The sequence below is a fragment of the Panicum virgatum genome, chromosome 3N (genome assembly GCF_016808335.1).
Source record: "Panicum virgatum strain AP13 chromosome 3N, P.virgatum_v5, whole genome shotgun sequence".
Lineage (NCBI taxonomy): Eukaryota > Viridiplantae > Streptophyta > Magnoliopsida > Poales > Poaceae > Panicum > Panicum virgatum.
Window position 1 is genome coordinate 61,426,750 of NC_053147.1, and position 72,089 is coordinate 61,498,838.

General features: G+C 44.1%; 3 protein-coding genes across 3 annotated transcripts; 1 reads left to right on the plus strand and 2 right to left on the minus strand.

Annotated features, from left to right (window-relative positions):
• Positions 1-1,944: 1,944 nt before the first annotated feature.
• On the plus strand, positions 1,945-8,952 carry LOC120666499 (psbP domain-containing protein 1, chloroplastic-like). The gene is made up of 4 exons (XM_039946353.1): positions 1,945-2,168; positions 7,201-7,622; positions 7,738-8,034; positions 8,836-8,952. Exons 1-3 carry the CDS (start codon positions 2,027-2,029, stop codon positions 7,954-7,956), a joined length of 783 nt encoding a protein of 260 aa, XP_039802287.1. The 5' UTR covers positions 1,945-2,026; the 3' UTR covers positions 7,957-8,034; positions 8,836-8,952.
• Positions 8,953-25,505: 16,553 nt separating this feature from the next.
• LOC120666500 (nuclear export mediator factor NEMF-like) lies at positions 25,506-33,431 on the minus strand. Its single transcript, XM_039946354.1, has 14 exons — positions 33,212-33,431; positions 32,479-32,591; positions 32,288-32,384; positions 32,063-32,187; positions 30,424-31,027; positions 30,049-30,234; positions 29,607-29,900; positions 29,065-29,217; positions 28,387-28,541; positions 28,085-28,190; positions 26,952-28,001; positions 26,785-26,863; positions 26,129-26,485; positions 25,506-26,031 (listed from the first exon to the last, which is right to left on the minus strand). Exons 1-14 carry the CDS (start codon positions 33,314-33,316, stop codon positions 25,838-25,840), a joined length of 3,618 nt encoding a protein of 1,205 aa, XP_039802288.1. The 5' UTR covers positions 33,317-33,431; the 3' UTR covers positions 25,506-25,837.
• Positions 33,432-35,830: 2,399 nt separating this feature from the next.
• On the minus strand, positions 35,831-54,965 carry LOC120667976 (disease resistance protein RGA5-like). Its single transcript, XM_039947944.1, has 8 exons — positions 54,816-54,965; positions 49,963-50,431; positions 49,224-49,851; positions 37,855-38,156; positions 37,745-37,749; positions 37,562-37,632; positions 35,972-36,103; positions 35,831-35,864 (listed from the first exon to the last, which is right to left on the minus strand). Exons 1-8 carry the CDS (start codon positions 54,963-54,965, stop codon positions 35,831-35,833), a joined length of 1,791 nt encoding a protein of 596 aa, XP_039803878.1.
• Between the last annotated feature and the right edge of the window lie 17,124 nt (positions 54,966-72,089).

A 72,089-nucleotide genomic window follows, 5' to 3' on the forward strand; every position in this document is an offset into this window, starting at 1 on the left:
ATTCGGCCACCTATCACGGCCGACATTTCCATCACCAACGCATATTTCACACACGTTGACATGGAAAGGTCAGCTGCTGCCATGTTTTGTCTTGAGGTGATCTCTCTCTCATCAGTACGTCAGGCTTGAACTTTGTTGGGTTTTTTTTTTTTGACTCCGGTCTTGTTTAGATTCATAAAGTCAAAATATAAATTTTTTGTAAATCGCTTGCATGATGTACTAAATATAGTCGAAAAATAAATCGCATTACACAAATTGACTGTAAATCGCGAGACGAATCTAATGAGCATAATCAGGATGTGACTAGACACTAAATTGCTACAGTGATGCTACAGTAACATGCTCTAATGATATACTCATTAGGCTCGTTAGATTCGTCTCGTAGTTTAGGGACGAGATCTGTAATTAGTTTTGTAATTATTCTATATTTAATATTTCAAATGTTGAAAATTTCCTTCTAAAAATCTAAAAACCCAAAATATAAGGTGAACTAAACAAGGCCTCCGCTACTAGCATGTGGAAACACACACAAAAGCTCAAAAAAAAAAGTGGAAACACACACAAAAGTAAGGAAGAGCGGCTGGGAAGAAAGGAGACATGCTTCCAATCGACTTGTACTAACCCTACCTAGGACTTAGATGAACTCTTGAGAAAAACATTTTTTTTCTAAACCTTTCTCTTTCCTTGCTGACAATTAGTGTTTCTTCAACGTTACTAACGTTGTCAGAAACAGAAATAGAACATGTCTTGTGCTTGGATTAATTCATTTTCTTTTTTGAGCGAGGATCAATGAGTGTCCTCCCTCTGTCCTAAAATAAATACACTCCTAGAGTTTAGGTGCGGCAATACTAATGAGAAATTATCAGCCCGCAAGAGGTTTGGGTCGACCCTCTTACAAAATTGCTTCGCTCCTTGAATCAATATGTGGATCGAAGCGGGTCGATCCCAAAACAGAGAGGAGCAGCAGAATCGTGATCCTATTGACCCCTGGAGACCCTAGGGTCGATCCTTCTCGCATCGCCGCTCTTGGTCGCTGCCTCGTCTCGAGGGCAATTCCTGCTCCTCGCAACCTATCGTCACTCTGTCGCAAGATTGAGCACGTGGCCCTCCAGAGATCCTTCCGGCGAGCACGGTTCGACACTCACGGCGTCACTAATTTTCCCCTTCGGACTAACCAGATCGCGCTCACCGTCGTCAAGAGCTGCCTCCCGGGTTCCGTCCCGGCCAGGACTCCCGCATTTGCGCCGGCAGGAGTGCTCTTGCTTGCCGACGTGCGAGTTTGCGACCTCCACAATTTAGCAGAGTACCACATCGTGCCGCGCACTGGCTAGGTTCGATCCGGAGAGCTCCGTGGATCATTTGGATAGACAAAAACAAAGAAGCGGATCGATCCTTCATCATGCTTTTGTTCAAACGGGGCAGCGGGGCGTGTGCAGAGCAGGGTTAACCATTTCGTTTTCGTTGCAAATCCCGGTGATTAGCGGAAACGAAATTTCGGTAAATTTCGGCGAATTTCGGTGACTTTTGGCCGAAATTTTTTGAATTTTGAATTTTCAAACAAAATTTTCCGAAAAATACCGAAATTTTTTTTCCCGGTAAGTAGCGAAAACGAAATTTTTCGCCGAATTTCGGCGAAATTTCGCCGAAATTTCAAACCCTGGTGCAGAGGCACTCCGAACCGCTCCCTTTGCAGGTTGAACAAATTGCATATATACCCTAGTAAAGATATAATCATTGCACTTATAGATATGGATTCATTTTAGAATAAATTTTAAATTTTAGAAATGTATTTATTTTAAGACGGAGCGGGCCCGTATCTTTCGGGCTCGCACGGGCCTCTCGTCCACTCTGTTTCGTGGACCGGACAAAGATCGGGCCGTGACGTGGGCCTCGACTCGGACGTGGACAGCTCTCCCGTGGCCTTCGTGGCATCCCCTTCGTCCACGTCAGCAACAAGGCTATCTCTATCCGCTTGAGCAGAGCGGAGCGGAGCCGAGCCGAGCTCACAGCTCCCTGCTCACCTCCCATGGCCGCCGCCGCCGCTGCCGCCGGAGCAGCCGCGACTGCCTTCTCCAGCGGGCGGAGGATCCCGCCCGGCACGCGTGCCGCCGCGGTTTCCCCACGCGCCGAGGCCCCCGGCAAGTACCGCGGCCGCGTCGTCCCTGCTAGTACGCGCTCTTCCTTCTAGCCTCGATTTGTTTGTGCTGGTCTGCGTCAGTGTTTCGTCTCTGCTGGGATGGATCAATGGCGATAGTGAGCGTTGGGGAGATCTGTTCTTCTAGGTAGACGATAGGGAGCACTTGGTCCAGTTAGGATTTGAGCGTGCTTTACCGATTCTCCAATTGGGGACTTGTTCGATTCGTTCTGTTTTTGCTCTTGCATTTCCTGTCGCCTGTCGGTTGCAAGTTTCTGTCATTGACTGTAACTACGCCGTAATTCTAGCTCTTCTTATACCGCTGAGGTCGGCAAGTCTAGCTCAGCTCAGTTCCTTAGCTGTGTCTGCGCGTGCGCGTGCGCGAGCGGAAGATTAACAGAAAAATAGGAGGCGCTCCCAAATTCCAAACAGCAACCTCTCACTTGACTGGCTCGGACTTATGCTTGTAGTCTGGATGGTCTTCTTCAACCGTGCGATCTACGTCAGATTTCCACAAATATTTATTGATGGAACGTTTCTTCGTTTTGTTTGCACATTTCAAGGCACGCGGGTTTGATCGGGTCCGTGCTTCCAAGTCACTCCCTTGTCCTCCTCTTGTTACTTCCAGAATTCAAGTGCTCTGCATGTGCCCCAGTAACTGGAGGTCACGGCTAAGAACATTCTATCACGTCGCTGCTTCCTGTGGTGCAATTGACAGTGTAGCTAGCTACCTCCAGTCTTGCTTGCTGATAGTGATTCCATCTGACCTGACTCCTTGTCACCTGCATTTGGTCATTCAGCGCACACGCATGCACCTTGCTGTCAGTTCGTTGCTTCGATTCCAATTTGTTGGCCACTTTTTCCTAACGTAATTTCCACATGGATGTGCTTCAGTTGGGAATGACCCTAAGGACTCGCCCTTCTTTTGATTGGAAATTACTGCACTTGACAATAACTGACAGGCTGTTTGTTGTGGATTGATAAGGATAGTTTTAGATGTTTTGTTACTTACGGGTCATGCAATTAGTCAAAATGGAGTCTATCATCATGACATTTTTGTGTTTGTCAAGGAGCCTACAAGTTTGACGTACACAGCACGACAGCTAGGCTCCAAGAGTTGCTAGTTGTGCTGTCACAATTTAGGTGTTGTCCTATTTATCCTAGTGTTGAATATTCTGTATAATCCTGTTGACATATTCAAACAGTTCAATGTAGTTAGCTAACGGTGTTAGTTAGGTTAGATCTGTTTGGAACTTGTTTTGAATTGTTGCATGCTAAGACTCAGATTACACTCTACAGTCCAGACAAGATAACTGATAAGGATTGATGGGAAAGCTATAACATTGGTAACTTTGAAAGCAGTCATGATGTAAAAGGTTATGAATTAGAAAACGTGGTGATTCGCTCAGCTTCCACCCGAGTACTGCTCAATGGACAACCGGGGCAGTGGATCGCTCATCGGCGGGGACTTCGCCAGGGGGACCCGTTGTCGCCCATGCTCTTCATCCTCATCATGGATGTGCTGAACGCCCTGATTGGGAAGGCTGATGAGGAGGCGCTTCTCCAGCCTTTAGCTACCGATCGAGTGAAGCACCGCGTCTCGCTGTACGCGGATGATGTGGCTCTCTTCATCCGCCCCTCTCCCGAAGATCTGTCCACCACCAAGGAGATCATGCAACTCTCCGGGGAGGCGAGCGGGCTTCGCACAAACATGCAGAAGAGCTCCATTGTACCAATCCGCTGCGACACCGAGCAGCTCGAGGTCATCTCGAGCGCCATGCCCTGCGAGGTGATAGACTTCCCTTGCAAGTACCTGGGCCTGCCACTCTCTATTCGGAAGCTTACCAAGGCGGATCTCCAGCCCATGGTGGATAAGGTCGCCGACATGCTCCCGGGCTGGAAGGCGGCGCTGATGTCCACGGCAGGGCGTGCGATCCTGGTGAAGGCCGTGCTGACAGCAGTCCCGGTCTATCTGCGGATTGATCTAGATGCGCCTAAGTGGCTTCTCTGCGCCATTGATAAGCTACGTCGAGCCTTCCTATGGAAGGGACGTCGACAGGTGAATGGCGGACACTGTCCTGTGGTGTGGGAGCGGGCGTGCCGCCCGGAGGAGCTTGGAGGGCTAGGTATCCATAACCTGGAGACCCTAGGGTGGGCACTCCGAATGCGTTGGCTATGGCTTAGTAAGACGGACCCTAGGCGACCTTGGGTGGCATTCAACATCAAGGTGCACCCCAACGTCACAGCCATGTTCGCCATTTCGGTTTCCTTCTTGGTGGGAGATGGAAGAATGACCCTCTTCTAGAAGGATCGTTGGCTGCACGACAAGTCCATCGAAGAGCTTGCTCCGGCTCTGGTTCCTTTTGTGAACAAGCGAGCGCGATCTCGGAGGACTGTTAATGAGGCCATGCAGGATTTGCGATGGGTGGGCGACATTGCAGGTGGGTTGTCGGTGCCGGCAATCTTGGACTACCTGGAGCTTTGGGATACCTTGGAGAATGTTCAGTTGCTTGAGAACCAGCCGGACCAACATCTTTGGACACTGGAGAGCTCGGGTACTTACTCCGCTCGATCAACTTATGCTAGGTTCTTTGTGGGCTCTTCTGGTTTCGAGCCGTACAAGCGCCTATGGAAGTCTTGGGTGCCCTTTCAGTGCAAGATATTTCTCTGGTTGGCCATGCTCAATAGGTGTTGGACAGCGGATCGGCTAGCCGGTCGGGGTCTCCAACACCCAGACAAGTGCCTCCTTTGCGATCAAGAGGAGGAGACAGTCCAACACATTCTCACATCTTGCGTTTTCGCAAGACAAGTTTGGACGACCGTCCTTGGGAGGGTAGGCCTACAGCACCTGGCCCCCACTTTGGAGTTCGACACCTTCAAAGATTGGTGGAGATAGGCAGCACGAAGGGCGCCGAAGGCTGCTAGGAAAGGCATGAACTCTCTGTTAATCCTCACAGCTTGGTCCATCTGGAAGATGCGCAACCGGTGCATGTTTGATGGCTGCCAGCCGGCCGCCCGTCCCGTGCTGCAGGAGATACATGAGCAGGCAAACTTGTGGAAGCTGGCGGGGGCAAAAGCGTTGGGGGAGCTGCTGCCATAGTTGGAATGCTGCAGTGTTTTGGATGTGGTTGTTTAGCTCTTATTAGGCGCGCATGTAACAAAAAACTAACCTAGGCCGTGGTTTCGGCATTGTAATTTGGACCGCCTTTTCTATCTATTAATAGAACGACGTGCAGTTCTCCTGCGCGTTCGAGAAAAAAAAACGTGGTGATTGCAACAGACTGGTAGTTCACAATTTGTCATTTTGTCAAAGCTTGTCAAAGAAAAAAAAATGCAGTTATGTAATATCGTAGTTCCTGATTCATGCTACATGAAAATGCTCCAGTGGGTGACTAGCTGTAGCATAATATTTAACTTCTTGATTACTACATACTAAATTTTCCAAGTAAATAATTTTATCTAGGGACTAGGACTGCTAGTGTGAAAGAGGACCTCTTTTTCCCTACTAAGGTAGTTGCGGTCTGGAGCTCTTCTTTTCCTAGTTTGCATCTGCACTATTACACAAAATTAAAGAGTTAACAAACTGAATGGAAGAAACTCATATTGACAAATCTTATCCTTGGTTGATTATTACTTATTTACAAATTATTACATCTTCACAAACTGCAAGCAGCTACGATTTCTGCAGTTCCCAGTAGGAATGTGCCTAGACCGAGTTCCGTAAGTGTAGCCTAAAGCTTAGCTCAATGAGTTAAGGTGCTCTCAAATTCCAAATTGTGGATTTCTAGTCAGGAATAATTCTTCCTAAAGCATGGGATTCCCATTGCATTTCCACATGCATCGATCAAGTGATGGAACATTTCCGAGTTGTGATATTTTACATCATGCGCATTTCAAGACAGGTTTGCTTGAGTTCTTACCTGTTAGTCACTTTTTTGGCCTTCTCTTGTTATTTCCAGTGCCCTGTCGTTCTCGATAACTAGGTGTTAGTCTATAAACTTCTACCATGTTACTACCTCGTATGGTGCAACGGTTCTGTGCTGTGCCTTATTTTCCAGCAACCTTGGAGTGCTGCACTTGTTGGTGGATTGTAGAGTTGTAGACACTGTTGTCGGTTTGTTGCATACCAATTTGTTGGCCATTTTTCCTAACGAAATCTCCACATGGGTCTGTTCCAGTCGGGAATTCCCATAATTCACAAAATTTCCACATGGATGTGTTCCAGTTGGCAATGACCATAACTCACCCTTCATCTGATTGGAAATTACTGCAATGGATGGCATGGTGTTTCCTGTGGATTGATAATGATAGTTTTAGCATCTTGTGCTATTTACAATCCATGTTATTAGTGAAAATGAGATATTAAATTAAGTTGATGGTAATTCCTCCAACCATCGCTACATTGTTGCGTTTGTCAAAGGATGAGCTAGCCTACAAGTTTGAAGTACACTGCACATGAGCGCAAGGCTCCAAAATTACTGGCTGTGCTCACAATTTCTATTTGGTCCTGTATAAACTGGTGTTGAATATTCTGTATAGAGATATTGAAATATTCACACAATAGAATTTATTATATACTAATTTCTTTTGGGTTAGGTATGTTTGGAACTTGTTGTGAATTGTTGCATACTGAGCTTCATACTGCACTCCTATTCCAAGTAAAGATTTATCTGTTTTAACACTGGTCACTTTGAAAGGAGTCATGATGTAAAAATCACGCAATTAGAAAACATGGAGAGTTGGTGACTGAAAACTGATAGTATCACTATTCCAAATAAAATTTTGCAGTCATGCAGCAGTTTTAACATGGTTACCTATTCCAAGTAAACATTTTATCTAAGACTGCTAGTGGGAAAAAGAACCTTAATTACTACCAAGACTACAATCTGAAGCTCTTCGTGCCCTAGTTTTTATTTGCACTATGTTATGAAAGGGAAGAGGTAACAAACAGAATGATGGCAGACGCACAAATTATCTATGAAACTTATTGTTGCTTGATTATTACTTATCTACAAGACTGCAAACATTACATCTTTGTAAACCGCAAGCAACTAAGATTTCTGCAGTTCCCAGGAGGAATGTGCTGTCGACAATGTTATCCACCTCAACAGTCCTACTTTTAGGACCCAAGCAGATCACCCTAGCTGAGACTACCGGCGGCGCATTCAGGGAGTACATCGACACATTTGATGGGTACACCTTCCTGTACCCCAAAAGCTGGATCCAGGTGCGAGGTGCTGGCGCAGACATATTCTTCAGGGACCCCTTCGTCCTGGACGAGAACATGTCTGTTGAGATATCATCCCCTTCGTCATCAAAATACACCAGTGTCAAGGATCTCGGCCCTCCGGAGAAGGCTGCGGAGAAGGTTCTGAAGCAGTACCTGACGGAGTTCATGTCGACCAGGCTAGGCGTTCGGCGCGAATCGAACATCCTGTCGGCGTCATCCAAGGTTGCCGACGATGGCAGGCTGTACTACGAAGTTGAGGTGAACGAGACAGAAAATGCTGCAATTTTTTTATATATAATTCAGATGAGTGGTTGAGCTCAGCATAATTCAGAATGAGAACTCAGTTGTGTTTGCTTGTGGTTTTTTCATGTAGGTGAACATAAAATCCTATGCGAGCAACAACGAGCTGGCAGTGATGCCGCAGGACAGGGTGCAGAGCTTGGAGTGGGACCGGCGATACCTGTCGGTCCTCGGTGTCGAGAACAAGCGGCTCTACGAGCTCCGGTTGCAGACGCCAGAGCAGGTTTTCATGCAGGAAGAGGAGGACCTTAGAAGAGTCATGGACTCCTTCAGGGTCATCGAGACGGCGTAGTACGGTGCAGACAGAACCAAGCGCTTGCAGAACATTGCAATGCTTTGCCTGAGGGTAGAGCACGGAATTTTTGTACAGGCCCGGCCCTGAGGGGGGTCGAGCAGTGCACCCGCCCCGGGCCTCGGAATCCAAGGGGCCCCTCCCCATGTACATGTATACTATGTAGAGTACATATCATGAGCAATACATGGCCATGTTACCCAACGCATGCAAGCATGTTCACGTGTCTAATCCGCAGTTACCAAGATCAAGCCATCGACGATCAGGTACGACCGAATAGGTAGCTAGCTAGGTATATCCTAGCTGCACATAACAATTATCATGATCTATGATATCATTTTTTTAGAACAATGCACGCATACTCACACCCCTATGAATACACACGCAAACTCTACCCCTATGAGCATCTTTAAAGACTGAGACGTCGCCTACCACTGAATATTCGCTCTCATTGGGAGTTGAACCCAGAACTTCAAGTACTACTGAGTCTCTTGCAATTATTAGGCTACAGGCCCTTTCGCTATGATATCATTGATGACCACATATCATTATATATATTACATGTTCGTTGCAGCTGGCCATTGATAATCTCAATTCATTATACATTGGTCAGGAATAGAATCTATACATTGAGGTGCGAGTTTTTAAAGACAGTCAGCAAAAATTTCTTCTTGCGTTCATCTAGTACCCTTCGATTTTGTGCTAGTTTCTGATTACTAATTTCTTTTACAGATTTAGCACCATTATGTTGTCTAAAAAATATGCATCTAATACTTAGTATTAAAAAGTGTTTGACATGAATATATTTGTATTAAGGGCCTCAAATTGAGTTTCGCCCTGGGCCACTAAAATCTCAGGACCGGGCCTGTTTTTGTATAGCTGGTCTCATATTTGTTGATAAACTTGTCTTGGATAAGATATTAAGGTTATATGTAATGTCATGATGCTGTAAATCAGTTTCAAGTGAAAATGGAAAACAACAAATTGAACTAGAGAGTTCGTGTAAAGTAAAGGTACCGCAACAAAACAACAGGTGACTTTGAAATGAAACATGGCGCTTCTTTTAAGATATACGTCAGAACAGAACTTCTCAGAGAGAAAAAGGCAATACGGCACCTAAATTGCTGTCATAAACGTTCAATTCGGTCATATAAGACAATTCTGGTTCGCTGTCTTAGTGCCACTGAATCTGGTCGCTTTGGTCCCCAACCGAAGGACGGTCTCTTTGGCGGACTGGTGGTTGATGTTACCTTTTGGGGAGAATGCCGAATGTGGTTGATGTTACCTTTTGGGGAGAATGCCGAATGTGGAACAGAGGAAGCGTATATATCCAGCAGTGGCCATATGTACATGGGCCTTAACACTATATGGGCCTTAACACCCCCCTTCAAACTCAAGGTGGAAGTGGAGGATCTAAAGCATTGAGTTTGAGCAAGTGAAGCCGGCGTTGCTCTTGAGTTTGTGCTTTAGTAAAGAAATATGCCACTTGCAATTCTGAAGGCACGTACTGAAGAGCAATTGTATTTTGCTGACAATGTGACCGAGTAAAGAAGGCATCAACACCAATATGTTTTGTAAGTTCATGCTTCACAGGATCATTGGCAATCCGTATAGCTCCAGTATTATCACATAAAAGAGGTGTAGGAGCATCACAAGAGATACCAAAATCAGCCAACAACCACCGAAGCCACACAATCTCTGAAGTGGTGGTGGCAAGTGCTCGATGCTCCGCCTCGGTACTAGAACGAGATACAGCTGCCTGCTTCTTGGATTTCCATGCAAGTGGGGAAGAGCCAAGAAGAATACAGTAACCAGTGACCGATCGACGATCAGCTGGATTACTTGCCCAAGTGGCGTCCGAGTAAGCATGGAGCTGGAGCGGACTATCAGATGCATAGAATAAGCAGCGGGATGATGTCCCCCTTAAGTATCGCAGCACACGTAACAAATGGCCATAATGGACTGAAGTAGGAGCGCTCACAAATTGACTCAGGATGTGGACTGCATGAGCAACGTCGGGCCTGGTAACAGTGAGGTAAACAAGGCTGCCCACAATGTGTCGATAGCGAGAGGGATCCTCAAGAGGGGAGCCATCAGTTGGTAGAAGTTGGAGATGAAGTTCCATGGGTGTTGTAGCCGTTCGATTATCACTAATGCCAGAACGAGCAATAAGGTCTTGGATATATTTACACTGAGAAAGATAGTATCCCTTTGCAGTACGCAGCACCTCAATACCCAGAAAATAGCTAAGAGGGCCCAAATCAGACATCTGAAATTGCTTGCTAAGATGTTTCTTCACATGGGAAATGTGTTCAACATCATCACCTGTGATTAACATATCATCCACATAGAGAAGAAGCAAAGTACGGCCACGTGGTGAGAGATGAATAAATAAAGCAGGGTCATGATCACTTGGTGAAAAACCAGCAGCTTTGATCACAGAGACAAAGCGCTCAAACCAAGCACGAGGAGCCTGCTTGAGACCATAGAGAGCACGACGAAGACGACAGACATATCCTGGAGGAGCATCAACTCCAGGAGGTGGATGCATATAAACTTCTTCACGCAAGTCACCATGAAGAAAAGCATTTTTTACATCTATTTGAGAGATAGTCCATGAGGAAGAGGCAGCTACTGCAACCAAAGTGCGAACTGTGGTCATGTGAGCAACAGGAGCAAATGTCTCATCATAATATCGTCCTTGAGTCTGCTGAAATCCTCGAGCCACAAGACGAGCTTTATATCTTTCAATAGACCCATCAGACTTGGTCTTAATTTTGAACACCCACTTGGATGTAATGGGTACAACATGTGATGGTAGTGGAACAAGATCCCAAGTGCCTGTGTGATCAAGAGCAGCCAGTTCCTCAGACATAGCAAACTGTCATTCAGGAATACAAGAAGCTTCTTTATAACTTGTTGGCTCATCAATAACAGCATTCAAACGCGAAAACCCATATTTATCAGGAGGCTTGATAGTAGCACGATCTCGTAGATTATATCGCAGGCCAACCTGTGACTCATCAATGTTAGTGAAAACATCAACAGCGGGCGCATCAGGACTGGCCAAGGTAGGAGAGCTGGATGGAGACTCTGTGGAGGTAGTGGTATGGCGACGAACATAAACTTGTGTGACATGTGGTTTGGAAAAAGGATGAGAAGGAGGTGGAGTGGGTGGGGATGGTGCGACAATATCATCAGCGGAGGAAGTATGAGGAAGACACATAAAGGAGGTGGACTCTGTGGGTGAATTAGAAGACCGAGTTGAAGAGTTATAAAAGAAAGGACGGTCCTCAACAAAGGTCACATCACGAGAAATGCGTATGCTTCGAGAGGAAGGATCATAACACTGACAACCCTTATGCTCATGACTGTACCCTAGAAAAACACATTCAACAGATTGTGCAGTCAACTTTGTCCGCTCACGTGGCGCAAGCAAAATATAGCACGTGCATCCAAAAACACGAAGATGATCATATCGAGGCGGAGTACCAAAAAGTACTTCATCAGGAGATTGACCAGACAATATGGAGGATGGTTGTCTATTTATGAGATAGACAGCCGTAGAAACAGCTTCACCCCAAAAATGCGAAGGAACAAAAGAGGAGATCAAAAGTGTGCGAGCTGTCTCTATGAGATGGCGATGTTTGCGTTCTGCAACACCATTCTGGGCATGGGCTCCAGGACAAGAAAGCTGAGCAAGAGTACCCTCAGATGTCAAAAACTGGCGGAAAATATTAGACAAATACTCTCCACCAGAGTCAGAACGAAAAACTCTGATAGGTGTAGAGAACTGGGTGTGAACCATACGGGCAAACGACTGATATATGGAACACAATTGGGAACGATGTTTCATAAAATAAATCCATGTATAACGAGAATGATCATCAATAAAAATGACATAATATTTATGACCACCCTTGGAAACAAAAGGAGCAGGACCCCAGACATCAGAGTGAACAAGGTCAAAAGTGAAAGCATCTAGGCCCCTAATTCGAGTTTTGGTAATTAATGACAACGGTTTGTGGATTAACGATTTTAGTTGAGATAATGAGTATAGGTTGATCCACGGATGAAAGAGATTTGGTTGTGAATGTATGGAGTTTTGAAGATGATGAGCAAAGCTCGGGCTCAAGGCAAAGGTATAAAATAGGGCTTTTGCATTTTACCGGTCACAAGGTGTTTAGAGGATGAAAAGTGACCGGATTTGTTGGATAGATAGCCGTACTATCAAGAGGGGTTGTGTACTCTTGCTTGACGGGTCTTTAGTACCATTTTGCACAAAATGTCTAGTTGCATGCATGAGGACTAACGGCGTTTTGAAAAGATTTGAAAAAGACTAAGTTTGTGAGCTGACTGAGTAACGGCGGACAGTCCGCACCATAGGGGCGGACAGTCCGCGACCGTTCCAGAGAGCTTGCAGAGTCTCTGGTGGGCTCGCGGACGGTCCGGCCCAGGTGGGCGGACGGTCCGCCACTGTTTTTCAAATGTGTACCAGAAAGGGTGTCTGTCTGGTGTGAGCTTCAAAGTTGAACGGCGGACAGTCCGCCCATGGGGCACGGACGGTCCACCGGCTAATCTCAGGATTGTACCAGAGAGGATGTTTCTCTGGTTTGGGCTCAAAAGTTAAACTGCGGACGGTCCGCTCCTGAGGTGCGGACGGTCCGCAGGCTAATCTCAAAATTGTTCCAGAGACGATGTTAGTCTCTGGTGGGTTGGAACTCTTAACTGCGGACGGTCCGCCACTGGGGTGCGGACGGTCCGCCAGGGCTTAACGGCTAGTTCTGACATGCGTTTATTGCACTCTGACTCACTGGTTTATAACGGCGGACAGTCCGGTTTTTGAAACGCGGACGGTCCGCGACTTCGCAGAAAAGAGTGTAACGGCTAGTTTTTTGAGGGGTGTCTATATATACCCAATGCCCGGCCATTGGGAGGGTCTCTTGGCCATTTGGACAGCATACTTGACATCTTAGAGCTAAGGCATCCCTCTCTCACACACACTTGCTTAGAGATTGCATTCTTGAGAGTGTGAGAGCTTCCTAGTGCATTGCATCAAGAGTTTGAGCTTTGTGGCATTAGGGAAACTTCAAGCAAGCGTCATCAACTTGTTACTCTTGGGAGTTGCCGCTCCCTAGACGGCTTGGAGAAGTGAATTTCGTGGAGCTCCTCCAAGGAGATTGTTGAGGAGCCCCGATTTCGGTTGTGAGAGGTTTTGTGCTCACCTCACCGGAGTGGTGAAGAGCAACTCTAGTGGAATCGAGGTGTGGAGCGGTTCCTTGATTCTAGCCGGCTCAAGATCAAGAGGTTCTTGATAGAGGAGCGGTTGATTCTTGGAATCCACCTCAACGTGGATTAGGGGTGACCGGCAAGTCATCGACACCACGGGATAATCTCTTGTGTCAAGCTTGGTTACTTCTCTTGCTCACTTTAATACTTGTTTTTACTTTGAGCAATTTACTTTACTAGAGCTTGATTTGTCTCTTGTCACCCTAGGTTGCAAACCCATCTAGAGATAGTAATAGCATGACATAGGGCTTTCATTTGTTACTAATTAAATTTCTCTAGTGTTGTTGGCTTTAGTTTTTAAACCGCCTATTCACCCCCCTCTAGTCGGTGTTCTTGATCCTACAAGTGGTACCAGAGCTAAGTACTCCATTAATTGCGGATTTAACCATCTTGGAGTAGAACAATGACTAGTGATCTTGGGATTCATGTTGGAAAGCCACCGTTCTTTGATGGGAATAATTATGATTATTGGAAGACTAGGATGTCGGCTCATCTCAAAGCCATGAGTAGAAAGCTATGGAGAGTAGTAAGTGATGGATATGTCATTTTGGACCCAAAGAGTTTGACACCCCTAGATGAGGAAAATGAGACACTAAATGATCAAGGGGTTAATGTGCTCTTTAGTGCTCTTGATGTGAATGAATTTAATAGAGTCAAGAGCCTCACAAATGCAAATGACATATGGAAGAAGCTCATGGAAATTCATGAGGGCACATCAACTGTGAAGGAGGCCAAGTTATATTTGCTCAAAAGGAATTTTAGTGAATTCATCATGAAGAAGGATGAGAGTATAGCCGAGATGTTCAACCGGCTAAATGACATTGTGAATGACCTCAAGGGACTTGGATTTGAGGTACCGGATGGGGATTTCAACCACAAGTTTCTTAGATGTCTTCCGAAAAGATATGACACAATTGTGACCTTACTTGTAAGGTCAAATATGAAGACCGTAACTCCCACACAAATATTGGGAGAAATTCTCACCCATGACATGTTCAAGAAATCTCAAGATGAAGCTCATGGTGGAGAAATTGATGTGAAAAAGAAAAGTGTGGCATTCAAAGCTCAAGATAGCAAAAATGAAGAAGAAAGTGGGTGCCAAGAAGAAGAATCGGATGAGGAGATGGCTCTCTTTGTCAAGAGATTCAATAGAATGATGAGCAAGAAGAACTTTGGCAAGAGAGGTCAATCATCAAGAAAAAATCCTTTTGTGGACAAGACTTGCTTCAATTGTGGTGAAGTAGGTCATATCATTGTAAATTGTCCAAACAAGAAAAAGGACAAGAAAAATGATGAAAAGAAGAAGAAGAAGTTCATCAAGAAGAAAAAGAATGGCCAAGCATATTTTGTTGAATGGGATTCCGATGCAAGCTCCGATGATGATGATGATGATGATGATGATGACAAGCCATCCAAGGGAGTTGCCGAGATCGCCATCAAGGAGGCTCCATCACTCTTCTCTACACCACATTGTCTTATGGCAAAGGGTGGTGCAAAGGTACAACAAGATGGTAAACTTGATGAACTTTCATATGATGATCTTGTTGAAATGCTTAATGATGCCGATGAATTCATGACAAAGGAAAAGGCTAAGTTGAGGGACTTGAAGTTGAAGTTTACTTCTCTTCAAGATTCTTATGAGGAGCTAAAGACTTCTCATGAGAATCTCAAAGAAACTCATGAGAAGCTTGAGGAAGCTCACAATACCTTGCTTAGTCATGAAAGAAAAGCAACATTGAGCATTGGTGTTAGTTGTGATTTAATTGATGATAAATCTTGTGGCTCTAGCTCTACTAGTTCTTTGTGCACCAAAATTGATAACTCTTCTTGCAATAAATCTCTCATTATGGAAAATGATTTGTTAAAGAAAGAGGTTATTTGCTTGACTAATGATTTGAGAAAATGCTATGATAGTAGAGCAAAGTTTAATCATTGTTGGGCAAGCCAAAAGTTCACTTTGAACAAGCAAGGGTTTGGATATATTCCTAAGAAAGGGAAGAAGGCTTTTGTGCAAACCAAAACTACCTTTGTGAAGAGTAGTGGCAAGCCATATTGTGAAAAATGCAAGAAGGTTGGCCATGTTGAGAAGAATTGCACCAACAAGAAAGTCATATCCTTTGATTCAAGTTACATGCTTATGAAAAATTCAAATGGCAATGTTAGTGCAAAATTTGTTGGGATACCTATAAATGGTGCTAAAAAGAATGCCATTTGGGTGCCAAAAGTCTTGGTCACAAATGTGGTTACTAACGTTCAAGGACCCAAGAAAGTTTGGGTACCTAAAAGAGTTACTTCCTCTTTGTAGGTGAATTACAAGTCCGGAGGAAGACATTGGGTGCTTGATAGTGGATGCACTCAACACATGACCGGAGATCAAATGATGTTTTCCACTCTAGATGAGAATGTGGGTGGCTACAGTGACATCATCTTTGGTGACAATAGCCGGGGCAAAGTCAAAGGAGTTGGTACAATTTCCATCTCAAGCAATCATTCTCTTTCAAATGTATTGTTGGTTGATTCTCTCAAGTTTAATCTCTTAGCGGTCACTCAACTTTGTGATTTTGGATATAAGTGTAGTTTCACTAAAGATGATGTTGTAGTGACTAGCTTGGATGGAAAAGATCACATCTTTACGGGATTTAGACATGAGGATGTATATCTTGTGGATTTTGCTACTAAAGAGGCAAACTTGTCCACTTGCTTATTCACTCAATCTTCTTTGGGTTGGTTATGGCATAGAAGGCTTGGTCATGTTGGCATGAAGCAACTTAACCGACTTTTGAAGCATGATTTAGTAGTTGGCTTGAAGAATGTGAAGTTTGATAAAGATAAGCTTTGTAGTGCATGTCAAGCCGGAAAGCAAGTTGCAAATACTCATCCCACTAAGAGTGTCATGTCAACCGAGAGACCTTTGGAATTATTGCATATGGATTTATTTGGTCCTACAACATATAGAAATATTGGTGGAAATTGCTATTGTCTTGTGGTAGTGGATGATTACTCAAGATATGCATGGGTTTTCTTTCTTCATGACAAGGCTGATACATATGACACATTCAAGAAATTCTTTACAAGGGCCGAAAATGAATTTGAGCTCAAGGTGAAGAAAGTGAGTAACAATGGAAGTAAGTTTAGAAACACAAGAGTTGAGGAATGGTGTGATGAGAAAGGAATCAAGCATGAATTCTCAACCAAGTACACTCCGGAACAAAATGGTCTTGTTGAGAGGAAAAATAGAACCTTAATTGATATGGCAAGATCAATGCTCTCCGAGTATAATGTTTCGGATAGCTTTTGGGCCGAAGCAATCAACACGGCTTGTCATGCCTCTAATAGATTGTATTGCCATAGATTTCATAACAAGACCCCATATGAGTTGCTCATCGGAAGGAAGCCAAATATATCATATTTTAGAGTGTTTGGTTGCAAATGCTATATTCTCAAGAAGGGAACTCGGTTATCAAAGTTTCAAAGCAAATGTGATGAGGGTTTTCTTCTTGGATATTCATCTAATAGCAAGGCTTATCGGGTCTACAACAAAACTCATGGCATTGTTGAAGAAGCATATGATGTTAAGTTTGATGAAACAAATGGTTCTCATAATGAACAAGAAAATCTTGATGATGTGAGAAGTGATGGCTTGAGAAATGCAATGAAAAATATGTCAATTGGTGATGTTAGACCAAGAGAAGAAGATGAAGATGAAGATGGTCCTTCTATCTCTATTAGAGTTAATCCTTCAACTTCTATCTCAAATGATCAAGCACAACAAATTGTACAAGATTCAATTAATGATGATTCTCAAGTACAAGATCAAGTCGGTTCATCTAGTGCACCTTCTTCATCAACTCAAGAACCCATTGTTCCTCAAAGAATTCATCATGTTCTTGCAAAGGATCATCCGGTGGATCAAATCATGGGTGATATTAGTAAGGGTGTCCAAACTCGATCTCGCATTGCTTCATTTTGTGAACATTATTCTTTTGTATCTTTTCTTGAGCCTAACCGTGTAGATGAAGCATTAAGAGATCCGGATTGGGTGAATGCTATGCATGAAGAATTAAATAATTTCACCCGAAATCAAGTTTGGGATTTAGTTGAGAGGCCCAAGAATTACAATGTTATTGGCACTAAATGGGTCTTTAGAAACAAGCAAAATGAAGATGGAATGGTTGTGAGAAACAAGGCAAGATTGGTAGCTCAAGGCTTCACTCAAGTCGAAGGTTTGGATTTCGGTGAAACTTTTGCTCCCGTTGCTAGATTAGAAGCTATTAGAATTTTATTAGGTTATGCTTGCTCTCACAACATAAAACTTTTTCAAATGGATGTGAAAAGTGCTTTCTTGAATGGAAAAATTAGTGAACTTGTTTTTGTTGAGCAACCTCCCGGTTTTGAAGATCCCAAGAAGCCAAATCATGTTTACAAGCTCTCTAAAGCTCTTTATGGTCTTAAGCAAGATCCACGAGCTTGGTATGAAAGATTGAGGGATTTTCTTATCTCTAAGGGCTTCAAAATTGGTAAGGTTGACACTACCTTGTTCACTAAAGACATTGGTAAAGATTTGTTTGTTTGTCAAATTTATGTTGATGATATTATTTTTGGTTCAACTAACCCAAGTTTTTGTGAGGAATTTGGTGAAATGATGTCTAGGGAATTTGAGATGTCCATGATTGATGAATTGAGTTTATTTCTTGGACTTCAAATCAAGCAACTCAAGGAAGGCACTTTTGTGTGTCAATCAAAATATGTGAAGGATATCTTGAAGAAATTTAGTATGGAAGATGCAAAACCAATCAAGACTCCTATGGCCACCAATGGGCATCTCGACCTAGATGAGGGAGGTAACCCGGTTGACCAAAAGCTTTACCGTTCTATGATTGGTAGTTTGCTTTATTTGACTGCATCTAGGCCCGACATCATGTTTAGTGTTTGCATGTGTGCACGATTTCAAGCCGCACCTAGAGAATGTCATTTGACCGCTGTCAAAAGGATATTGAGATACTTGAAATATTCTCCTAATATTGGTTTATGGTATCCCAAGGGTGCTCATTTTGATTTGGTTGGATTCTCGGATTCGGATTATACCGGGTGCAAGGTTGATAGAAAAAGCACATCCGGTGGTTGTCAATTTCTTGGAAGATCTCTTGTATCATGGTCATCAAAGAAGCAAAATTCCGTGGCTCTTTCAACCGCCGAAGCGGAATATATCTCGGCCGGAAGTTGTTGTGCACAATTGTTATGGATGAAGCAAACTCTTCTAGATTATGGTGTGAAATTTGATGAAATTCTCTTGTTGTGTGATAATGAAAGTGCCGTAAAGATTGCCTCTAATCCGGTTCAACACTCAAGAACCAAGCATATTGATATCCGCCATCATTTTCTTAGAGATCATGTGAACAAGGGTGATATCAAGATTGATGGTATTGGCACGGATGATCAATTAGCCGATATATTTACCAAGCATTTGGATGAATCTCGGTTTTGCAAGTTAAGAAATGAGTTAAATATCATTGACTTCTCAAATGTGGCTTGAAAACTAGCACATGTGGCATATGGTTCTTTCATGCACTAGTTGTTTCATTTTTCTGAATTCTTGAGGTATTTTTGAGCCATTTATGAGTTTTCATGATTTTACTCGAGTTATTTTCGAATTCTTGTTGAAACTTGCTCATATGAGTCTTTTGAAGGTTTTCATGCAATATTTGAGATTTTTTGATGTTTATATGAGCAATGATCCCAAATTGGAGTTGGATTTGAGAAAATTGGCAAATTTCTGGGCTGACTAAAATTTGGTACTGCGGACAGTCCGCAGGTATGGGGCGGACAGTCCGCCGTTAATGAGGATTGTCCACCAGAGTCTCTGCAGAGAAGTTATCAACCGCAGAAATTCACTGCGGACAGTCCGCCAAAGGACCGCGGACAGTCCGCCTGTGCTGGGCAGATTTTACCAGAGGCAGTTTCAGTCAATTGGCAGTGTAAAAATTAAAAGGCGGACGGTCCGCCGGATTATCGCGGACAGTCTGCGAATGGACAGAAAGGTGGGGTCGGCCAGACTTGATTTATAAGGGGTGTCCCTCTCACTCTCCTCCACCAAACCGCACATATCCTCCAAAAGGCTCTCTCTCTTTCTCTCTCAAGCACGTGGGGGAGACAACAAGGTCAAGCCCTTTTGAAGTGGTTCCCGGACGGTCCGAGCACATCCCCGGACTCTTCTCAAGATTGTGCATCATGTCCTCTCGGTATTTCGATGAATCCCTAACTCTTGTTCTTGGTTTTCTTTATTGGAAAGAGTTAGGGTTAGATGATCCGATCTATTTTTGGACCATGGATTCTTGAAAATACTTGGGGGATCTTATTCCTAGTGATGAGGAGATGCTATAGTTATAATTTGGTTGGTGGATTTGAATCGAAACTCAAAATATGGGTGAATCAAAGATGAGGGCAATTTTGTGTTCCTGCGCAGAACAGATGGGTCGCGGACAGTCCGCCTGATGGACGCGGATGGCCTGCAGTGGTAGTTCAGGAACCGCGGACGGTCCGCGTTTAGAAGAGCGGACGGTCCGCCAGTATCAGTTTTTTTAGAAATGCTGAATTGAGTTATATCTTTATGGATTGATCCTATTGCTTTAGTAATTGTTCTTTTGGTTAAATCTTGAAATCAGGCCACCCCGGAAGATAGTTAAGGCCACAGCTACTAAAATCAAGAAGGCAATGACTTCCAAAAGGCAAAGAGACAGTGATGACTCCGATGATGTGGACTATGCTCCAAATGTCAGTGAGATGGCTGCAGCTTCTTCAGTAGGAGATGCAGGTGATGAGTCTTCAGAGGAAGATACTGAGGGGGTCGATAATGATGTTACAGATTTGATGGGGCTAGATCTACCTAGCCGACAGTGGACTGCAGAAAGCTATGCAAATGCAAGAGCAGTGGATCAGTTCAGCTTGCCTCGTGACACCAACATACTCTTCTTCAAAACCGAGGTACAAAAAGATGTCTACTTTGGTCATCTAGTTAAGAAAAATGTATTCAAACATCAGACCATTGACCTAGGCTATATGAGACAACATCAAGTCATGTCTGATCTAGTGGATAGATTTCAGCAAATGGGAATAGCTAATTTTCTGCAGCATAGATGTGATTGGAATGAAACAGTGATACGCCAGTTCTATGCCACTCTAGAGATTAACATGGTTGAGGAAACATTTAGGTGGACAACTGGCAAAAGAACCTATGGTGCTACATTTGCACAGTTTGCTGAAGCAAATCAATTGGATTATAATTTCATCAATAGTGAGCAAAGTATGAATGTTGTGTTAGAAAACCCACTAGATGAGAATGACTACCCCATGTTCTATGAGCCTGCACATCTTGGAATTGCTAGAAGCTTTGGGGGCACTCAGGGTCTGAGGCATCATCCTGTAGTGATCAATAAGATTGTTAGAGTCACATTCATGCCTAAGAGCGGCAACAAGGATAAAATTAGAGGGCACTATTGGAATGTGATATCTCATATCATGAATGGAAACAGAATCAATATCATTGCTCTTATCATGGATCAGCTTGCAGATTTGAGGCTAAACATGGAAATGAACTTATATTTTGCTCCATATATTATGTCCATCATCAAGGTTAAGACTAGCTTCAGAGGGTTATGTGAAAGCAAGCACACTCCCTTCAGGCCATTCAAGAATGACAATGCTTTTCTCTTGAGGCCTTTGACTCCTTTCCCTGGAGATGATATGGATGCTGAAGCACAGGGGCAAGATGATAGTGATGATGATGCTCACATGGGAGCAGCTGCAGCTCAGCATGCCATGCCACCACCGCATCCTCCAGCACAGCAGCAGTGGGCTCCTCCAGCTGGCTATTTTGACCCATACTTTGCATCCATGCAGGAGAGCATGTCCTCTCAGATTGCGGGGTTGGCTAGTCAGATGCAGAATCAAATGAACCTTAACTTTCAGAACATGCAGCAGCAGATGCTCCAGCCCATGATGGCTCAGATGCAGGGGTTTCATGAGAGCTTACACTCAGATATAGCAGCTCTTGACTCACGTTTTGAGGATTTGCCCTCTTCTGAGCAGTTTGAGCAGTTTGAGCAGAGACAGGAGCAGCTAGAGTAGCGCTTTGATGCCTTCAGCACAGCTTTCACTGGATTCTCTGATCACTTCTACTCGGTATTTCCGGCTCCAGTGCCGCCTCCAGAGTTCTACCCGCACCAGCCGTTTTACCCACCGCCACCTCCTCCACCAGCCGTTTGACTTTCTTGGCAATTGATGCCAAAGGGGGAGAAGGAGCTTTGGAGTGCCTGGATCTAGGGGGAGTTCATGGACTTCTTATGGAGATCATTCGTTTTTGGCTTCCGCTTTCGCTTGCCTCTCATGTTTATTTGTGTCTTTCATGAACTCTATTTAAGACTTGTGTTTGGATTTGAACATTTGGTTTGTAATATGTGATGAACTATGTTAGTTTATGCTACTCTTATCTATTTATGTTCATCTTGTGGTTGTGAGGTTATGCTAACCATGCTAAAGTTCATATCATATATATCTTGTATCTTGTATGCCTCGATTTCCACATGTAGGGAAAACTCCGTCAAAAGTTTCAAAGATATATATGTGTACTTGGTATTCATGCAAATTTATATGCACATATCAAGGGGGAGTTCTCTCTACTCATCGAACTTGGTGAATTTATTCATACCATATTCTGAAATTTTCAAGAAAATGATTAAGTTCTGATATATGGAACACAATTGGGAACGATGTTTCATAAAATAAATCCATGTATAACGAGAATGATCATCAATAAAAATGACATAATATTTATGACCACCCTTGGAAACAAAAGGAGCAGGACCCCAGACATCAGAGTGAACAAGGTCAAAAGTGAAAGCATCTAGGCCCCTAATTCGAGTTTTGGTAATTAATGACAACGGTTTGTGGATTAACGATTTTAGTTGAGATAATGAGTATAGGTTGATCCACGGATGAAAGAGATTTGGTTGTGAATGTATGGAGTTTTGAAGATGATGAGCAAAGCTCGGGCTCATGGCAAATGTATAAAATAGGGCTTTTGCATTTTACCGGTCACAAAGTGTTTAGTGGATGAAAAGTGACCGGATTTGTTGGATAGATAGCCGTACTATCAAGAGGGGTTGTGTACTCTTGCTTGACGGGTCTTTAGTGCCATTTTGCTCAAAATGTCTAATTGCATGCATGAGGACTAACGGCATTTTGAAAAGATTTGAAAAAGACTAAGTTTGTGAGCTGACTGAGTAACGGCGGACAGTCCACACCATAGGGGCGGACAGTCCGCGACCGTTCCAGAGAGCTTGCAGAGTCTCTGGTGGGCTCGCGGACGGTCCGGCCCAGGTGGGCGGATGGTCCGCCACTGTTTTTCAAATGTGTACCAGAAAGGGTGTCTGTCTGGTGTGAGCTTCAAAGTTGAACGGCGGACAGTCCACCCATGGGGCGCGGACGGTCCGCCGGCTAATCTCAGGATTGTACCAGAGAGGATGTTTCTCTGGTTTGGGCTCAAAAGTTAAACTGCGGACGGTCCGCTCCTGAGGCGCGGACGGTCCGCAGGCTAATCTCAAAATTGTTCCAGAGACGATGTTAGTCTCTGGTGGGTTGGAACTCTTAACTGCGGACGGTCCGCCACTGGGGCGCGGACGGTCCGCCAGGGCTTAACGGCTAGTTCTGACATGCGTTTATTGCACTCTGACTCACTGGTTTATAACGGCGGACAGTCCGGTTTTTGAAACGCGGACGGTCCGCGACTTCGCAGAAAAGAGTGTAACGGCTAGTTTTTTGAGAGGTGTCTATATATACCCAATGCCCGGCCATTGGGAGGGTCTCTTGGCCATTTGGACAGCATACTTGACATCTTAGAGCTAAGGCATCCCTCTCTCACACACACTTGCTTAGAGATTGCATTCTTGAGAGTGTGAGAGCTTTCTAGTGCATTGCATCAAGAGTTTGAGCTTTGTGGCATTAGGGAAACTTCAAGCAAACGTCATCAACTTGTTACTCTTGGGAGTTGCCGCTCCCTAGACGGCTTGGAGAAGTGAATTTCGTGGAGCTCCTCCAAGGAGATTGTTGAGGAGCCCCGATTTCGGTTGTGAGAGGTTTTGTGCTCATCTCACCGGAGTGGTGGAGAGCAACTCTAGTGGAATCGAGGTGTGGAGCGGTTCCTTGATTCTAGCCGGCTCAAGATCAAGAGGTTCTTGATAGAGGAGCGGTTGATTCTTGGAATCCACCTCAACGTGGATTAGGGGTGACCGGCAAGTCATCGACTCCACGGGATAATCTCTTGTGTCAAGCTTCGTTACTTCTCTTGCTCACTTTAATACTTGTTTTTACTTTGAGCAATTTACTTTACTAGAGCTTGATTTGTCTCTTGTCACCCTAGGTTGCAAACCCATCTAGAGATAGTAATAGCATGACATAGGGCTTTCCTTTGTTACTAATTAAATTTCTCTAGTGTTGTTGGCTTTAGTTTTTAAACCGCCTATTCACCCCCCTCTAGTCGGTGTTCTTGATCCTACAAAAAGGCCTAGCAGAATGTGAAACACTAGATGAATATGGAAGTTGTATTTGCTTTCCAAGCTTACAACCCTTACAATGAAAGCTAGACTGTACAAAGGTGTGACCTAAGCATCCTGACTCTATCAAGTTGGACAAGCGGGATCCACATAGGTGACCTAGACGATGGTGCCACTGAGCAAAAGATGTAGTGGAAGCCGATGTAGCAGAAGACACATGAGCTGAAGACACATTGGATGAAGGAAGACGTAAGGTATCCAAGACGTAGAGGCTAGGAGCACCTTTACGGCGACGGCTAGTCCCAATCACAGCCCCGCTCTGACGATCCTGAACAAAACAAGATGAGTCATCAAATCCAACAAAGAAATTATGATCTGTAACTTGTCCTACTGAAAGAAGATTCATAGACATCTGAGGTACAAAAGAAACATTGGGTACACTAAAACGAGAATCACAGAGTGAACCCTTATGAGTTATGGAGCAAGATGTACCATCAGCGGTCTGAACAAAAGCACCATCCATGGCTGGCTTGCAAGAAGCTAACTGAGACTGATCAGATGTCACATGAAAGGAGGCCCCTGAATCAAGAACCCAAGATGGTGATGAAGTAGCAGGGGAAACTGCAGCAACAGATACAGAGCCTCTAGGCTGAGAGCCAGTACCATTACTACCAGAGCCTCTAGACTGAGATCCAGTACCATTGTTGCGGGCAGCCCGGGCAGCACGGCGTGCACGAAAATCAGCTAACTTCTCTGGATGCTGAGGCCGCGACAGGCGGCGTCAACGGGCCGCACTCGTACGCGAGCCGCAAATGAGCGGCTGCAGCAGTGGAAGGCTGAGGGCGCGCCGATCGGTAGCGGCGCGCGAGGAGCCACAACGGGCGGCGCCGAAAGAAGCCGCGACAGGAGGCGACAGTGGAGATCCGCGCGGACGGCGGCCAGGCGGAGCTCGATCTGCAGCCCGGGGAAGACGGACGGTGGAGGGTGCGACGGGCGCCGGAGAGGCCGCGACGGGCGGCGAGGTAGGCCGCGACAGGCGGCGAGGACGACGGTAGGGGTAGGCGATGGGAACCCTAACCTTGCTCTGGTGCCATGTTACCTTTTGGGGAGAATGCCGAATGTGGAACAGAGGAAGCGTATATATCCAGCAGTGGCCATATGTATATGGGCCTTAACACTATATGGGCCTTAACAGTTGAAAGCTTGGAGGAAAGTACCAAAACAGCACAAAAAAAGGTTTCAATTCACTGGTTATGTTGGGGGCTTGGATCCTTTAGAAACACCGCAATGCTTGTGTCTTTGATGGATCAGCTCCTTGCCTACAAGTTGCCCTGCAAGCTTATAGGGATGAATTTCACCTTTGGCAAGTTGCAGGTGCTAAGGGGCTTAGGGCCCTCGGCATTGACCGGGTGGATTAGCTGTACCATTAGGGTGTTGTGATCAGGATTAGCTGTACCATTAGGGTGTTGTGATCAGGTCCTTCTACCTATTTGTTTATGTAATAGTCTCTTTTTTGTGTGTGTTTTTCTACCATCACCTATTCTGGCCCAAGGTGTGTGATTGGTTATTGTAATTGGTCATTTCTCTCTTCTTAATACAAAGATACGCAGCTCTCCTGTGTGTTCGAGAAAAATATATGCTTGCCAGTCTCGGTTACATACTAGCAGCTGCATCCCGGACTCTCAACGCCAAAGAGAAGCTTCATCGAATTCATATAAAAGTAGAGATACTTCACCAAATTCATATACGTGCGATTAATAGGCGACTTTTAAATGGAATTTACAAACTTTTTTAGCCATATACTCCCAGGTACACAGCAGACTGCCAGTGTATATATATGTGCTATTTCACCTGCTGCTGCCTCTGTTGGCATCCCTCTCTCAACTTCAACTCTCAGAGTCTAATACCAAAGGCATGCTTACACTTCACAAACGCGTCTGTTGACGATTCCTAGGTGTGACTCAAGTAACAAATCACAAAATTTGTAGATCTTCACAGATCAGGGATGTATCAAGACTCCAGCTTTTTGGTCGGGTCTTTTCTCTTTAATTCTGTTTTGCAGACTTTTTCCCCTTCTGTTTCTGTTTCTGCCTCAACTGAGTGAGGCCCGGTGCTGTAATCTTGGCATTCCCAACAATAGCAGCAACCAATTCAGGGTCTGCGCATGCCTTCATCAGCTCCTTCTCACGGTTGGTTGCATCAGGAATGTGCAGGAATAAGCTCATAGCGGTTTTGGCAGCTGGAAGTAACAAACTCGGGTATCAGGGAAATTGAAATACCGGGGAAAAACATGAAAAGCAAAAGGTGAAGCTAATAGACTTAGTCACCCGACATACCTTTTCCTTTCTTTGCTGTGCCGGGAGTAATCTTTACACGATATTTGTATGTCTGCAATGCATTGTAAGGGGCGCACACAGGTACAGCATAGAGCAAAATATCACTAGGTAATGGGTTTCCAGTCAAGTAGTCCAAATCAATGAGCTTTTCTTTCTCTTCATCGCCAATCTCTTGAACATCGTCTTCGTCCATGGCACTGTTTCCACCAGCAGGAGCAGTACTTGCACCCATAACATCCCTGCTTCTACTAATGCTGACGTCATTTCGGTCCGCCTCAGATGTACTTTCTGGGCAATCGCGAGAAAGATGTCCAGCTTTTTTGCATTTATAGCAGATTTTTGATGAGTCATCTTCACCTGTGTAAAGAGTAAAAGGAGTAAAAGTTTTGAACCACCAAACATGAAAGATGATACCTCACATTAAAATTTTCATTTTCTAGTTTAATATGGAAGAAAACATTATCAAGAAAACTAAGAGTACTATCTCAAATAAAAGCAAGTTAACTATAAGCAGACTGATCAGAGAGTATTCTGGAGAAGTTGCACTGTGCAGGGTAGAAGAAACAATGAATACTAATCATTAATCACTATCCAGGCAATGAGTTATCACATGCCACAAGTAAAACCCTGAAAATGAGAGAAAAATGACAAAGTACCAGCTGATGGCTTTGATTCTTTAGCAGAGGTTTCTTCATCGTGTGCAGGCTTGTCCTTTCGCAAAGGTTTCCCAGATGACTTCAGGTATGAGGGAAAATGTTAAAACTGGCAGTACAAAAGGGAAATGACAACATAATAGAAAAGAAGACAAATGATAAATTATTACCGCAAGCAATGCCATACGAATTTCTCTTTCTTCTTCATCCTGCTCTGCATACTTCTCTTTAATCTTTTTAAGCTTGCCTTTCTGTCCGCGACTTACTTTAGGATTAGCAGCCTGTGTGCTTCCCTTGCCCTTTTCTTGCTGTGAACTACCTGGCTGACTCACTTTAGAACCAGTAGCCTTTGTGTTTGCCTTTCCTTTCGCTTGCTGTGAAGTACCTGGCTCACTTACACAGGAACCAGCCTTTGTGTTTGCATTTCCTTTTTCTTGCTGCGAAGCATCTGGTGTTTCTACAGCTTCACCATTTTGGGAATCAGTAGCAGATTCACCAGTTGACTGGCCCTTCTTCAATTTTCTTCTCTCTGCTTTCGATATGTATGGTTTGTCTCTTACTGCTGGTTTTTTCACTTCAAGATCATCACTGTCTTCTGCTAAACTGGAAGGGATGTTTCTGACCAAAGAGCTTTTACCTGATACCTTGGTAGGGCCAAGGCCAAGAGTCTTATCAAGCAGATCATCAAGTTTTGATGAAATAGAAGCATCAACAGTTTCTTCCTTTGAACTGGAATTCCCATTGTTCAAGTTTTCCTCAACTTGGGTTTCAGCAAGTGGTTCAGGAGAGTTGACAGTACCAATATCAGTAGACAGATCAGAAAGACCAAGATTATTAGTTCGGTCAATGTTTGTATTTTCCCTGCTTGATTCATCTTCATGTGTTTCCTTGTCTGAACCATTTTCACTAGCAATTTCGTCATCAGATTGAGGGTTACTTTTCTTCTTGTGAGACTCTGCTTCAATTTCTTGGAGAGCCTCATCTTCACCTCTAACCCTCCTTTCATTTAGATGAGCTGCCAAGGAGCTCTCATCCAAACGGAAGAGGATACCGAAACCCATAACAAGAGGGTGAGGTGGGAGAAAATTTTTTTTGCCACGGATCATAAAACTACCAACAGTAAGGTACTCGCCAGTAGGAGCAGTCTTGCTAACTTGATGTGGATACACCCACCAAGCACTTGTAACAATTTTTGAATCCCATGCTTTGCTGTGGCAAACCTGCGATAGAGACCCAGGATCATATGAGCACTGACTTTTTGAAGTTACTGCAGTAAAATGTTTAGAGTCAATCTTGATCTTACAGTGAAGCATCCTGCTTGGTTTAGTGTTAATGGTGGAATAGGAGTGTCAGGTTTGTGATTCTTGATTATAGTACTGGAAGCTCCATGTAACTCAGCATGCACATACCTATTACACATAAAAAGTCAACCAGCAGCTTCTATGAGAAATTCATGGAACAAAATGAACATTTGATAGCACTACAAAACTTATGAGGCATTATAAAGATAAAATGCTTTCTATTACCAATTGTGAAATATGACAAACTGATGGAAAAAATGCATTGACATTATTTACAGATTACAATAGATATAAGGGTACTTACAGATCTCCTTTAGACATATAGCGCTTGACAATCAACTCATTTTGCTGAGCATCCCGGCCACTGATAATCAGGTAATTTTCACTGCTGATGAACCAATTGAATTTTTCAAACCAGTGAACTTTTCGCATATGAGTGATCGCAGCTACAGTTTTTTCCTACAAATGTCCAGGTATGAAAGTTATGTTTACAACTGAACAGTAACAGGATAATAAACTAAGTGAATTTCTTGAAACAATGACAGCAAACATATGCCATCATCTAAACAAAGCAAAAGCAAAATAATTTGTTCCAAGAACAGGCAAAAGCCTTTCATTTAATTATCGACCTTTCTTATGAATTATGCCTCTATGCTATCTCAAAGAAAAAAGCCAAATGACTTGTGACAGTTTTCTCAAGACAAAAATATATAGACTTGATCAATGATCATACGCGAATTAACAACTCCCAAAAACCTAAAACATGGGCCAAGCGGGCCAACGGCAAGGCCCGCCCAATGTATAAGCCTTTTACATCCAGGAGGTAGTCACGCACAGAAGGAGCAGCCATGATCCCATCGTACAAAAGGCCTTAAGGCATCGCTGCATACCCTACGTTGAGCAAGCAAGCCTAGGCAACTTGCCTAGACATACCGCTTCAACAACCATGAATACAAGTCTACTGTTATGTTATCGAAGGTACCTGAGCAAGTTGAAGACGTGTCTTCTTCTCAGCTGCTTTGAATGCTTTCTCATGAGCTGTGATCGTCTTCTCTTGTTTGCTTTCCTGTTTCTTCTTCATTTCATACCACCGCCTTGCATTTGCATGTGCAGAAAGTGATATATCAACCTCTACCTAAAAGAACGAAAAAGGTAGTGTAAAGTTGTAAACAGTGTGAAGATATTGATAGTGAAATACAGGCACAATGGGGTTCATGTGGATGGGTGGCGCTTGACGAAGTAAAAGTACTTTATATGGCTGTCCGAGCGAAAAAAAAGGTAAGAAATTTTGAATCAGCTCCAGAAAGGAAAGACAAAAAAAAGCAAGAGTCAAATATAAATCTATGTACGGAATGCATAACAAATGAATTAATAGCAGAGGGGGGAAACCGAAGAGCCAATGGTCCATATAGAATGTAGCTCATCCCATAAAACAAAAGGTGTGAACATGTTTCAGAATGGGAAAAAAAATGTTTCCATGATGCAGACATCCATGAAGACAAGCTTGTAACTTGCGCAACATACCTTTTCTACTGGTGCAGTTTTCTCATCGTCGTCCATGTCATCAAGATTATTGCTCAAGAGTAGGGTAATGCAATTTCTTTCAAAATTTAGCTTATCAATAAGTCCTGCTACTGGGTTTCCAGCCTTCCTCTCCTCTTTAATCATGCGAGTAAGAGCTTCCCAACTCATTTCATTTGCAAGAGAAACACGAACAGCCAAAATTGCTGCATCCACATCCTCTAAATTGTACTCAATAAGTTCTGCCATTTTGACACAATGGTCCACTTCCTTTCTCAATGTATGTACACGATTCTCCTGCATGGCAGAGCAGAAGGATGGACTATCAGAACAACTATTATGTTGCAGACTAAATTAAGATACGAAAACCCCTCCAATGAAAACAAAAACTATAAGAAATGCAATTGTAAATATGCAATATAAAACTTAAAAGTGAGTACGTTACCTGATCCAATTTTATTTTATTCAGCCTCTGAGCAGCAGATTCCTCTTTTGCCTTTTGCTGTTGATTCACCTTTTGACTTTCTATTTTGCTGTAAAACTCATCTAGTGCAGCATCAAATGTCGCAAATTCATCATATTGCCTTGACTTAAACTGATTCAGTAGAATAGGGCAATAATCATCATATATCTGCACATACGAATTCAAACAGACTTTGCATCAATCCACAATAACATACAAGTGCCAGTGCCTGATCAAGTAATCATAAACAGGGATATGCGATATGTGGGACAACAGACATTTCTTGAGCATGAAATAAGCGATCTAGTCTGCACACTGAATTCCTCAATAGTACTGAAGCAAGGATAAAATACAAACCTTCTGATTAGTTGAATCACCTTCCGTGGGTGTGAGGTTCTTCTTTGCAGTCATCTTATTCTGCATGAGAATGAAACCCTCAGGAATCCTTTGGCCAGATATAACATCTACAAGCCAGTCCTCAAACCTTGTAATAGATTCCATTAGAGCCTGAATAGTGTTGTCATCAATAGTGCTCCCTGGATCTTTCCCAACCTTTGTACTTGGAACCAACCCAGCATCAAATATGATATGCTCTGCTAGTGCTGGGCCATAAGCCAATGTTTCGCCAAGAATTGTCTTCAGAGTAGCTTTATTTGATTGAGCACCATTATTGGCTTTTGCATCTGAACCAATATGCTTAGCTTTTGCAGCAGCCCTCTTTTCTTTTCTGCTCAGTGGTTTTTCAGATATTTCAGTTACAGACACTCCATCATTGGTGGATTGAGAAGGTTCCTGAGCATCAGTTGATCCAGATGTAATTTCCAAAGGTTCATTATTATCAACATTGTCAGACATTGTCAATTTGTCCTTCAACTTTGCAAAGTCAGTCCTCTCAAAAACACGGCAAGCTTCAATGGGGTAGCGATGACGTGACATGATGGCCAATCCTTTGTTGTCATCTCTGTGATTCAGGTAGAAAATGGAAATAATAAGCACAGCACATGAAAGAAAAGTAAAGGCATCCTTGGATTGCATGTTGTATAGAGTAACTGATATTTTACTGCCCAACAGAGCCTGCAATGGTGCATACTAAGTAGTGTATTAAAAAAAGGAAAAAGTCCACTTTTGGCCCCTCAACTATTGGGTTTGTCCAACTTTGACCCCCAACTACGAAACCAGGCACAATGGACACCCGAACTTTCAAAACCAGATCAATTTATACCCTGAGATGGATTTGGGTGGTATTGAGCTGACGTGGCGGCGGTTTTGGACACGTGGTGCTGAGGTGGCCGACAGGTGGGGGCCGAGGCCCACGTGCCACCTTGACCGCCGCCAGGGCGCGCCCATGGCGCGGCACTCGAGCCCGCGGCGCGACGCCGCGCGACGGCCGGCGAGGAGAGCGGCCAGGGAGGCTGGGCAGAGGCCGAGGAGCGCGCGCACGGCATGGTCTGGGACGGGGCAAAGCTCACCAGGGGCTCGGGCGGAGGGAAGCTGCAGCGGAGGAGCGGCGCGGAGAGCAACGGCGGCGATGGGTGGAAGCCGACGGCGGGGAGGCCCGCAGCGCCAAGGAGGAGCCGCACCGAGCTCCTGCGCTAGCCGCCGAGATCCTGCCGCCGCCCGAGACATGCCGAGCTTGCGCGCGCGCTGCGACCGCCGCCGCCGACGCTGCTGAGGCCGAGGATAGCTGTGGCTGGGGCCGGCGGAGGAAGCTGCGGCACCGCGCCCTCGTCGTGGTCGTCGCTAGCGTCGGGGAGAAGGAAGTAGCGCGTCCACGTGGCCAGCTTCGTCCACGTTATGGTCAATGTAGTCAAAACCGCCGCGTCAGCTCAATACCGCCCAAATCCGTCTCAGGGTATAAATTGATCTGGTTTTGAAAGTTCAGGTGTCCATTGTGCCCGGTTTCGTAGTTGGGGGTTAAAGTTGGACAAACTCAATAGTTGAGGGGCCAAAAGTGGACTTTTTCTTTAAAAAAATACTGCACAGATCAAACAATGACCTGTGAGAACGAAGTAGTGTCATCACTGTGTATTCTGAGTCCGCAAGAAGGATGTTTCCTTGTGCATATAGCTCCAGAATTATAAAATGTGCATTACTGCCAAGCCCAAATTGAAAAAGGATAATCTGCATAAGAAAAACAAGGGCCTCATTAAATGGCCCAACCAACGGCAATATAGAGCTGCTGACTTGAAATGATTATCTGAGACGAGCACTGGAGCAATACCCTGTCATATCCAAGCATATGGACATCTTCAAGCCTCTTGTTACGAATGTGCTTTCGTAGCTTCAGAGTAAAACCTGATGGCGTAGTACTCTTGTCACTGCAGAAATGCAAAGATATGGGGGTCTAGACATTAATGTTCCAGAACAAGGTAACGATATACCATCCATGGAGGGTAGTGTGTAGCAACTCACCGGACATATTGGGTGGTGTGGAACCTGACACCGCTTTCCATGAGCAATAAAACCCTCTCGCTTTCCCCTGATTCAGTAATTCCACTGCTGTTCATCAGCTTGAAAAGATATGTCTGTTCAAGTGCAGAAAAGATGTAGAGTCAGCAAAATTACTTTTGTACTAGTATCATACAGGAAATATGTACACAATTACACTGCTTGAGAGAATGCTGCAGAACAATGTGATATGTTTGTCATGATAAATGGATAATACATAGGTTTCGTTTCCGAATGGTTCAAGCCACACGAATGTTGAGAGCCACTGGTTGGTCCCCACAAAATACCAGACAAGTAACCGCAAGGACCTTGCATCCTACCAAAGTGCGCCCAAAATGTGAATCAAGAGCCAAAGCTGAAAGCGCACATCTTGTACAAGGAGGAGGACAAGGAATCACCATCTGCCAATCAAACTAGGAAGTTGTATGCCCTGGGCCACGCTAAACTCTTAGCTAAAACAAGGTAACTCCAGCGCCAAACCACCGCTGGAGCATACTCCTACATACAGCTTCTCGAACCAATCCGAGAAGGTCCAAACTGATCATGCCCCCCCCCCAAACCAAAATCCGATCGCGGACTACCAGGGAACCCAACCCGCAGCCACGCGGGCACCGTCAGCGGCTAGGGTTCGCCGCGCAGCCACCGATACGACGCCGTTAGCGAAGGAGAGAGAGGAAGGAGAGGAGAGCCGACAAACCTTGGGGGTGATGTCGTAGACGTTGGCGAGGCGCATGCCGATGAGGCGGCGGAGGCACTTGACCTCCGCCGCCACGTCCGTCGTCGTCATCCGCGCCTTCACCATCTTGCCCCGCCGCCGCCTTCCTCCCTCCCGGGGGTTTCCTCTCTCCTCTCCGCCGCCTCGGGAGCTCTCCTCGTCCGGATCGAGTCGGGCTTGGCTCCGCTTGCGTGCGTGCGGCCGCCCGCCTGCTCGCTGGGCTGCTGAGAAGTGAAGAAGGGCCTCCTGGGATGAAGTGGGCCGGGCCGGGCCGCGAACAGCTACCGCGCATGTTTCATTAATGAGCTGGGCCGACATCATCATCACCAAGGGCGTGGGTTCGCGTGCCTCGCGGGTTTTTTCCCCGGTAGCTGCCGGGACATTTCCCGGTTTAGGTTAGGGGTACACACGTATGCGCGTTCAGTGGTACTGCACATTTCTCGTGCACCGGAAGTCTGGTGCTTCCCAATCCTCCTCTAGTGTGTGTAAGAATGTGCACGCGTGTGTGAGTGTGGTGTGCGTGAGTGTGTGGGCGTGTGGCGTCCTTGTTGTATCCTCTCAAAAAAAAATATAAGTTCTAACAATACATAGCCCTGTTTAGTTTTCAAAAATTTTCAAAATTCCCCGTCACATTAATTTTTTGAACACATGCATAAAGCATTAAATGTAGTTTTAAAAAATAACTAATTGCACAGTTTAGCTGGAAATAATAAGATGAATCTTTTGAGCCTAATTAATATATGATTGGACATTAATTATCAAATAAAAACGAAAAGTGCTATAGTAGCCAAGCTAATTGGACATTAATCATTCAGTTGACTTGGCACCTTAAAAATGGAATATTAGGCTCACTTGCCACTCCCACATCATCTCTACTCTCTTGTCTTTTTCACACCATCTATGCATTTACAGATCTCAAATTATGGAGAGAATTTTTTGGAAGAAAGGTCCCCCCGGTTTATTGCCAGAACAAAGCCTACGAATGTTCAAAGTATTGCACTACAAGTTCAATGATTCTAGGTGCACCCGCTGAAAAGCAGGGTCACGATCAACATGATCGGCCAAAATGGTCTCAACAACCTTGGCACCAAGCCCAGTAGCCCGTCACTCATGTGTCGAGGACCCAACTGCGTGTTCCAGGACTCCACTGGTTCCCCATCAATGTAGCATCCTGTTCAACTCCAATGCACCCATCCATCAGCTCTTGATTGTTTGACCCGAGCAGAGCCTTTCCATCTGGTCAACATCTTGGCGTAGAATGGAAGCACCTGCAAGCATAAGGAAGGAAGTCATTGATATTTTGATTCGCCAGTACTTGTTCATAATGAATTAAGGATTTGCGGACCAAGCAATTAGACAAGAATCTGCGAAAAAATTCAAATTTAAATGACCAAGCTATTAGGAGTGCTTGATGATCTTAGGACAGAACAGTCACAGGAGCAGGGTTACAACAAAAAACAAAAAACAAAAAAACAGAGGCAACGAGCCACTCCACGGTGTGTTAAACGCTTATAGTTGCATCTAGTACACATTCCAAACTTCAAAAAAGCAAAACAAATGGTAATCACTGAACTGGACTGGACATCTAAGCTCAGAGCAGGAAGGTACACTCAGTAGCTACTGGAGTATCTGTGACCATGACACTACAGATGTATCTGTCTACAGGATTTTAAAAGTGCGTGACAGCCTCTAATTTGTTTGCATGATTGTCCTACAACAGCACTTAAAATGTGCTGGACTCAGTAGTACCCATAAAATATGCTAGTAAGATGAAAATGCATGTTCATACTTGTGATTAAGAGAAGAAAATCAAACCTCAGCATTGAGTTATGGTTCAAGGTAAGTATCGAACTCTTCTTCTGCTAGTTTATGCTCCGCTTCCTTCAAGATCTCCTCTTCGTCCCACCTTCTTACTTCAAGGGAGAGCTCATCAGAAAGGTCAGTGGCTGCATTCTTGACAGCTTCTTCCAAGGCTTTGACCTCCTTAAGCCTCACACCATGACAAACAATCTCAACTTGGAGATGCTTTAGGGAAGAGAGTTGCTGGATTCCAAAATCCAGAACACCATGCAAAGAGCACACGCCATGAGCATTAAATGGAACCCGGAGTTTTTCAAGCATTGCCATCGCTCCTGGTTCAAAAGTCAGCCCGGTATCCGATTTCCCGACAGGAGAAGTAGAACTCCTTCAGACAATGGAATCCGTCACTGCTTATAATGACCCCTCCTTTAGGCTTTACTGCACTTGAGGATATCCAGAGAAATAACAGACTCTGCAGGTCTCCAAGGGGTCCGAAATGATTCCTCATCCACTGGACTAAGATATATGTCTAGGTAATTGAGGTAATGCAGTGACTCCATCCAGTTCGGGATTCCGGGGAAAGAGTAATCTATGGACATATCAAATTTCTGTAGGTGGCGCGGAGGAGGGGACCAAGAATCCTGTAGGAAATCAAGGGAGCACCTATGGCAACTCTGGATTTGTATTGAGCGAAGATTGAGCATCCCTGATTTGCAGAGGGATGTGACCAAATTTTCTGTATAGGTTTTCATTGCATAATTTGTGTCAATGATGCACCAATTTAGCCCAAGAATTCTTAGATTAGTTAAACTGCTCAGTTCCAGCAAAGAAGATACTGATGTATGACAATTTATTTCAATCTCTGATAATTCCCGTAGTGCTTGCATATTTTCAATTATTCCTTCAGGCAATTCTAAACTGTTAACCAATAAGCATGTTAACCGTTGTAGGAGAACAATTCTTTCTGGCAATCTTTGAATCCTTGTCCATCTCAAATCTAAGGTCTGCAAATTTTTTAGTTCTCCTATATGTTCAGGAAGTGCAATAATTCTTCTTGAATTGTGTCGCAGGTACCTGAAATGAGAATTAAAGCTTATCTATGTGCTTAAGATAATTGTATTCCAACACCTCTCTATTTTCTAGATCTAACACTCTCAAGAGTTGAAAGTTGAGTCTTTTACGCCTATACCATTACAAAAGTTCATGGTTACACACATACTATTAAAAAGTACGTGTGTAGCATCGCGCGAACTTTTGTTTACCATTGTGCCATTTTGGATGGAACATTGCCTAACGGTGACTAACGGAGATATGTAAAGACCATTTTACCCTCATATTACTCAGAAGATGGGCAAGACAGGGAGGAACACGGCCGCTGCCAGCGGCGCCCTGCGCCCTGCCCGCGGCGGCGGCAGCCTGCGCCCAGGGCCTGCCTGCGGCGGCCTGGGCCCTGCCCGCGGCGGCGCTCTGCGCCCGCAGTGGATCGAGGGCGCCGAGGAATGGACAGCGGCTGGGCATGCGCGGCGTGGCGCTCGGGCGTGGCCATGCACGGCCGCGGCGGAGGGGCGAGGCGAGGGGGCCAGCCAAATTTAGGCTCCTGGCGGAGCGGCGACGGAGGCCACCGCCGCCCCCGATCTATATCTACACCGGGGCCCCTCCCCGGTTGCAAAAATAGGAGGGTCGGCTAGTGGGCGGGCGGCGGCGCGCGGTGGGCGGAGGCCGGCCGGCCGGCCGCCGGGGAGGAGCTTGCAGCTGCAGCACGCACCCTTGAATCTCCCTGCCTTCGATCATCTCTGCTCGATCGGTTCTCGAGACCACGCCCGGGCCACAATTGGAGTCTTTCATTGCACGCCGCCTAGCCCCGATCCATGCCTGAGCCTGCCCCTGCCGCCGCCGTGCTGCCGCCGACGTCGTCGCTGGGCTGCTGCGACGGCTGCTACTGACTGATCGCTCTGGATGTAGCTAGGTACCTCTCCACTGACATGCTGTTCTAACTTCTAACAAGCCAAAAACACAAGCGAAGGTATGGGTGTCAACTCACGTCTCACGATCTTGTTGCTGTGTGTGGATTGTGTGATCTGATCGCGTGGCCTTGTATGCGTGCATGGAAAATGCGAGGCAGCTAGCCGCCCGGCGCCACCGGCCGGCACTGGCGCCAGAGGCAACCACCGCTCGTTAGCAAGCCCAGGATGGCAATCGCGGTCGGCCACTTCCACGACGTCGATCCCGGATCCCCCGATGTGCGGGGCCGGCACTGCCGCCTCCACTCCGTCGCGCAGCTCGACAGCCCGCTGCTCGACAGGGACTACCGGGAGCACAGCAACGCCGCCGCCGGAGCGGCCCACACCGGCCTGTCCCCGCGGCGCCGGAGCCAGTCCTCCCCGTGCTTCATGACCGTCGCGCCGGGAGCCGGCACCTGTGCCAGGCGGCCGTCGAGACCGTGCTCCGCGGCCGCGGCATCCGCTCGCTCCCGGAGCTCGACGGCGGCCTCTCTGCAGCCGACCTCACGCCTCCCCGGAGCCCTCATGCGACCTCGGGCTGTGCCTCAGCCACGGGTCCCCGCCGGCGGCCGGGGAGCGGCGGCCCAGCACGCCGTCGATGACCTGTGTACCAGAGAGACGCAGGAAACAGAGAGAGAGAGAGGGGCAAAGGCAAGATGATCAATTCTATACATGGGTCCCACTTGTCAGAACAAATAAACCGTTAAGTTCTAACAGAAACTGGACGCAATGGTACACAGGTAAATGAAAGTTCGCATGATGGTGCACAGGTATCTCCGAACTTTTTAATGATATGTACGTAACTATGAACTTTTGTAATGGTACAGGCGTAAAAGACTCTTGAAGAGTTGGAAATGCAAGGCATATTCTCAAAATGTCCAAAGATAGTGAGAGATCGGACATTAGAAACGATCATATTTGTTGGCACGATAATATGATCTCGGGCATAATAGTTGAGGGATAGCCGACGAACCTTAACTTGTGGCATCAACTTGTGATTTTGGTCACCACATTCGGTTACAAAGTTTTCCTCAACTGATTTGGATATGATGAGGTCAAGAATCATACCATGGACACGACAAGCATCAGCTCGACCATCGTACTGAATTCCAACTGGCTGAATCATGCTATGTTGGAGAAGGGCTTATTAGTGCCGGTCACAGAACGTGCTAGTGCCGGTCCCTGTAACCGGCACTAAATGGCCGGCACTAACGTGATAACACGTTAGTGCCGGCTACTCTGACCGGTACCAACGTGCGCGGCCACGAGCGGTCTCAGGCATCCACTTTAGTACCGGCTGGTATAACTGGCCGGCACTAAATGTTTTTCTCTTTTTTTTTCTTTTTGTTTTTATACATATTGCTATGCGTATTTGTATCGTATTAGGACCATAGTGCAGACTAATATTAGGACCGTATTAGTACCATATTGCACACTAATATTAGGACCGTATTATTAACTTATTGCATACTAATATTAGGATTGCATCACACTAATATAATATTATATATATATAATATATATGTACATATATATAGAGTTCATATATGGAACACTTAGGAGTTCAAAAGTATTTGAGATATTACAAATTATTAAGCATCAACTATAGTAAAGTATCAGCTTCCTCGTCGTCGGATCTTCTTTGGCGACGCTTGTACGGAGATCGCCATGAAATTCGCCCTTAGAATTTATGACTTCATCGAGCAGGAATCCGCACATAGCTCCTTGAATTGCCCTGACCCGAGCCATTTCAATGAGTTCTTCTTTCATCCTCAAACGCTGTCACATTTTCAAATAAAAACATGAGAATGAAAAATAATGAATTAAAATAATGAGCAGATATGATTGTGGTCACGTACATTGAATGTCTCCGGTGTCATTTGTCCTTTTTCACTTGCATACATGTCGATCCACTCGCATACGTAGTATCCACATAAGTTGTTTTCTTGCTCCTGTCTCAAACACTATGGGCAAATGTGGGCTACGATATAGAATTTTCCTGATGTTTATTACGAATGACACTAGTAGCGAGAATATATTCATACCGAAAATTCAGTCAGCCAACGAAGAGGCTCGATTTCACCTTTCAAGCCTATGTGTTTGCGGAGGTAGCGAGTCCATCCAATATTTATCAGGTCGATAAGGTCTTGGTACTTTGATTTATTTTGCCTTAACGAGTCGAACACACAGACCTTGTGCTCCTCAATCATAATACAAACCAATATCCAATGGAAACTGTGCATATACATACATATAACCAATTAATGTTGATTATAATAGTTATTAATTAGTATTATTAATATGAAGGGATTGAAAAAGAGGCAAACAAAGGACGACTCACTGATGATTGTATGGCAAGAGAATGAAGGGACACATGCTATTCTTACGCAATCCCCTGTATATAACATCGACTACGTCTTCAGGCTTGCGCGCTACCGATTCCTCGTGTATAACATTGGGGTCCAAGAAGCCGACGTTATGGAAGTTCTTCTTTCGGCAAATTTGAATTTTTGACCTACGGGAAACAACAAAAGCAGGGATCAGTCAACACACAAGACTAAAATAATGAAACGAGAGAAAATACTTACATGCATCGTACACTCATGAGGCACTTGTGAAGGGCATCTTGATGGTATAAATCGTAAAGTGCTGCAAACTCGACATATACATCATCCGCCCCCCGCCAGAAATGCTCATCTTTAATCCGAGCTGGGAATATCTCTAATCCTTTAGCTTTAGATTGCACGGCCTACCATTTGTGTAATTCGGCCATTCTCGTTGGTAGGAAACTTAGCAACTCTGGCCATATCAAAGGTTCACCAAGTACAAACTTTTTCTTGCCGCGGGCATTCTGTAGGGCCTCCCCAAGCAATGGAGCCCTTGTTAGATCAGTTTGCAATATCATCCCAGCCATAGTCAACGGATCCCTTGATACATCGGGACATTCTTCACGCGACACTATCAATGGAGGGATCGATTGTTTGGACTGCTCTCCGAGCTGGGGAACGGTCTTTGCATTAATCTGCCGATTCTTGGGGTTGCTGTAGCACTTTCTGATCTGCCGATCATAATCCGATTCCCTTTCTTTCTCCTTGGTGGGATCTTTAATGAATTGTTTCATGAACTTTGCCTTTACAACCGGATCTATTTCTGGCTTCTTGTTCGCAGCCTCCCTCTGTAGCTTGCGCTTAAGCAAGAAGGTTTGAAATGATTCTTCTGCCTCTTCCTCTTCTGGAGCCTTCGCTTTCTTCTTTCTTTGCCGCTTATGAGAAGGCTGGACCGAAGGTACCGTGTATGCCCTCTGTCGCTGACTTTGATTCTGTTGTGCGGCTGGTGATGATGACGGACTGGGCTAGCTTTGTGCGGCTGGTGATTGCGGATCCATGCTGGGGTCCCTTGCAGGCGGTGGAGAAGGTGGACCAACACTAGGATTCCTGTTAGCTGGCGTTGGTGATCTTTGCCTTGAGCACCGAGTGGAATCTGTGGCTGCTTGCACCAATCTTATGTCGCGCTTTGGCCAAGCGATCCATGTGTGTACGGCATGTTGTAGTTCTGTTTCTTCAGGACCTATAGGGATTGGGAGGTCCATGTCTTCCCAGTGTTTATCAGTAATTCGGTCAACAAAGACTCTGGCGAATCCTTCAGGAATCGGCTGGCAATGTATTGTCCCGCCTTCTTCTTGGACTTCCGCATAACCCTCAGCACAAACTTTGAGCTTTTTCCCATAAAGAACCATAAGCTCACATTGGGTCCTAACGGTGATGTCGTCAATGGGGTCCCTCGGCCTGTCAGCACCCAAATTAGGGTGCTCCGTGGAAGCAATACTGCTACGACGCTGAGAGGGGGGGGGGGGTTGATCTCCACATTGGCAGCTGGTTGGTCCGAGTGTTGCCGAACTGTTGCCTCAAGTGACATTATCTGGTTTTTTAGGCTACGGATCTTCTCTGCCACTACTACCTTGCTTCTGCATCGGCTTCGGTAGGTTTCGAGATCTCCGAAAAAGCCATATTTCCATGGAACTACGCCCACGCCTCAGGTCCGTCCAGTGTGTTCCGCATTCCCAAGAGCGTAAGTTAGCTCGTCATTCTCTCTGTTGGGCTGGAAAGTTCCTTCTTCAGTACGCCTCATTGCGTCGTCGAGTCTTTGGGCAGCCTCTCTTAGTACGTCGCTAGTCACAAATATTCCAGTGTCGGGGTCTAGTGTGCCTCCATGAGAATAGAAGTAATACCTTGCTCGTTTGGGCGAACTCAAGGTCTGCGGTACGATTCCTTTTGCAATTAAATCATTTTCCATGCAGCCTCTCTTATAACCTCCAGGCCCAAGTTTATGGAAGTTTGTCTTTTTGCTAGCATTAATTTTGCCTTGAATCGAGGCTGCCATGCTATCACCATTGTGCTTGTAGTTCACGAATTCATTCCACCACTCTCGTTGCTTCTTTCAGACTTTATCAAAATCTGGTGTAAGGCCCTTGTTGACAAAGTTTGCCACCAATTTTTTCTTGAACGAGCCGAACTGAATTGCCATCTTCTTAAATGCCCATCCCTTTACTTTGTCAGCTTTGCCTGGGGGAAAGTTGAAGTGCAATGACATCTCTTTCCATAACAAATCTTTCTCTGAATCTGGCACGATATCTTCAGGTCGATCAGAGACTTTATTTCTCTTCTAAAGATTGTACTTTATGGGGACGCTTTCCCTAACAAGATACCCCAATTGATTTACAAATGTCGTCTTAATTTGACCAGGGGCTAGTGGCTCGCCGGTTGCTTCGTCGATCTCCGTGATGGTCGTACATCCTACCATCTTCCTCTTGGAGCCTCGTTTCTGTTTAGGCTTTGTCGATCCTGATGCCTGAAAGAATATCTAAAAATTAATACAAGTTGTGCACACGTATATATAAATTCTAATCACATATATATTGACAAATCTTTTATACCTCAGCTTCGTCGAGATTTTCTTCTTCCTCCCCATTAGTATCTTCATCCTCGTCGCCATGATAATGCAAGTTTAAAAATTGGGTGCCATCATTCTCGGCCTCATCAAACTCGGTATCACCACGAATGAGCTCGTGCATTAAGTCGTCTTGGATGTCCGTAGGATTCATTTCCACTGTCACATTAGTTAGCTAATTAATATAAATCAATACTACCTCCATCTCAAAATACAACTTAGACTTCATCAGAGTCAAATATTTCCACGTATGATGTATATCTCATATGTATATCTCATTGGTGCGAATTCAGAAGCAAATACCAATGTACTAAAACAAAGAAAAAAGTAATCTAAAGGATGCAAATATTTTTATTGGAATTTGCAATGGTGGATGGAGTGGCAGATTTTATCTTCTCCTGACTAAGCATAAGTTTTCAGGTTTTGTATTTGGAATAGACAAATATGTAGTTAGAACTTATAAATGACAAACTAGAATTTCTATCACCTGGTTATTTGATGATAAAGTCTTCTACTCATAATTCAAGTGAATCTGTAGTTACACAAAAATTATGCTTGAGTGAACTCACAAAGCCATATGTAACATATACCTGAGTGAGGAGACGACGAGGTCGGGGCGCGTCAAGGGCAGCCGGGGCGGCCGGGACGGCGGGGGCAGGGCGCGCAGCGTCGGCGGGGGATGTCGAGGCTGGCAGGCGTACTAATTCAAAGTGCTGCAAGTTGCTGATAGGAAGGTTATTGAGAATGAGAGACCTTCAGGTGATCTCAAATGACAGTCATTCGCTGACTTTATTTATTTATCGAGATGCATCCAGTTGACTGAAAATAGATGGAACTAGTTGACGCCAATAAAGAGCAGTCTTATCAACAATAGTGCGCAGATAACCATTTACTAGTGACAAAAAATATACATAATTGTATTAATGAAACAATCAGGCTTGGTAATATGCAAGGTTAAATAATGAAGTGATATAAAAAAACTTCAGATATGTATACAAGCATAAGAGATGCATCATACCATGTGATATCAAAAACTCTGAGAAAATTCAGAAAGATATTCTCACCTAAATAGATAGGGCACTGGATCTCCTTCCGTATCTCTGCTAATTTCACTAGCATAAACCTGAGAGGGGAAATATTTCAGATAAGCTTCGACCATCTAAAACATCAAATCTTTTGAAGTCCATGAACCTGAACGATGATCTTAAATCTATGCAGTGCAGTGAGATGCAGGTAAAATAAATGGATTGAAACAACAAAAAAAGATATAGCTATTGTATATGATACTACACACAAAGATCAAACATTTGAGCATACTTGAGCATTCAACTACTCAAGAGGTATGAGTTCTGTAATAGTCATAGTAAAGACTACCTGACAGTCTGTGATGAATCTATTGACTGGAGACATCTAACAAATAAAAAAGGAATACCAAAATTGGTCTCGACGCTGAAACCGATCTGTAGTATATCTCACATCTTATGAATTTCTAAAGTACGTGCATTGCTGACTGACTGGGAAACATGATTTGCATTTCTCACAAAGAATCATGCATGTATGGGGAGGGTGGAATCACATGGAAAAAGAAATCCTCTACATGTATGGGCGGCGCGGGCAAGGACGGCGAGGTCGAGGCGGCGGGCCGGGGATGGCGGGGGACCACCTCGAGGGGACGGCGGGGGAGGACTCAAGGGCCGGGGACGGCCGATGGCGACGAGGTCGGGGCGGCGGGGGAGGGGGGGCCTGCGTCGGGGCGGCCGCCGGGGACGAGGCGCCGGCGCGGCAGGGGATGCGAGGACGACGACCTCGAGAGGGGACGACGACCTCAAAGGCCAGGGACACCCGAGGACGACGAGTCGGGGCAGCGGGGGAAGGCGTCGCGTCGGGGCGGAGGCCGGTGCCGGCGCGGCGCGGGGGATGCGAGGATGACGAGGCGTGCGGCAGCGCGGGCCAAGATGACGACGCGACGCGCGGGAGCTCGCGGGGCAATGGCCAGCCGGGGACCCTCGCGCGGCCGGGGACGGCGGCTACGGCGGCGCAAGCGGGCGAGCGCGGGAGCAGGGGCGCGCGCAGCCCGGACGTCGATCTGAAATTGGAGAGCTGTGGGAGAGAAGGAAGGGGATTTTTTTGGGGGGGGGGGGGGGGGGGTTAGTGCCGGCTGGCCTTATCAGCCGGCACTAACCTGCCTTCCGTGATGTCAACGCTGCCATGTTAGTGCCGGTTGGTTGCCGGCACTAACGTGTTTCATCCGGCGGGAACCAAAAAATTGCCTGTCAATTCCCTTTTACAATAAATTTTATTATTGATTAATTCCTTCATAATAGGCTTACTAATTAGAATAATACAGACAACATTTATATCTTAATTTTTTTAGCATATTATTAAATATATCAACACAATATTAATAGTAATTGAAGTAAATTAACGAATATGCAATCATTATCAATTTTGTGTAGCTTATAGGGTTTATATGTGTTTATGTTTCTGTTATTCGTAATAAATCGAAAACATTTCATTTTGATCCATACAAAAATATTCAAAAAACCTTTCAATACTAGCCTATACAATGATGTAATCAATTTGCATATTACTTGATTATTTGTTTGAAATTTAATGTTTCAATGCTTCTAGTAATGCAAAATTTGTGAACGTAAATAATATTTATACCATGCAAAAATATAATATTATCTGAAGATGATATTGTGTCCTAATTGGACAAATAGTATCGAGAATTGAGATAAATACGATGCGGTGCGTTACATTACATCACTGAATGAGAAAATACAATATATAACTTATATAAAACTACTACTCATTATCATTATGTACTGGAACATTGATAATCTTCCTTTTGACGAAAGTGCCTTGAGCGTGATCACGGCGTAAGTAAGGTGTGTCCTCTTTGGATAAGAGGATGCTAGGGTCAACGTCAACTGAGAATGGTGGAAGGTCATCAATCTGGTCATAATCTTCCGAATTGTCCGAAATATCCTCAACTCCAACAACTTTTCTTTTTCCTGGAAGAACTATGTGCTGTTTCGGCTCATTTCCAGCCTTGTCTGCTTCATGCGTCTTATTCGACTTCTTTTTCGGTTTGCTCGACATGTCCTTCACATAGAACACTTGTGTCACATCCTTGGCTAGAATGAATGGTTCATCTTTATATCCAAATTTTTTAAAGTCAACTATGGTCATCCCATACCGGTCCTTCGTTACGCCTCCTCCAGCCACCCATTCGCAACGAAACAGAGGGACAACTATGGGTCCATATTCAAGTTCCCATATCTCCTCTATGACACCATAGTAGTTGTTCTTTTCTCCATTACTGTTTAGTATACACATACGGACACCACTGTTTTGGTTGGTGCTTTTTTTGTCTTGAGCTCTCGTGTAAAATGTATACCCATTGATTTCGTACCCTTGGTATTGCTGGACGGTGATTGATGGTCCCCTAGCAAGCCGTTGAAGTTCTTGATCAACTGTGTTGTTGCCCAATAATTTTTGTCTGAACCAGCCATCAAAAGTTTTTATATGTTGGCGTGTAATCCAAGCAAGATTCTTCTGTGGATTTTTGAACTGTATAATATTCATGTGCTCGTCAATATATAGAGCCACATTGGATGAATTCTGAAGAACCGTGAAGTTCGCTTGGCTGAATTCACTACAAGGGATATTCACATTACATTTCTTTCCTAGTGTGCCTTTTCCCTTTAGTCGCCCCTCATGGTGTGACACGGGGAGCCCAATCGGATTGAGATCAGGAAGATAGTCAACGCAAAACTCAATGACCTCCTCTGTTCCATATCCCTTAGCAATGATCCTTCTGGGCGAGAATGTTTACGCACGTACTTCTTCAATACTGCCATGAACCTCTCGAAAGGGATCATATTGTGTAGAAAAACAGGACCCAGGATAGTTATTTCTGTCACAATATGAACTAGAAGGTGTGTCATAATGTTGAAGAAGGAAGGTGGGAAGACCATCTCGAAGCTGACAAGACATTCGACAATGTCTTTCTGTAGCTTTATTAGATTATTTGGATTAATTGCTTTCTGCAAAATTTCATTCATGAATGCACAAAGCTTTACAACTGCCAATCCCACATTTTTCCGGAAGAACACCCCTTAGTATAACTGGAAGTAATTGTGTCATCAGGACGTGGTAGTCATGGGACTTCAAGTTTTGAATTTTCTTCTCTTTCACATTTATTATGCCCTGTATATTTGAGGAGTACCCAGACGGGACCTTGATACTGTTCAAGCAATCGAACATACTTTCCTTCTCCTCTTTGCTCAGATTATAGCTGGCAGGTTTTAAATAGTGGCATCCTTTGTCTCTCTTCTCGGGTTGCAAGCCTTGTCATCCAGCTAGCTGCTGCATGTCGTGCCTTAATTCCAATGTGTCTTTTGACTTACCTTACACTCCCAGGAAGCCTATTAGGTTCACGCAAATATTCTTCGATAGATGCATCACATCAATTGCGTTGCAAACATGTAAGACTTGCCAATAAGGTAGGTTCCATAATATAGACTTCTTCTTCCACATTGGAACATGTCCTTGGTCATCCTTGGGAACAAGTTGGCTACCAGGACCCTTTCCAAATACTACCTTCACATCCTTGATCATCGAGAACACACGCTTTCCATTACGGAACAGAGGCTTAGGACGAGTTTCGATCTCTCCTTTGAAATGCTTCCCTTCGGTTCTTAGGGGGTGATCGGTAGGAAGGAATCGGCGATGGCCCATGTATACACACTTCTTATAGTGTTTCAAATAAATGCTATCGGTCTCATCATAACAGTGGGTGCAGGCCATGTATCCCATGTTCGACTGTCCCGAAAGTTTTGCAAGTGCAGGCCAATCATTGATGCATACAAAAAGCAAAGCTTGGAGGTTGAAGGACTCCTGTTTATGCTCATCCCACACACGTACACCTTCTTCTTTCCAGAGTAGTAAGAGATCATCCATCAAGGGTTGCAGGAACACATCAATGTCGTTGCCAGGTTCTTTTGGCCCTTCTATAAGCACCGGCATCATGATGAACTTACGCTTCAGGCACAACCAAGGAGGAAGGTTGAACATACATAGGGTCACGGGCCATGTACTATGAGCGCTGCCAAACTCACCGTACGGATTCATTCCATCCGCACTTAGAGCAAATCTTATATTCCTTGCTTTGTTGTCAAATTGAGGATACTCTCGGTTAAGGTTTCTCCACTGGGACCCATCTGCTGGGTGTCTGATCATGTGATCCTCCTTACGGTCTTCTTTGTGCCACCGCATCAACTTAGCATTATTCTTGTTTTTGAAAAAGCACTTCAGACGTGGTATTATAGGAAAGTACCACACCAACTTTGCAGGAACTCTATTCTTTACCGGCTGCCCATCAACATCACCTGGATCATCTCGCCTGATCTTATACCGCAATGCGCTGCAAACAGGACAAGCTTCCAAGTTCTCGTATTCGCCGCGATACAGGATGCAGTCGTTAGGACATGCGTGAATCTTTTGCACGTCCAATCCAAGAGGGCAAACCATCTTTTTAGCTTCGTATGTTGTTGACGGCAGTTCATTACCCTCAGGAAGCATGTTCTTTACAATCTTTAATAGCTCACCAAATCTCTTATCGGTGACACCATTAGTTGCCTTCCATTTCAGCATCTCCAGTGTGGTACCCAACTTCTTCTGCTCCGGTTTGCAACTAGGGAACAACGGCCTTTTGTGATCCTCCAACATCTTCTCGAACTTTAATGCCTCCTTCACAGTCTCACTATCTTTCTGTGCATCAAGCAACGCCTGACCTAGCTCGTCAAGTGGCTCCTCTTGTGCAACATTTGCTTCACCCTCGTCCATTGGTTCATCTTGAAAGCCACCTGCTTCATGAACCCATGCCCAATCTGGAAGATTGTTATCACCATCGTCATTTTCTTCATTATCTTCCATCATAACTCCAACTTCGCCGTGCTTGGTCCAAAGGCTATAGTTACTCATGAAACCATTTAAGGCTAGGTGATTCCGTAGAGTATCTCTTTTCTGGAATTCCTTTTTATTTTCGCAAACACTGCATGACCCTTTGGCGACCTATTTGCCATTGCCACCTTGGGAAAAGAATCTAAACCCTGAATCCACGCCGAGGTGCTCCGGCTTCCGTGCATCCATTGCCGGTTCATCTATAATTAATTACCGTACAATTGGCATAATTTTCGCTAAAAGAACGTACACAATTAAATGTCTCAACATCCAACACAAATTATCCAAAGAAACTAGAATATGCAAACTATCGGCGAAACTTATTTCTTGTGGAACTTATGTACAAATTAAAAAAATCATGCTCATTATCCCTAAAAACAAGTTACTATGAAGTAAGTCGAAAAAAAATTGTAAATGTGTCAAAGGGCACATATCTAGTAAACCTAAAGTAAATAGCAAAATAAATTGGCACAATAACATATACACATGTCACCATGAAATAATTCGAAAAAATCATTCTAAATGTGTGATAGTCAAACTATATAGTAAACATTCTCTAAAAAATAACAAATAATTCTACCTTGCTCAAATTAATGAACAAATTGATAAATCATGCTCATTTTCCCTCATCCTTAAAATCCTTAAAATTTTATATAATAACATATACACATGTCCCCGTGAAATAATTTAAAAAAAAATACTCTAAATGTGTCATAGTCAAACTATCTAGTAAACCTTCTCTAAAAAGCAACAAATCAATTCTACTTTGCTCAAATTAATGAATAAATCGGAAAATTATGCTCATTTTTCCTCAATCTTAAAATCACTATTTTCTTTATCTAGAAAGCATTAAACGAAAGAATAAACACCGTAAAAGAAGAGTGGAAGAAGCTGCTAACCTTTGGTGCACTTGGATGGGTGGAATCCTCACAAATTTTGGAGAAAATGGGCAGCACCTCCTCTCTAACACGCCATGGGAGAGAGGAGAAGCTCGGCCAAATGGAGGGGTCGGGCTAGAGAAGAAGAGAAGAGCTATATACGGGGCAACTTAGTGCCGGCCAGTGGTTTGAGCCGGCACAAACTGGCGACGTTTAGTGCCGGCTGGACTGCCCAGCCGGCACTAACTTGGCTTCTGACCGTTGCCTGTAACCGTTGGGGGTGACACGTTAGTGCCGGCTCTAGATTCTAGCCGGCACTAGTGCGCCCGTCGTGTACTGTACACGCACGTTAGTACCGGCTCTTGTGTGACCGGCACTAAAGTGCTGGTACCGATGTACAGTTCTCTAGTAGTGATGCTCATATTGATTAGATCATTGAAATAGCATTCTCCTATTTCTTCCATGTCATGTCCGCCTTCTATAGTGATAAAACCTTGAGCAATCCATCTTCTTACTAATTGGTCCCTCTTGATCTCATAATCTTCAGGAAACAAACTTATATATAACAAGCATGTCTTCAAATGGTAGGGGAGATCATTGTAACTAAGCGCTAATATCTTTTTCATCTCTTCCATGTCTGTATCTTTTTCAAGTACTGAACCAATAGACTTCCATATCTTCTCCCATTCTTCTTTCGTTCTAGCTTTAGTAGCCAATAAACTAGCTATTGTAATGATTGCTAATGGCAAGCCACTGCATTTTTTCAAAATTTTATTTGAAACTTCTTTCAGATGAAGAGGGCACATATCTTCAGAGCCAAAAATTCTTTTAAAGAATAAACTCTTAGATTGAGTTGCTCCGAGCGGCTTTAGTTCATACACATGGTCATGGTGAGGAGAGCAACAATATTTGGCAACTGCGATGATGCGAGTAGTTGTCAATATGCTACTAGAACAACTGTTATCAGGAAATGCACATCTGATAGTTCTCCATGCTGATATGCTCCATATATCATCGATTACAATAAAGTACGTACCACGAATTTGCACAAGTTAAACATGTGCTGCTGAAGCTGCAGCAACTTTAATAGGCACACAAAAATTCGTTGAAAGCAAGATTGTCACAAAATGATATGTTGCATACCTCTTATCCTTGAGAAAGTGTTTTAACGTGTTGATTAGTTGCTGCTCATCCCATGCTTCGTTGCTGCCAAACTCTCGGCAACTGTACTGGCATAGTATATTCCTCAATAGCTTCTTCATGTCAGGTTTTTGTGACACTGACACAAAAGCTCTATAGTCGAATTGCCCTTCAAGCTTCTGGTATACTTCATTAGCAAGAGTAGTCTTCCAAAGCCCTCCAAATCCTACAATGGAAACCACATTCAGCTGTGCCACCGTGCCATGTCCTTCTGTTAGCATCTTGATAAGTTTGTCCCATGGGCCATCAATGCCAACAAGCCATGTTGTGTCAGTGTAAAATGCTGGCAAGCGAGGGTCTACGCTTATCCTACTCGGTCTGGGGAAAGCATCTTCAACCTTGTACCTCTGACGCCGATTGCTGGCCCCTATAACATGGACTTTGAGACACTGGATCTTCTTGGCAATCTGGGGCAAAACTGCCCGACTTAAACTGGCTTATTAAGTGCACCGAATCACTGTCAAAACAGTAATTTCTTGTAAATGCACTTAAAACAGTTTAAACCTGGTATAGTCCGTCGAGTGTGCCCGGGATGACCCGAATCATCCACGTACAACTTGAATCTCAACCGTACATCAGGATCGCTTCCACGAAGGGAGAGCATCAACAACTCTTACATTTTTAAATAAATACTGAAAGGTACGCATTATTACAAACTAGTAGTTTGAAACAAACTTAAGTGCATGTTACACCATTCTATGAGTTAAAACAAACAAGCTAGTAAGTGGTAATTAAACATAACATCTACGGCTCATACTAAGTATTTGGAGACCGGTTCCTCTTCTTAGCAGTTGTTCAGCAGACGACTGCTGCACTTCTAAAAACCACAAAAAAGAACCCTGAGTACGACTCAGCAAGACTGACCCGACTAACCAAAATAAAACCAAGTAACAAAAATCACAAGGAGTATGAGAGCTTTTTGGTGGACTTGCTGACTCGACATTTTTGCAAAAAACTTACTAACAGTAACACCTTATTTCGTGATTTTAACTCCAATTTAATAATTACTCTATGTGATAAATCATTTTCACATCAATTAGCACTAAATGTCCAACAATATTAATTTCAAGGAACACATCATCATTATGTTTCAAAACTACCATGGTCAAGCAATGATCAAGTGTATTTGTAACCGAGAATTCTAGCAATCCGGATCGATTTACATCTTGCAGGAGATACCTAATCACCAATTATGTACAGTTCCGGGGACTGTATGTAACAAACTTTCAATTAGCCGTACCCAAGGACCGAAAACAAAGTTACCCAAATCCAGAGGCGCACCCCCACATGGGACCCCACGTCTGGCCTGATCTCCAATGTGAGTTTCAGGCTACATCCCTACCTTTCTCCCACATGCCAAGCACGGGTATAAATCTTTTCCAATCCAAGAGCCAACTAACTTACCAGGCTTGCTGGTTCCCAATGGCAGTAAGCAACCAAGTGGTATAATTTGATCAAAGGTTAAAACAATGAACGGTCCTTAACCATTAATTTCAATGGACATAACTACTTCACTAGCTTATGCCCACAACTCTAAAAACAAGCCATTTCCTTTTTTAAAGTAAGAGACAGATTAACCTCAGGTATCCAAGTAACAAGGTAATTACAAAGTAACAACTAAGCATTGCTAAGCATAGGTGTATTACTAATTAAGTTTGAATAGATGGCAAAGATGTCTTACTAAACAAGGAGGGATTATGCATAAGAGAATTAGGTTGCAATCAACTCCTAGAATATGTGGTGCTTTCCATACTTCATGACATATCATTCATGCATGAACATGGCATCATTCTAATACATGCATTCATTCATGCATTATAATGACCCAATCGTCGGAGAGTGAGCCCGTTGAGCCCGGGCCCATTGTTGAGTACGTGGTTGAACCCGAGAAAAACCAAGGCAAGCAGCTAAGCATGATTCCTTTTACCTATCTAATGTGATTTAATTTAGTTATCTCATTTGAGTATTATTGGACTATATATATTATGTTATCTAAAGCATTATTGTACCTACTTTTATGCATTACCCTTCCTTGATATTGTTTATCCTTATTCTTGTCACATGTTAGATAATTAAATACCCAACTTGACTAGATGCTTAGCCATGCTTAAGGTATTTAATATCACTTGGTATAAAAGGAAAGAATGGTTAGAGTATCGCACTTACTCGGTTATCCTTGATCGCACTTGTACAACCTTGGTTATGGTGGAATGGTAGTATTGGGGTTCGAGCAGAATGGTAGGGCCTAGAGAAAGAAATCACGTGGGCATAGTCCACTTGGATCGTTTAGGGACCGTCCGTGGATGATGTTGGTTTTGAGCAACTTCTACCACACATCCAAATTAATGGTAAGGATGAGCCAATTACCTCATTTGACTTGGTCACTGATGCGCGGTTCTAGATACGTGGCCAAGAGGCTATGTAGAGAGGCTTAGGGGTGTCCCTGGTGGACCTACCTGACTCTCCACGTAATCTAGACATGATGTTCAATGATTGAGGCTTATTGGAAACGATTGATGCGAGTACCCCCTTACGGTCCTTGCGTAGTGTGGGTAAAGAAGTACACCTTGCAAGGTTTAAATCAATTCGAATTGCCTAGCTCTCGGTTATTAGTAAGCTCTTTATCCGTCGAATTCTTCATAGAAAGTTACGTTTATGTTGAAAATGATTCATACACCTTTTATGAATAATTATTTGTTCTTGTCATAATCAACTAAAACTTGTGGTGGGTTGGGCAAGATTCATTAATTTGCTAGAGAGCTAAATGTTGGTTTAAGAGCTCATGCTTATGCAATAATAACTTAACCTTAAAGCCTCATTTGAGCTCTCTTGCATGATCCTTGTTTATTTAATTGCGTAAGACTTGCGAGTACCTTTTGTACTCATCTTGCTTTTAAACTAAGTTACAGGTGAGCCGGAAGTGGTCTTTGGTCACTTTTACCCCGTCGATACCGGTGCGGGTGAGGAGTAGGCCTTTGTGGTTGTGATGGCTCATGAGTGATAGATAAAGAGCCATGAAAATAAAGTTTAGTGTCTTGTCATGTTCTCCCAAAGAACCCACAACACAGTGGATAAACGATAAACGCGCAACAAGCAATGGCATCTTGCTCAAAGGCACCATCGCAACCACAAAGGCCGACTCCTCCCCCGCACCGGAATCGGCGGGGTAAAAGTGACCAAAGACCACTTCCGGCTCACCTGCAACTTTGTTTAAAAGCAAGAAGAGTACAAAAGGTACTCACAAGTCTTACGCAATTAAATAAACAAGGACCATGCAAGAGAGCTCAAATGAGACTTTAAGGTTAAGTTATTATTGCATAAGCATGAACTCTTAAACCAACATTTAGCTCTCTAGCAAAATTAATTAATCTTGCCCAACCCACCACAAGTTTTAATTGATTACAACAAGAACAAATAATTATTCATAAAAGATGTCATGAACCAATTCCAACATAAACGAAACTTTCTACGAAGAATTCGACGGATAAAGAGTTTGCTAATAACTGAAAGCGCAGCAATTCGAATTGATTTAAACCTTGCAACGGTGTACTTCTTTACCCACACGATGCAAGAACCATGCGGCTCACCCAACCGACCAAGTTGGATAAGAAGGTATTCGTATCAACCATTCCCAACAAGCCTCAATCATTGAACATCACGCCTAGATTACGCATAAAGTCACCTAGGTGCATCGGGGATACCCCTACGCCTCTCTACGTGGCCCCTTGGCCACGTATCTAGGACCGCATATCAATGACCAAGTCAAATGAGGTAATTGGCACATCCTTACCATTAATTTGGATATGTTGTAGCACGTGAAGTTGCTCAAAACCAACGCCATCCACGGACGTTCCTTAAACAGTCCAAGCGGACTATGCCCACGTGATTTCTTTCTCTAGGCCCTACCATTCTGCTCGAACCTCAATACTACCATTCCACCATAACCAAGGTTGTACAAGTGTGATCAAGGATAACCGAGTAAGTGCAATTACTCTAAACCATTCTTTCTTTTATACCAAGTGATATAAAATACTTTAAGCATGGCTAAGCATCTAGTCATGTTGGGTATGTAATTACTAACATGTGACAAGGATAAGGATAAACAATATCAAGGAAGGGTAATGCATAAAAGTAGGTACAAGAATGCAATAGATAACATAATATATATAATCCAATAATACCCAAATGAGATAACTAAATTAAATCAAATTAGATAGGTACAAGGGATCATGCTTAGCTGCTTGTCTTGGATTTCCTTGGGCTCAACCACGTCCGCAACATCGAGCTCGGGGTCAACAACTACGATGGGTTCAACCAGTTCGCTCTCCGACGGTTCAATCACTATAATGCATGAATTAGAATGATGCTATGTTCGTGCATAAATGATATGATACGAGTGTAGATTTCCCTTTGATTCCGTTTGGCAATATATTTTTATTTGCATTTGTCTAAAATTAGGTAGAGCAAGGTATATAAAGGGTATAGTATATATAAGCAAATATAGGGAAATTGTTAGATATATAGAGGTATTTGTGCTTGTATTGTGTTTCTTGTAACCCAATCCTATACGACCTATATAATGAAAGATCACCCCCCCTTCCTAGGGTGTGTGGTGTTTGCCAATTCTCTACATGGTATCACGAGTCCGGGCCCTCCCCTTGCCCAGCCGTGCACCCTCTCCCTTCCGCTGCCCTAGCCGCTGTCCAGGGGCCTCCTCCCCATCGGCGCCACCTACCCTCCCCTTCCCTGCACCCTCCTTGGGCACCCAGCACCTCTCCCCTGTGCACTAACCCTACGGCACCTCCCTCCTCTTCCCTGTGCCCTCCTGGGCGCCCACCACACCAGCTGTCGTCCTTGCTGCATGGTCCAGATTGCATCTGCAATCATGTCGAACTCCTCTGTGACATCAGCGGCGTCTTTTCCCTCCTCTGGCACCCCCATCATGCCCTCCACTTCGGATGCATCGGCAGGCGCCCTCTTCCTCCACCCCTATGCTATGATCAACGTCAAGGCCCATGTTCCCATCGAACTGGAACTGCACAGCGCCTACTACGGCAAGTGGTCGGCCTTCTTCAAGGCGATGTGTGGCAAGTTCGGGCTTCTTCACCACATCGACGGCTCCATCCCCCTCGCCGCACTGATCCTGCTTGGGAGCAGATTGACTGCTGCGTCCGCACGTGGCTCTACGGCTCCGTCTCTTAAGATGTTCTTGACTTCACCATGGCCGAAGATCAGATGGCACGGCATCTCTAGGTTGCCATCTCCAACAAGTTTCAGGCCAACTAGGCTCTCCGCGCCATCTTCCTGAGCGGGGATTTCCACTCCATGACTCAGGGTGATCTTTATGTCATGGATTTTGGCAAGAAGATGAAGCTAGCCGCCGACGTCCTGCGCGAGGTTGGTCATCCTGTGACCGAGCCTACCCTGGTGCTGAATTTGATCCGTGGCATTCAACCCAAATTCAACAACACCATGGATATCACCTTTGATGAGGCCCTCAATCAGTTTGCCCTCAAGGAGCTGCGCATAGCCAACGAGGCAAAGGTACTATCCTCCACAGCGTTGGTCGCCGCCACCATGGGCTGCGGATCTTCCTGCCGCTCATCCTCTTCCGCTGCACCGCCGCAGCAGCAGCAACCGCAGTAAAAACACCCTCAACTGCCGCAGCAATAGCAGCAGCAGCGCCGGCGCAGGAAGAAGGGCGGCAATGGCGGTGGCGGTGCCCCCCAGCAGCAGCAGTTCCGCGGGCCTACTCCTACCGGCCTGTGGTTCTGCTTCTCTCCATGGGGCGCTCCCGGCGGTCAAGGCGGGTCCTCCGGTGGTGGTGGCGCACACTGGCGCGGTCAGGGCTTGCTGGGACCTGCTCCTCAGCAGGCCTACACAGCCTTTGCCCCCCTACAGTTCTCCACCCCACCCAGCAGTAGCAGTACCAGCAGCCCCCACAAACATGGGACCAGGTGGGTCTCATTGCAGCACTGCAGTAGATGCAACTGCAGGGCTCTTCTCCATGGGTGATGGACTCAGGCGCCTCCACCCACATGCACTCCTTGGATGGTATACTTCTCTCTCGCTCACCTGCTTCGCATGTTTCTATTTTGGTAGGCAATGGTTCACATATTCCTGTAACGTCTAGAGGTCATTTTGTCCTAGCCACCGCTACATCAAATTTTGCCCTTAATAATGTTCTCATTGTTCCCTCTATCGTTCGCAATCTCCTATCTGTTCGCAATTCACCGTGACAACAGCTGCTCGATAGAATTTGATGCCTTCAGTTTTTCTGTGAAGGACCTCAGGACGCGGTGCGTGATTCTTCGCTACAATAGTGATGGCGACCTATGCACCATATCCGCTACCACTCCCAGCACCGCCAAGCCCTCCTTGATGCATCGTTGTCGCTGTGGCATCAGCGTCTTGGTTACCCGGGGTCTGCTGCTATTGTTAGCCTTAGAAATAGTCATTCTATAGCTTGTAATAAATTAGACAACTCTCTTTGTCATGCCTGTCAGCTTGGCAAACATACTCATCTCCCTTTTGCTACTTCCACTTCACACATTGTTTCTCCCTTTGAGATTGTTCATTGTGATGTTTGGACGTCTCCCGTTCCTAGCATATCAGGCTACTCGTATTATTTGGTTTTGCTGGATGATTTCTCCCACTTTTGCTGGACTTTCCCTCTCCATTGAAAGTCTGATGTGAACGGTCACTTAGTTGATTTCATTGCCTACGCTCGTACACATTTTGGCCTTCATGTTAAATGCTTTCAGGCTGATAATGGAACTGAGTTTGTCAACAAGTCCACCATAACTCACCTAGCAGCTCATGGGATCTTGTTTCGACTCTCTTGCCCTTACACCTCACCCCAGAATGGCAAGGCCGAGCGTGTTCTTCGTACTCTTAATAACTCCGTGCGCACCCTCCTCATTCATGCATCCATGCCCCCCTACTGGGCTGAGGCCCTTGCAGTAGCCACATATTTGCTAAATCTTTGTCCTTCGTCGTCCATTGGTGGAGAAGTCCCGTATACGCGCCTCCATCATACTCCTCCCTCCTACGATCATTTACACATCTTCAGGTGCCTTTGCTACCCCAACCTACAGTCTACTTCCCACACAAGCTAGCTCCTCGCTCGACTGCTTGCGTCTTTGTGGGGTATCCATCTTCTCACAAAGGGTATCGCTACCTTGATCTCTCTACTAGGTGCATCATCATCTCACGCCATGTCGTATTTGATGAATTTTCCTTTCCCTTTGCTTGGGATCCTCCTGTGCCTCAGTCCTCTCTGGATTTCCTCCTCGATGACGTTTCGGATATTGTCCATTGTCCTACTAACCATGCGATAGGTTCGACGCGTCTGAGTTCTACACCTACAGCGGTAGCTCCATCCTCCATGGATGTTGAGCAGCTGCTCCCTGCTACCAATCCGGGCGGGCGTGGTCTTGTGCCCCCGTCAGGACCTGCTTCGACTATGGGCGGGCGTCTTCCTGTTGGCGCCCCTATGCAGGCTGCACCTGCGCCTGCTACTGTACCAGCGCCTCCACCTCTTGCTGCTGCACCAGCGCCTGCTGCTGCACTAGCACCTGCTGCTGCAGGACCTGCTTCTCGGGCTGGTCGCTTCGGCACTGTCTACAGTCATCGTCCCGTCAATGGTCCCCTCCCCGTTCGACGGTATGGTGCCACGGCAGCTGGACTTCAACCGCCTGCGCCTCCTCCTCAGCCGATGCGCGGCCCTTCACCGCCGCCCACTCTACGACGGCTGACTCGTCTTCAGACTGGTACCATATAGCTTGTCAATTATCAGAACTTGTTTGCTGATCATGTCGTTGCTTCTCCTATTTCGAGCAATTGTCGTAGTGCGCTTGCTGATCCCAGTTGGCGAGTAGCTATGGCAGATGAGTTTCAGGCCCTCATTGACAATGGTACTTGGCGTCTTGTTCCTCGGCCCCCTGGTGCTAATGTTGTGACAGGAAAGTGGATTTTCAAGCATAAGTATCATTCTGATGGTTCCCTTGCTTGTCACAAAACTCGTTGGGTTGTTCGGGGATTCTCCCAGTAGCATGGCATTGACTATGATGAGACATTCAGTCCGGTTGTTAAACCAGGTACCATCTGGATAGTTTTGAGTATTGCAGCCTCTCGCCATTGGCCTATTCATCAGCTGGATGTCAAGAATGCTTTTCTCCATGGTCATCTTGATGAGACAGTCTATTGCCAGCAGCCTCCAGGTTTTGTTGATCCAGCCCTTCCTGATCATGTTTGTCTTCTTCAGAAGTCGCTTTATGGACTGAAGCAGGCCCCTCGTGCTTGGTACCAACGGTTTGCCACATACATTAAACAGCTTGGGTTTGTCGCCTCGGTCTCTTCCTTATTCATCTACAAGGATGGCGCCCACATTGCTTATCTATTACTGTACGTGGATCATATTGTGTTGACTGCCTCGTCTACCGGTCTGCTTCATGACATTATTGGTCGTCTTCACACTGAGTTTGCTATGACGGATCTTGGGGCTCTTCATCACTTCCTGGGTATATCAGTTACCCGTTCTTCGGATGGCATGTTTCTATCACAGCGTCAGTATGCCTTGGACCTCCTTCAGCGTGCTAGTATGAGTGAGTGTCACTCTATGACGACGCCAGTTGACACCAAGGCAAAACTTTCAGCTACAGATGGAGCACCAGTTGATGATCCCTCTGAGTACAGGAGTTTGGCTGGGGCTTTACAATACCTTACTCTCACTCGTCCTGATCTTGCATATGCTGTTCAGCAAGTCTGTCTCTTTATGCATGATCCTCGCGAGCCTCATATGGCGCTCGTGAAGCGTATCGTACGTTATGTGAAGGGCACACTGTCTTCTGGTCTTCACATCGGCGCTGGACCGATCGATACACTTACAGCCTACACAGATGCAGACTGGGCTGGCTGTCCTGACTCCAGGCAATCTACTTTAGGATATTGTGTTTTCCTTGGCGACACTTTGGTTTCGTGGTCATCCAAGCGACAAACTATAGTGTCTTGTTCTAGTGCTGAGGCTGAGTATAGGGCTGTGGCCCATGCTGTGGCTGAGTGTTGCTGGTTGCGACAGCTGCTTCAGGAGCTTCACATTCCCCTCTCGAAGGCTACGCTCGTCTACTGCGACAACGTCAGTGCTGTTTATATGACAGCCAATCCTGCCCATCATCAACGAATGAATCACATCGAGATTGACATTCACTTCGTCCGCGAGAAGGTGGCTTTGGAACAAGTTTGTGTTCTTCATGTGCCATCTTCACATCAGTTTGCTGACATCATGACTAAGGGTCTTCCTGTATAGTTGTTTACTGATTTTAGGTCTAGCCTTGGAGTCCGTCAGGCTTCCCCTGCGACTGCGGGCGGGTGTTAGATATATAGAGTTGTATTTGTGCTTGTATTGTGTTTCTTGTAACCCAAGCCTATACGGCCTATATAATGAAAGGTCACCCCCCCTTTCCAGGGTGTGGTGTTTGCCAATTCTCTACAGAAATGCAACAACTTAATTAGATAGAAAACTTGTATAGGATTAGAAATCAAATATATCACTGGCTACTTCATAAAAGGTAATTCTTTTGATAAGAGGCTACCATGTAACTAATGATGTCATTTTACTTCTCTATAATTTATTTATACTCAGATATACGAATAACACCTTAAGGGTTCGATTAAATATCTTGACCAAAAACTCTGTAACCAGGAGCTGCAGTTACCTAGGACAAGATGTGAACGCTAGTCTGGATCTGAATAAAGCTAGTGATTGTGTCTTTGTATAAGCTAGGAAGCTGAATTGCTTGAGCAATACAAAAGTTAGGGAGAAAACTGACAAATCTAATCGCAGCTTGGACAGTTGAAGTCATGGAAAAATAGAACCAGGGGAAAATATAAGCTGAGCAGGACAACACAATCCTGCCGAGATGCTGTATAAGCATATTCACAAGGTGTTTCTTTTCTGGAAATTTTAATGTCAGCTTGAACCTACATGCCAAAGACGACAGATCATCAGGAAGAAGCATATAGGTAGATATAAGACAGACCCTGGGTGAAACAGGGAGCCCCGTAGTCCCTCTCCTTCAGCATCATCTTATGAAAGCAAAGAAGCGAAGGATGCTTGAATCTGCCTGGTATTTGCATAACACATAAGTAGGCATATCCTCATATACTTATCATAGACAAGATGGAGATACAAATCAGAATCACAAATTTAAGTTCTTATCATGTGTCTTAATCCATGGTAACGTAGATGGTGAACTGAGTTTCGATACTTCGATGAGTTTATTTTATGTGCTTCTGTGTGCAAATATGGTCAGCAGTAAACCATAGGTCATAGCAGCTGTAATTGGAAACTTCAACAGAATGTGAATCATAGTAACAACAATCCAATATAACAGTATTTGTTTTGGGGGGGCTATGTATGTTGCTGGTGGAAAGGCTGAAGCTAGAATATAGATGGCAAATTAACATGTGCAAAGCTAATTTGCACCTAGATCATTGGTTCATTTATGGAACCAAAGTAGTTAATAACTACACGTTAATCATTATAGATGAGGGAAAAATGATACATCTGAGAATGCTTGTAGAGGTTCTCTTACATGGCTTTTTCCTATTGTTGTGAAGTTAATTCTGATCAAAGGATGTAGCATAAAACTGTGACAGAACCACCAAGTTAAACTGGCTTAATTAAGCGTAATGGCCATCATTTGAACACATCAGGCGCATTACCTTAATTAAGTGTAATTTGATAGCCTGTTTCAACCCACGGCCCGATCGAAACATCACCAGTAGTCTCGCATAACGGCGAGCGCAGACGGTACCAGCATGATACAACTTTACAAAATAAATAACAACATAAATATTTACAAAAACAACTTTAACTTTAGAATTTACACAAAATAAATGACAGCAGCAGAAGAGATTATAATCTGAGAGAAGGAAATTGATTTAGAACCAATTAAACAAAATGATAACTACAAAAACGTGAGGACGTCACATCGAGCCCACCGATGTTAATCCTGGTTAGCTTCTATACCTGAAACAGGGTAAATAACAAACCCTGAGCAACTAATACTCAGCAAGACTTATCCGACTATGGATATACTTAGCCCATTATCTAGACATGTAAAGCTTTTGGCTAGGGGTTTTGTTTTGCCAAAAAGCGACTACCGGTGGATCCTTATTTTCAAGATTTTAGCTCAAGATTCTATATAGATTAACCATAATCTAATATTTGCATAAGCTAACTAGAGCAAACATGGTAGAATATTAAATCACAACTCAAAGTAATTATCATCAAATATATGCCATATTCTGTAGTATCTTACTACGATGCGACGCGGTGATCAAGGTGCTCATATTCGAGAGCGACTGACGGCGAATCGATCCGATTTAACCTTGCAACGTGGACCTAATCAACACGGCATGTATTCGCCCCGTCGGACTATACGAGCCAACCATTACCCTCCCCACCTCGAACTACAGTACCGCCCCACCATCATATAGTCAGCCGAACCCTACGAGAGACCACCAAAAGTAAATACATGCATCCTCAATTCTCCGCGGCCACTCGACTATCCTAGGAGGTGAGTTGAAGTCCTGTACTTTCGAAGTGAGGCAGTACTAGGCTTACCGGTTTCGACTTCCTCCTACTTCTGGCATGCGGTTAGTACAATTCAAACTCGATCAGCAGGGCCAACAATGAACGGTCCTTAAGCGACTCAGACGGGACTAGACACCAAGAACCCTATCCTGTTGCCATATCCTACATCTCATCATCATTTCCCGTCCGGTCTCAAATTTCTATTTCCTTCCATCTTGATTCCAATAACTCATATACTGTGAAATATAAAAACATCCTATATCTCGCGAGTAATCGGGAATTACTCGGCTTCTACCCTATAGCTCGCAAGTGACAGAAAACCACTCGACTTCTACCGAGACCTATTAAGCATAGAAGGGCTATCGACCAATGCATACTAGTATAAGACCCATGGAACCTAGAGATCATGCACTAAGGTTCCAAACAATTCCTAAAAACATAATGCACAAGTAATAAATATATAATAATTTATAATTTAAAATAGTAGGTTATGCACTGGGCTTGCCTGGAATCCAACATAAGTTAGTAAAGTTAGCTTTCACATCTTGATGATGTTTCTCCATCTTCAGGATAGGTCCATCAACACCATCCTCGGTTCGGCTCCACATCATCATGTCCTTCGCGTGATTCAGCTATCATACCTAATGAAATGCACAATGCATATGTATGAATGAAAAGAATAGTGACAAGAGATGCATCACATAAAAGCACTCGAGACAAGCATGATATTACACAACATGACATGAGCACTTAGAGAGCAAACTATTCACATCATGTCTAACCTAGAGGGATCAAGTATATCAAGAATGACATACATTTCACCAAGTCTCAAGTGCACTACTTAATCATCATCAAAGGTATGAGTCACACTCAGCAAGATGCAAAGCAAACAATTATAACTAGTCTACCAATTTCTGTACAGCAAACAACAGCTGCATAAATAACACTGCTGGAGAAAGGCACATCAGTGCCGGTCACAGGATGGCTTAGTGCCGGTCCTTGTGGCCAGCACTAACGTGCGCATGTTAGTGCCGGTCCGAATTACCAGCCGGCACTAACGTGCCCGACCCCGCCCGCCCCCCGGCAGCAAGGTTAGTGCCGGCTGGTATAACTAGCCGGCACTAAATGTTTTTTCTTCTTTATGTTTCTTTTCTTTTTCGTTTTTATACATATGGCTATGCTTATTTCTACCGTATGTGACTACATAGTCGTACTCTTTGCATTGCACAGTAATATTAGGACACATATTACACTAATATTATATATATATATATATATATATATATATATATATATATATATATATTCGTCATGTATGGAACACTTAGGGATGGATCCGGATATCTGAACATCCGAATTATCCGTATTTGTATCCGCTTAAAACGTAAATATGGATATCCGTATCCATATTCGAATTTAATATGGATGTCATATGGATGCATCTGAATTCAATTTTAAGAACTTTTCTCTATCCGATTCCATATTCGTATTCGAAGAATATCCGATCACATCCGTATCCGTCCGTATCCGCAAAGAAAAAATGACTAGTGAGACAATCTTAAACTTATTTTTATACCTATTACTTAATGATGTACACTATTTAAATTATTTAGAAAGCTAGATAACTAATAATATATTTATTAAAATTAGTAATGATATAAAAATTAACTTTAACTATTTAATATATTTATTTCATGATTAAAATTATTTAATACGAGTCAAATTAATTATTTATTTAATGATAAAATCTTTTTTATATATATCTTAATTATTAAGTATTTAAATATTTATTTATTTTGCATTTATAATTAGTATTATATATTTAATATAAAAGCTATGCATAGATAATTATATTCTTTTTTTATTAGCTATCTCCTAATCCTTTTACTCCCTACTTGTATAATGATTTTGATCTACTATAAAATTATTGACAAAATAAACATACTTATGATAGCTCTATGTTTCAAATCGAGAAGGTATCCAGATTCGTATCCGGATTCGAACTATACGTTTTGTATTCGTATCCGATGAGATCCGCATTCGTATTCGTATCCGAATTAAAATGTGGTAAAAGGTGACATCCGGATCCGATTTCATCCGTATCCGATCCGAATCCATCCTTAGGAACACTTAGGAGTTCAAAAGTACTTGAGATATTACAAATTATTAAGCACATCAACTATAGTAATTTATCAGCTTCCCCGTCGTCGGATCTTCTTGGGCGATGCTTGTACGGAAATCGCCATGAAATTCGCCCTTAGGATTTATGACTTCATCGAGCAGGAATCCGCATATAGCTTCTTGAATTGCCCTGATCCGAGCCATTTCAATGAGTTCTTCTTTCATCCACCAACGCTGTCACATTTTTCGATAAAAACATGAGAATAAAAAATAATGAATTAAAATAATGAGCAGATGTGATTGTGCTCACGTACATTGAATGCCTCCACTGTCGTTTGCTCTTTTTCACTTGCAAAAGAGTTGATCCACTCGCATACGTAGTATCCACATAAGTTGTTTCCTTGTTCCTGTCTCCAACACTATGGACAAATGTGGGTTACGATATAGAATTTTTCTGATGTTTATTGCGAATGACATTAATAGCGAGAGTATATTCATACCGAAAAATCAGTCACCCAACTAAGAGGCTCGATTTCACTTATGGGCAAGCCTATGTGTTTGCGGAGGTAGCGACTCCATGCAGTACTTACCACCTCAATGAGATCGTGGTACTTTGATTTATCTTGCCTTAACGAGTCGTACACCAAGACCTTGTGCTCCTCAATCCGAATACAAAGCAATATTCTATGAAAGCTGTGCATATACATACGCATAACCAATTAATGTTTATTATAATAGTTATTAAATAATATTATTAATACGAAGGGATTGAAAAAAAGAGGCTAACAAAGAACGACTCACTGATGGTTGTATGGCAAGAGAATGAAGGGACACATATTATTCTTACGCAACCCCCTGTATATAACTATGACTATTTCTTCAGGCTTTTGCGCTACCGATTTCTCGTGTATAATATCGGGGTCGAAGAACACGACGTTATGGAAGTTCTTCTTTCGGCAAATTTGAATTTTTGACCTACGGGACACAAGAAAAACGGGGATCAGTCAACACACAAGGCTAAAATAATGAAACGAGAGACAATACTTACATGCACCATACACTCATGAGGGACTTGTGAAGGGCATCTTGATGGTATAAATCGTAAAGTGCTACAAACTCGATATATACATCATCTGCCCCCCGCCAGAAATGCTCATCTTTAATCCGAGCTGGGAACATCTCTAATTCATTAGCTTTAGATTGCACGGCATACCATTTGTGTAACTCGGCCATTCTCGTTGGTAGGAATGGTAGCAACTCTGGCCATATCAAAGGTTCACCTAGCACAAACTTTTTCTTGCCGCGTGCATTCTGTAGGGCCTCCCCAAGCAATTGAGCCCTTGTTAGATCAGTTTGCAATATCATCCCAGCCATGGTCAACAGATTTCTTGATTCATCGGGACATTCTTCACGTGGCACTATCAACGGAGGGATCGATTGTTTGGACTGCTCTCCGAGCTGGGGAACGGTCTTTGCATTAATCCGCCGATTCTTGGGGTTGCTGTAGCACTTTCTAATCTGCCGATCATAATCTGACTCCTTTTCTTTCTCCTTGGTGGGCTCTTTAATGAAGTGTTTAATGAAGTGTGCCTTTGCAACCGGATCTATTTCTGGCTTCTTGTTCGCAGCCTCCCTCAATAGCTTGCGCTTCAGCAAGAAGGTTTGAAACGATTCTTCTGCCTCTTCCTCTTCTAGAGCCTTCGCTTTCTTCTTTCTTTGCTGCTTATGAGATGGCTGGACCAAAGGTACCGTGTATGCCTTCTGTCGCTGACTCTGATTCTGTTGTGCGGCTGGTGATGATGCCGGAATTGGCTCGCTTTGTGCGGCTGGTGATGGCGGATCCTGTGCAGCTGGTGATGGCGGATCCATGCTAGGGTCCCGTGCAGGCGGTGGGGAAGGTGGGCCAACACTAGGATTCCTGTCAGCTGGCGTTGGTGATCTTTGCCTTGAGCACCGAGCGGAATCTGTGGCTGCTTGTACCAATCTTATGTCGCGCTTTGGCCACGCGATCCATGTGTGTACGGCATGTTGTAGTTCTATTTCTTCAGGACCTATAGGGATCGGGAGGTCCATGTCTTCCCAGCGTTCTTCAGTAATTCGGTCAACAAAGACTCTGGCGAATCCTTCAGGAATCGGCTGGCAATGTATTGTCCCGCCTTCTTCTTGGACTTCCACATAACCCTCAGCACAAACTTTGAGCTTTTTCCTATAAAGAACCAGAAGCTCACATTGGGTCCTAATGGTGATGTCGTCAATGGGGTCCCTCGGCCTGTCGGCACCCAAATTAGGGTGCTCTGTGGAAGCAACACTGCTACGACGCTGAGAAGGGGGGCTGATCTCCACATTGGCAGCTGGTTGGTCCGAGCATTGCCCAATTGTTGCCTCAAGTGACATTATCCGGTTTTCTAGGCTACGGATCTTCTCTGTCACTACTGCCTTGCTTCTGCATCGGCTTCGGTAGGTTTCGAGATCTCCGGAAAAGCCATATTTCCATGGAACTACGCCCACGCCTCGGGTCCGTCCAGTGTGTTCCGCATTCCCAAGAGCGTAAGTCAGCTCGTCATTCTCTCTGTTGGGCTGGAAGGTTCCTTCTTCCGTATGCCTCATTGCGTCGTCGAGTCTTTGGGCAGCCTCTCTTAGTACGTCGCTAGTCACAAACATTCCAGTGTCGGGGTCTAGTGTGCCTCCATGAGCATAGAAGTTATACCTTGCTCATTTGGGCCAACTCAATGTCTGCAGTACGATTCCTTTTACAATTAAATTATTTTCCATCTTTTCCCATTTCGGAATAGCAACCTTATAACCTCCAGGCCCAAGTCTATGGAAGTTTGTCTTTTTGCTAGCATTCATTTTGCCTTGAATTGAGGCTGCCATGCTGTCAGCACTGTGCTTGTAATTCACGAATTCATTCCACCACTCTCGTTGCTTCTTCCTGACTTTATCAAAATCTGGTGTGAGGCCCTTGTTGACAAAGTTTGCCACCAATTTTTTCTTGAACGAGCCGAACTGAATTGCCATCTTCTTAAATGCCCATCCCTTTACTTTGTCAGCTTTGCCTGGGGGAAAGTTGAAGTGCAACGACACCTCTTTCCATAACAAATCTTTCTCTGAATCTGGCATGATATCTTCAAGTCGATCAGAGACTTTATTTCTCTTCCAAAGCTTGTACTTTATGGGGACGCTTTCCCTAACAAGATATCCCAATTGATTTACAAATGTCGTCTTAATTTGACCAAGGGCTAGTGGCTCGCCGGTTGCTTCGTCGATCTCCGTGATAGTCGTACATCCTACCATCTTCCTCTTGGAGCCACGTTTCCGTTTAGACTTCGTCAATCCTGATGCCTGAAAGAATATCTAAAAATTAATACAAGTTGTCCACGCGTATATATTTAAATTCTAATCACATATATATTGACAAAACTTTTATACCTCGGCTTCGTCGAGATTTTCTTCTTCCTCCCCATTAGTATCTTCACCCTCGTCGCCATGATAATGTAAGTTTAAAAATTGGGTGCCATCATTCTCGGCCCCATCAAACTCTGGAGCAATGTACTCGGTATTACCACGAATGAGCTCGTGCATTAAGTTCCTGGAAGTCTGTACGATCCATTTCCACTACCTGAAACAATAAAATAAATATTTGATGCATCCCCTGATTCTATTTTGACTCTAGGCGTATGGAAGTGATTTTTTTGAATGATTTGATAATATGCAGAAAATGTATTTTCCCTTCTTCTGCTAAAGACTCCAATGATAGCCTTAACTTGTGTTAGCGTTAATTGTTCAGTACCGGGGCAAAAACTATAAAGTTTCTAAATTTAACTATTTAAAAAAATTAAAATTACGGTGACCTTGGATTCTTTATGACCAAACTTCCTTAAATTTGGCTTGTAGCAACGGTGCATAGCTATGCTTATGCTTTGGGAAAGGATCAGAATTTGGTTTGCAGAAAGCTATAGATGTCACTTTTGAATTTAAAGGGAGGTGACACATCGAGCCATTGAACACTTGATTGGGATCGGACTATTATTATGTATGTCTTGGTTCATGTTGTAGGGTAATTGATGCAATCAGGATCATGAGAAACATTGTAGCAAGAATAACATCAGTTCAGCTTTTAAACTATGATCTTAGGATGCAAACAGAACTCTTATAAATATTTGCTTTAAGATCACCATTAGAAAAGTCAAATTGAAAAGAAAAACACTAGAAGGGCAAGAATTGAAAACGTAGAGTTTCTGATGCAATGATCATGGTAACACCACAAAAGGTCCATTTGCCACGAATTCCCTGAATCTCAGGAAAATAATGTATCGCAATAACTCACAAAGATGTGTGTAACAGAACTAAAAAGATGAAAACACACAACTTCCAACAAACCTCCTTGGCTACTTCAGTTGAATTGAGCACAACTACAGAAGAAGCACCTGTCTTTATAGTGTAAATTGGCCCATAAATTTCAGCCCATTTTGTAAAGGTTTGGTGGGGTTTCTTTTCTTTCAACTGAAGAAGATTGCCAACAATTGGTAAACCAGGAACAGCTGCATGGAAAGAAATGGAATATCTTGAGGGTTTAGTCCTTTTGTTCTGACATAGACTGAAAATTTGAAATACCCCTGTTTCGTCATGAAGCTGTAGTAGATGATAAGAGAATAAGTCCAGCAAATGCTAAACCTGGTAAACTAAGGCTCGGTCATTCTTGAGTTGCTACGTGGCACTATGCACATGATTGCCCAAATATAGTTTTCCCATAAAATATCAAGTCACAAGAATAAATTATTTGTCTATTCCTGGACTTTGGTAGCCTTATTCAGTTATCTTATACTTCAACGAAATACTATGGTAAGATGTAAAAGTATTTACTTAGTTCTATTTAAAAACTCCATATTGAGGTTTTTCCAAAATACTTAAATTTCAGCTTCTGGACAGTTGATAAATTGAAATAGAAACCTGCAAAACCAGGGAACATAACACATCAAATAACCTTGTTTAAAGTTGTTTCATGAGCAACCATTTCAAAAAGGTACTAAAGTTTCAGGATGCTCCTTTTCCGCATTGCACGATCAGAATTTCAGAACAATCACCCTTTTAACCAAAAGCAAAATCAAGGCTGCCTACTGCTTGCATAACTGTTAGGAAGAAACATACATCACTTGACTTGTTGCTTGTCAGTTGGTGGAAGGTCAGAGCTATAAACAGCAAAGCACGATCAGAATTGATGATTTGTTCTGCCATAAAGTAGCAAATATGTTAACGGAAAATAGTTTGCATTTGTGAACAAACTTGATTATGATCCCTAGCAATTATATGAAAATTCAGATGAACCTTGGCCGGGGCGTTGATGGGGACGAGGAGGGGTGGCAGCGCGGATTGGACGAGGCGAGGAGGTGCGCGGCCACAGGGCCTGGACGACGACGAGGTGCGCGGCGTCGCGGGAGGTCGAGGTGGCGCGGGGGCAGCAGGCCGGACGGGCACGGTGACGATGAGGTCGGGGCGCCGGCGCGGAGGGGGACGCGAGGACGACCTAGCTCGAGGAGCCGGGGCGGCGGGGGCAGGCGTCGTGTCGGGGAGGCCGCCGGGGACGAGGCGCCGGGACGGCGGACGACCGGGGCGGCGCGGGCGCGCGAGGACTAGGACGACGGCAGGCGAGGTCGGGGAGGCGGCCGGGGCGGCGGCGGCTAGGCACGTCGATCTGAAGAAATAACCAAGTGTTGGTGCCGGGGCTCTGTTTTGGGGGCAGAGCAGCACGTTAGTGCCGGCTGACCTTTCCAGCCGACACTAACCCGACCCCGTGATGTCAGATGGTGCAGGTTAGTGCCGGCTGGGAAAATCAGCCGGCACTAACGTTCTACAGTTAGTGCCGGCTAGATTTACCAGCCGGCACTAACATGTTCCCATCTGGCGCGAAAGCAAAATTGGCCGCGCCGATTCCATTTTACCCTAATTTTTTTAATATTTACAATAATATAACAAAAATTTATTCATAATAGGCTTAATAATTAGAATATTATAACAAAAATTGATATCTTAAATTTTTTTTAGCATATTGTTAATTATATCTACACACTAATAATAGTAATTGAAGTAATTTAACGAATATGCAACCACTATCAATTATGTGTAGCTTATAGGGTTTATATGTGTATATGTTTTTTTAATTCGTAATAAATCAAAAACGTTTCATTTTGATCAATGCAAAAATATTCAAAAAACTTTTCAATAGTAGCCTATACAATGATGTAATCAATTCGCATATTACTTGATTATTTGTTTGTAATTGAATGTTTCAATTTTTCTAGTAATGCAAAATTAGGGAGCGTAAAAAATATTTATACCATGCAAAAATATAATATTATCTGAACATAATATTGTGTCATAATTGGACAAATAGTATCGAGAATTGAGATAAATACGATGCGCTGCGTTACATTACATCACTGATTCAGAGAATTCAATTAATATAAAACTTATATAAAACTACTACTCATTATCATTATCTACTGGAACATTGATAATCTTCCTTTTGACGAAAGTGCCTTGAGCGTGATCACGGCGTAAGTAAGGTGTGTCCTCTTTGGATAAGAGGATGCTAGGGTCAATGTCAACTGAGAATGGAGGAAGGTCATCAATCTGGTCATAATCTTCCGAATTGTCCGAAATATCCTCAACTCCAACAACTTTTCTTTTTCCTGGAAGAACTATGTGCCGTTTCGGCTCATTTCCAGCCTTGTTTCAGGCATCTTATCCGACTTCTTCTTCGGTTTGCTCGACATGTCCTTCACATAGAACACTTGTGTCACATCCTTAGCTAGAACGAATGGTTCATCTTTATATCCAATCTTTTTAAAATCGACTATGGTCATCCCATACCGGTGCTTCATTACGCCTCTTCCAGCCACCCATTCACAACGAAACAGAGGGACAACTATGGGTCCATATTCAAGTTCTCATATCTCCTCTATGATACCATAGTAGTTGTTCTTTTCTCCATTACTGTTTAATATACACATACGGACACCACTGTTTTGGTTGGTGCTTTTTTTGTCTTGAGCTCTCGTGGAAAATGTATACCCATTGATTTCGTACCCTTGGTATTGCTGGACGGTGATTGATGGTTCCCTAGCCAGCCATTGAAGTTCCTGATCAACTGTGTTGTTGCCCAATAATTTTCGTCTGAACCAGCCGTTAAAATTTTTTATATGTTAGCGTGTAATTTCAAGCAAGATTCTTCTGTGGATTTTCGGACCGTATAATATTCATGTGCTCGTCAATATATGGAGCCACCTTGGATGAATTCTGAAGAACCGTAAAGTTCGCTTGGCTGAATTCACTGCAAGGGATGTTCACATTACATTTCTTTCCTAGTGTGCCTTTTCCCTTTAGTCGCCCCTCATGGTGTGACACGGGGAGCCCAATTGGATTGAGATCAGGAAGATAGTCAACACAAAACTCAATGACCTCCTCTGTTCCATAGCCCTTAGCAATGCATCCTTCTGGGCGAGAACGTTTACGCACGTACTTCTTCAATACTGCCATGAACCTCTCGAAAGGAAACATATTGTGTAGAAAAATAGGACCCAGGATAGTTATTTCTGTCACAATATGAACTAGAAGGTGTGTCATAATGTTGAAGAAGGAAGGTGGGAAGACCATCTCGAAGCTGACAAGACATTCGATAATATCTTTCTGCAGCTTTATTAGATTATTTGGATTAATTGCTTTCTGCGAAATTTCATTCATGAACGCACAAAGTTTTACAACTGCCAATCTCACATTTTCTGGTAGAACACCCCTCAGTATAACCGGAAGTAATTGTGTCATCAGGACGTGGTAGTCATGGGACTTCAAGTTTTGGATTTTGTTCTCTTTCACATTTATTATGCCCTGTATATTTGAGGAGTACCCAGACGGGACCTTGATACTGTTCAAGCAATCGAACATACTTTCCTTCTCCTCTTTGCTCAGATTATAGCTGGCAGGTTTTAAATAGTGGCGTCCTTTGTCTCTCTTCTCGGGTTGCAAGCCTTGTCGTCCAGCTAGCTGCTACATGTCGCGCCTTGCTTCCAATATGTCTTTTGACTTACCATACACTCCCAAGAAGCCTAGTAGGTTCACGCAAAGATACTTCGACAGATGCATCACATCAATTGCGTTGCGAACCTGTAAGACTTGCCAATAAGGTAGGTTCCACAATATAGATTTCTTCTTCCACATTGGAACATGTCTCTGGTCATCCTTGGGAACAGGTTGGCTACCGGGACCCATTCCAAATACTACCTTCACATCCTTGATCATCGAGAACACACGCTTTCCGTTACGGAACAAAGGCTTAGGACGAGTTTCCG

Excerpts from the sequence above, each read along its gene's own strand:
- LOC120666499 (XM_039946353.1), top strand. The coding sequence starts at position 2,027 with ATGGCCGCCGCCGCCGCTGCCGCCGGAGCAGCCGCGACTGCCTTCTCC. Across the intron at positions 2,169-7,200 it reads CGGCCGCGTCGTCCCTGCTA|TTCCCAGGAGGAATGTGCTG; the intron begins GTACGCGCTCTT and ends AGATTTCTGCAG. Across the intron at positions 7,623-7,737 it reads GGCTGTACTACGAAGTTGAG|GTGAACATAAAATCCTATGC; the intron begins GTGAACGAGACA and ends TTTTTCATGTAG.
- LOC120666500 (XM_039946354.1), bottom strand. The coding sequence starts at position 33,316 with ATGGTGAAGGCGCGGATGACGACGACGGACGTGGCGGCGGAGGTCAAG. Across the intron at positions 32,592-33,211 it reads TCTACGACATCACCCCCAAG|ACATATCTTTTCAAGCTGAT; the intron begins GTTTGTCGGCTC and ends GCACTTGAACAG. Across the intron at positions 29,901-30,048 it reads ATAAAATAAAATTGGATCAG|GAGAATCGTGTACATACATT; the intron begins GTAACGTACTCA and ends TCTGCCATGCAG.
- LOC120667976 (XM_039947944.1), bottom strand. The coding sequence starts at position 54,965 with ATGGGGGTGCCAGAGGAGGGAAAAGACGCCGCTGATGTCACAGAGGAG. Across the intron at positions 50,432-54,815 it reads GAGGAGGGAGGTGCCGTAGG|ATTGCCAAGAAGATCCAGTG; the intron begins GTTAGTGCACAG and ends GTTTTGCCCCAG. Across the intron at positions 38,157-49,223 it reads AGCATCACTACTAGAGAACT|CATGATTCAGCCAGTTGGAA; the intron begins GTACATCGGTAC and ends TCTCCAACATAG.